This window comes from Mesoplodon bidens, assembly GCF_964165515.1.
Source record: "Mesoplodon bidens genome assembly, contig: HAP1_SCAFFOLD_49, whole genome shotgun sequence".
Taxonomy (NCBI): domain Eukaryota; kingdom Metazoa; phylum Chordata; class Mammalia; order Artiodactyla; family Ziphiidae; genus Mesoplodon; species Mesoplodon bidens.
Window position 1 is genome coordinate 1,779,829 of NW_027671810.1, and position 72,089 is coordinate 1,851,917.

Genomic DNA, 72,089 nt, shown 5'->3' on the forward strand with positions numbered 1-72,089 from the left:
GAGAGGCCCGCGTAGCAAAAAAACAAAAAACAAAAAAGCCTGATCCAACTGTGTCTGAAGCTGATATCAGGCTACACGTGTACCTTAGAACATACACAATTTCTGTCCTTCACTAAAAAGGACTACTGATTAAAATACTCACATGTGCAAAGATTCTGAAAAATACAAATTTCTGGTTTCCAAGGGTTTACAATAGATCAGAAAGAATAAAATAGAATCATATCAAGTTAGCATTACTCTTCAAAAGTATGCTATTTTTTCTCTCTATCCCTGAAATTATTCAGGATTGTTTGCATATATTCCTTTCTTCAAAGATAGATTGCAGAGAAGAGAGCCTGGTCTTCTATTCACCTCCTTTTTCTTAATATCTAGCAAAGTGCTTGTACATGGAAAATAGTCGATAAATTTTTATTGAATTTATCTGAAAAGACAACTAATGGTACTCAGGGATTTATGGTAAATGCCAAATGAGTAGTTTAGATCATGACATCCTATTTTATGTTAAATCACATTTTTTGTCCTCTGGGCCAGGTCTTCATTCAGATTGCTACCACTAGATAATTTGTGTTTTGTTTTGCTTTCTTGAGCAAAGCCATGGCTCAATACTAGACAGAGGCAGCTTTGTGGGGATAGAAGAAGGGGAATTGAGAAAGCCTCCAGGGATTTATGTTTTACAAGGAATATGCTCCATTATCAAAATAATGTTAAATTATCTTGTTCACTTAACTTTAAATTGATAAACCATAAAATTTTAATGAGGAAAAGAGAGAGGAAGATTCACTCCCAATAATCAAAAGTATATGCAATAATAACATCTTGATCATAATCATTGTTTTTGAACTTTCCTAGCTCAAATAACTCAGCCACTTTTACATAGTTGCAGTGTAGAACCATTTTGTCACTAGTTAATTAGAACCAAATGCCCTGACAAGGTCTGATTCTTTCTTTATTCTCAGAGCTGTGAATCTTTTTTCTTCCTGGACCAAACTAAAGTGAACTTCGTTCCTGTTTGATATTTATCCAGCTTCAAAAGTGGAAGCACCTGAAGCTACTTTGTTCAAGGTAAGTGAACTAGATATCTGCAGTTAATATTTGTTTCTTTTAAATTTTAATCGATACAGGCATGTGTGGTCTTATATGAGGATGCATATAAAACAATGCTCAAAACAATGCTTTTATTACAGTAGCTAAGATTCACAGAAGGAACTGAAAATGCATGAGTGATATTCAACACCTCTATCTTTTTCTCTTGGGTTATGTCATTCTATAGGATGAAATAATGATGGTTAAAGTTTAATTCGTTTCTATGTTTTTTTTAACAACTTTATTGGAGTATAATTGCTTCACAGTGGTGTGCTAGTTTCTGCTCTATAACAAAGTGAATCAGCTATACGTACACATATATCCCCATATCTCCTCCCTCTTGCGTCTCCCTCCCACCCTCCCTTCCCCACCCCTCTAGGTGGTCACAAAGCACTGAGCTGATCTCCCTGTGCTATGCGGCTGCTTCCCACTAGCTATCTATTTGACATTTGATAGTGTATATATGTCCATGCCACACTCTCACTTCACCCAGCTTACCCTTCTCCCTCCCTGGGTCCTCAAGTCCATTCTCTACGTCTGTGTCTTTATTCCTGTCCTGCTCCTAGGTTCTTCAGAACCTTTTTTTTTTTTTTAGATTCCATATATATGTGTTAGCATACGGTATTTGTTTTTCTCTTTCTGACTTACTTCACTCTGTATGACAGACTCTAGGTCCATCCACCTCACTACAAATAACTCAATTTCGTTTCTTTTTATGGCTGAGTAATATTCCATTGTATATATGTGCCACATCTTCTTTATCCACTCATCTGTCGATGGACACTTAGGTCACTTCCATGTCCTGGCTATTGTAAATAGAGCTGCAATGAACATTGTGGTACATGACTCTTTTTGAATTATGGTTTTCTCAGGGTATATGCCCAGTAGTGGGATTGCTGGGCCATATGGTAGTTCTATTTTTCGTTTTTTAAGGAATCTCCATACTGTTCTCCATAGTGGCTGTATCAATTTACATTCCCACCAACAGTGCAAGAAGATTCCCTTTTCTCCACACCCTCTCCAGCATTTCTTGTTTCTAGATTGTTTGATGATGGCCCCTCTGACTGGTGTGAGGTGATACGTCATTGTAGTTTGGATTTGCATTTCTCTAATGATTAGTGATGTTGAGCATCCTTTCATGTGTTTGTTGGCAATCTGTATATCTTCTTTGGAGAAATGTCTATTTAGGTCTTCTCATTTTTGGATGGGGTTGTTTTTTTGATATTGAGCTGCATGAGCTGCTTGTAAACTTTGGAGATTAATCCTTTGTCAGTTGCTTCAAATATTGGCAAATATTTTCTCCGATTCTGAGGGTTGTCTTTTCATCTTGTTTATGGTTTCCTTTGCTGTGCAAAAGCTTTTAAGTTTCATTAGGTCTCATTTGTTTATTTTTGTTTTTATTTCCATTTGTCTAGGAGGTGGGTCAGAAAGGTTCTTGCTGTGATTTATGTCATAGAGTGTTCTGCCTAGGTTTTCCTCCCTTTCTATGGTTTTATTAGATAACTAACATCATAGGTTTTTCATGAGACGGACCCCTGAAATAAGTTTGAATTTCAGCACCGCCATTTGTCAGAGCTGTTAATTGTAGACAAGTCACTTACCTTTGCCAGCCTGTTTTCTCATCTGTTCCTCATGGAGTTGCTGTGAGGACCAAGTATTCTAATGTACGTGAGGTCAAAGGACAATGGTAGTTGTAGCAAGAGCTACAGATTAGCTGGAGTAGTAATTCTGTACAAGCTTTCCCTATATCCTCCCTAGGAAACTTGATGTAAAGGCAATTCCATTTTTCCCCAATGTTGAATGGGCCATATGGCTGGCTAGGCCCCCTCTTTCTTCACATTCCGCCTGTGTCCCTCAGGGATGTGTATGCGGTTGAACTGGTATCCTTCCAGGATGGAGGGAAACTGTTCTTCAGTTCAGGGTACACCTCTAGGAAACATGAGAATGACAAATAATAAAAAAGAACCAGCCCCAAATGCTGTCAAATTGTGAGTACAAAACTAATGTTGGTTTTCATGTCGCTGAATTTTTTGTTAAAGGAATTAAATTCTAACAAAACTAGCTTTGGTCAAAGAAGTTGACCCAATTTCATACAAGAAATAAGGATGTTACTGGGAATTGAACAGTTTATTGCTAGAATAATAAAGACGACAAGAGGAAGAATTATGGTCTCTTTTGTTCTCTCTTGAATCCCAGCTAGTAAAGTTGTGCCTGGACTATAAGAGGTGCTCAGTATATAATTATTGAATAAATGAGTGAATGCTGCTAAAAAAAAATAACAGGTGGACTTGGGCTGATTTTTAAGCATGATAAGTGTGCCATGTAAAATAAACTAGATAGAAGCAACATAGTTAAGCCAGGAAGCTGAAATTCCTCTTCTCTGAAGATCTCTAAGAGCAGGTTCAACTCCCATTTCTCCAAGATCCTGTCAGTTTACCTTTTGAAAAGAGGATAGGCCAGATATATTCTGAGGTTGAAAGGCTCTAGAACTCTCATGGGAAGTTCCATATATGTGTGAAAGGTCTTTCGTCATCTTGGAACTTGGAGAGCTTTGCCAGGCACCACAAATATTTATCCACAGTTAGTCTTTTACCCGCAATCATGCCTTAAGACAGATTTTCCTGCTACAGATCCATTTTGCTTCTGACACTCTTTTGTTGCAAGCCACCAGTTACCTGTGTGTGCAGGTGATAATGACCCCAGTGATATTTATTCATAGTTCACTTTTCCTTCACAGAAAGCAGGAAACAGTTCCTCATTAGTATCTGGGCCATATGTAAATAGCTGAATGACATTGTTGCTTTCTGTCCGCAAAGGAGAGAAATTTTGCTCAGGGTTTCACAGATAATACTGATTTTTTTGTGTCCCAGATCATGTTCAGGATATCATCATACATTGTGGTTCTACTTTCCTTTTGAAAATAATGTAGTAGATCAAAGTACTTATTTCTTTTATGTGAATAATGCTTTATTCATTTAAACTCCTAATATGAAACAAGAATATTTATTAAAAGATTTCATGGAAATTTGGGGTAGAAAACAGTGCTCGTTTTATAAGCAATTGGAAATCAAATGGTAATTATTTTGAGAAAGAACTTATTACCATGGTGGGCTACTGACAATTGTTTAGCATAAGGTAACTAATTTAATAATTAAGTGACTATATTTGTTGCCCAAATCTCTGAAAATGGACAGGTTTCATGTTAAATGGTCTAATGTATATGAAGCCAAAGCACAATTTTTGTTGTTTTTCTGGTTTGATTACTTAATAGATACAGTACCAGAAACAAACCACAGCCTAGAAGCCCCCATCATAGCTAGAATACATCTCAGGAAGACATAATTGGAAGATAAGTTTGAACCAATGAAACCCACAGAGCAGAAAGATGCCATTACAGATTTAAAGATCATATATCTTATACACTTTAAGATAAAGTTGATGAATCTGAAGGACCCAGATCAGTAAAACCAATTTAGTCACATTGCATATGTAAAGAAAAGACAATGGGTCTAGTGAAACTAAGATGACTAACATAGCAAAAGACTTCAGTGCTCTCTAGTTTGCTTTGAAGGTATAATTTATGAAGATGCTTTAAGGTCATATGTAACACAAATGACATTATTTCTAGAGATATATTTGTGCTCTGTAGGATTCATGAGTAATAATGCCTGGAGCACTCCAACAAAGGTAGTTGCATGAATTAATGGAGCAATCTGGGCATCAGTCCAATAAAAATGTTGGCTGAATGCTTCCTTGGGGGGAAAAGATGCTGAGAACAGGAGAGTTATAAGCAATTGATGCTGGTTAAATAGAACATCTTCCTTACTCTTTTCAGCTTGCTTCTGAACTAAGTCAGCTGTGTGTCTTTGAGAGAGGAAGAAGAAGACTTTAAGGGGCAAGTTTACTTTAATGCAAAGAGTCAATTTTCAAGTAACGTACTTCTTTTTGGGTAGACTGACCTGAGTATGAAAACCCAGGCTTACTAGCAAGCCCTTAGTTATAAAGTCTCTGCATTTAATGCTGATAGCTCAGATTTATGCTGCACACTTCCTATAAGATCAAAGTACAATATGTAATTCTCAATTTCAATGCAACTACATATTTGAATAAATTTATTTTGTGTTGGGAACAGTGGGAAGAAATGGAGTCAGTTAACCAGGTCTAATAGGAAGAGTTCCCTTCTCTCTTGGCTTGAGGTCTTCCATGGGGACATAAAGAAATAAAAACTCTAGGCTCATAAGAACTTCTGTGTCCCACTTGCCAATCAAAAATAGAAGGCAACTGGTTGTCTTTAAGTGATTGGTAGTGTGCATGGAAGAAAAGAGCATGCTGTGGAATAGCTGGGCTGGGTGGAGTGTCACATGCCTTTTAGAATTGGTCTGAAGGTCACTCTCTCCATTTATAGCCATGGAATGGATGGAGACCAAATTCAGTGTCAGAATGTTTGAGATCCATCCTTATTCTATAACTTTCTAGCCATGTTACTCAGGGCAGGTGGCTTAACTTCTCTGAGGAGAAGTTTAACTTTTTAAATTTACACAATTGGAAAAATAAAACTCTCCTCTGTGTCTTACAATCATTTCCTGAGACGCTATTGAAATAATGTATGCAGATGTGTTTTGCTGGTTGAGGAGAACTATGCCATTGTGAAGTGTGGACATTATTATTCTCTCTAATGGAAAGCTCCCTGAGGGTTTATACCGTTCATAAACCTCTTCCAGCTGCCTACTTTATTCCCCAAACCCTCCTCCTTTGGCTCTTCTTGTTGTTCTAATTACATCCAGGAGGACAACTCCATTAGGAATTAATGAGCTTGAGTACCTTCATTTGCCATCTGCTCCCCTCCCCCTTTTAACAAATGAAGGTGTGTCTCAGCCTCAAGACCTTATGTTGACTGTAGCCAGGCAGATGTAGCCAGCGTGATTCAGATGAGAAAGGTTCTTTATTCCATGGTACCAAGGTCACATTTGGATTTGGTGCTGCTTTTGGAAGCCAGATGACGACTGGAAGGTGAGAAGAGCCTCTGTTTAGAGCCCTGCTATGTAACACACTGGCCCCACTGGCATTCATTTATTCAAGCAGGCGTTTATTCATTCAATTAACGTTTACTGTGTCTGTTATATGCCAGACACTGTGCTAGATGGCAAGGATATAAAGTTGAATGAGACGGACTCTTTTCCTTGAATTGCTCACAGCCTACTGGAGGAGATAAATACATGTATCCAGGTAACTATAGTGCAATATTTGATGTGCTCTAATAGTCCTATAGCACTGAGTCTAGGTTCAGATATAGGGAAAGTTAGAAGAGCTGAATTGCTCTCACAATTGGGGCTTTTCAGAGAAAGGACTGTCTTCTCAGTTGCCTCCATGTCTATTAGCAAAAGGAACTGGTTTGTGGACCAGTAAGTATCTAGCTGATAACCCCCAATTGCACATCTCTCTTTTCCTTTATTCCTATGTCTGCTGTGTCCAGTTTGGGAATCACCTAGGACATAACTGCAATACTGGAAAGATTTGCAAATGTAGAGAATAATAATCTCCCATCTCTATTTATAATAACTGTGTACCATCTATTGTTTAATGAAGAGGGTGGTAATTAGGGTCCTAATAGATAACAGATGGCACACAAAACTGTTACAAGGGTGTGAGTACAGCCCCATAGGAGGGATTGTGCAGGAATCTGGGGCTAGGAGCAGCTGAGCTGAGACAATCTCTATGTCCAAAGGGAAGAAGAGAGGGATCAGTTTCAGGACCGCAGCAGAAAAAGGACCCCTGGAGAATTGGTCTTCTTGAGAGGTACAGTAACCTTCAGTAAAAGGTCATACTTAGCCCACTTGGAGGCTATCTAGCAGGGAGAAAGCCAGGGAAACAAATCCCCTGCCTTCACTTTCCTCCTCCCTCCCTCCCTCACATCTCTCCGATGCTCTCCATGGCCCAGACCCAGCTAGAAGTCTCAGGGGCTGGGATCCTGTCAACCTCACCCTTCCAGTTCACCAGAGAAGGGTGGAGAGGGGACCTGGGAGGGCAAACAGAAGATAACCACCCAGGAGAGATCAGGATCCTCACCTGTAACATGACTGTGTAAGAATGTAGACTTGCCTGCCCCCAAAAGTTATGTTAATTATGTATATATGCATATATATATGTGTGTGTGAGTGTGTATATATATAACATAACTTTTTATGCACATTTTATTATGCCTATATATACACATATATATGCACATATATACATGTGTGTTTTCTTAAAATAATAGCACACAAGTTCTGTACAGTAAGTCCCCTACATACAGACCTTCAAGTTGTGAACTTTCAAAGATGCAAACATGCATTCTCATGTCCAATCACGTAAGTTCAAGTGTCTGGGGTAAATTGTCACGTGCATGCATCTTCTACGAGTGGTTGTGCTTTTGTGTAGTTAACAGAACTGTATAGAGGACAGTAGTACAGTATCTTTATTTCAAGCCCAGGCTGTCCAGAAGCAAGCGTAAAAGCATAGGTAAAGTAGCTGGTACTACTGTACTTTTCAGAGTACTGTACTGTAAGATTAAAAATGTTTTCTTTATTTTTTCTGTTTGTTTTGTATGTATTATTTGTGTGAAAAGTATTATAAACCTATTTCAGTCCCATACTATATAGCCGAGTTGTTAGTTGGGTACCTAGGCTAACTTTGTTGGATTTGCAAACAATTTGGACTTAAGGAACGCGTTCTCGGAATGGAACTCATTTGTATGTAGGGGACTTATTGTTTAACTTTCTTACTTGAGATGCTTTACCAAACACTCTTTTTCTTTCCTTTTTAAAAATACTTTCGTAGTTATGGAAAATGTCAAACACACACATACATAATAAATCCCTAGATGCCCATTATTTTGCTTTAGTACTTATCAATTCATGACCAATCTTGTTTCATCATGCTCGCGTCCAATCTTCATAATCCTATGATTTTGAAATACATCCCATGTTTGGCTTTTGTTAGGCCAAAGGCATGTTAAAGCTATTTTTTAAAATGAATCCCCTTTCTCAATCACAAATTAAGCATATATTTTTAAGAGCTGAATCATAGGCAGTAATTAATATATTTTAAAAGGTCAGTCAGCCTCTCTTAACCCTAGATTGTTTTAAAATGATAAATGATTGCAAAACACAATGAATAACATGATTTATATAACTGTTTACTGTGTTATAGTTTAAAAATACTGGCTTATACCTTTTTTTTTAACCTCTTTTTCTTTTCATTGTTTGGTAGTTAACTAAATTCCTAAATGACGATTTCTTCCGTTTTATTTATCCCCCACCCCTATATTGGGAACCTATCATGGGGTACCATTCAGTATATAGCACATTGTTCCCCTCTGATTTGTAATGTCCCATCTTCCATATATCAGATTTCAGTACATGCATGGGCCTGTGTTGGGCACCTCTTTTTATTCTGTTGGTTTATTATTTTTTAAATCATTGTGCCAACATCATACTTTATAATATACTATAAAGTATCACTTTATAATAATTCTTCATATCTGGCGTTTGGAGTCTTTGGACGTATCCTAGCCTTTCTTGGCCCGCTCTTCCATATAAATAGGTTCAGCTTGTCAAACTCCATGGGGAAAAAATCCTATTGGTATATGGCAGTTGATTTCTAAAATGATCTGAACTACAAAACATATTTGTTGAGAACTTTGAAAGTTTTCTAGAAGTTTATGAACTGAAGGCTTCATGAGGCTTAAGACAAGCAGGAATAAAATATGATTTTCTCTTTGTGCATGTGAAGGCTTGATTAAAAGAAAAAGAATATATTTTTGTAATATTTGTGTGTCAAGCATAGGATCCATATCTTTTTGTTTAATGTAGTTTTCTACTCACTTTAAGATCTTTCTTTGCAATATGGGCTCTCAGTGACTAAAAAGGCAAGGTTGAGAAGAAATGAGAAGTGATTGACAGAAGATCTCAAGAGCTCAATGGTCTCAAAAAATATGCACCATGGACCCAAGGGGCAATGCATAGAAGGAATATATTAATTGGCTGGTGATTTGAAGATATTAATGATGAAGACCATGGCTGCAATACAGCTGAGTCACCAGTCATTTAAAAATGTAGGATCTGAATGCTTAGGAATTGTATTAGTTATCTGTTTGCTGAGTAACAAATGAGTGGCTTAAAACAACCCAGGTTTTATGGGTCCGGAGTCCAGGCACTGGGTCCTGTGCTTGGGGTCTCACCAGGCTCTGATAAACGTGTGGGGTGGACCACATTTTCATGTGGACATCAGCCTGGGGGGGAATGCACTTCCATGCTCATTCAGGTCGTTGGCAGAATTCATATCCTGGTTGCTCCAAGACTGGGGTCCCCAGCTTTTTGCTGATTGTCACTGGAGGCCACCCCAGATCCTAGAGGCAATGCAGTTCCTCCCTGTGGGCTTCTTCGGTGTGGCTGCTTGCTTCAGCCAGCAAGGAGGGTCTCTGGCCTGTAGAAGGCCCGGTGCCTCTTTTATGAGCTTTCACCTGATTAAGGCCACACAGGATAATCTCCTTTTTGATTTACCCTTTTGACTTGGGACCTTTATAACATCTGCCAAACCCCTTCACCTTTGCCATACTCAATTGTTTAGAAAAAAGTCACAGGTCCTGTCTATGCTCAGAGGGAGGTGGTGATCATACAAGGTGTCAACACCAGGCGAACAGAGTCATAGGGCCACGCTAGAGGCTCTTTGCATAGGGCTAAAATAAAATGGCAGAAAAATTGTCATCTGTGGTCACAGTTCTGGCCACCTGGTTCTTTAAAAGGAAAGGGCGTTTCTGGGATGAGACCTGCAGAGGCAGAGGTGTTAGGGTGATGTGGGTGCAGCCCGTTTTGCCTTGTGTTTGTGAGAAGCAGAAGGAACACACATTGGCCTCCCCGAGCTTTCAGGGTATCTGTGCTGTAGGGCTTGGGAGCTTGCTGTGGGCTGTCTCCCCTTCAGAGCAGTAGATGTGGGGAGGCAGACACGTGGCTCTGACGGGCAGGCAACACGGATCTCCTTGCAGTCAGCAGCCCAGGAAAGAGTTAAGCCTTGGCTTTTGTTCCTGAGCTAGGAGATTTTGATTAGATGCTTAATTGCTATTGGAACCTCGTGTGTAGGGTACACGCTTAGCGACCTGAGACAGTCAGAGACCGAATTTAGTACCTACTCTTAGGCCTGCTCCCAAGGACGAGAAGAAAAGGAATTGTGAGGTACATTGTTGGCACAAACGCTGGGTGAACAATCACCTTCCTGGCCCAGCAGCAGTTTCCTGGTGCAGGTGATTCTGTGGCATTTGTGCTGTACAGCTCCCTTCACCTTTCTGGCCCCAGCCTGCAAAAAAATTCTGGCACAGCAGGGAATTAGTGCCTAATGGCAAGAGAAAAGGAAATTAGCATTTCCTAACAGCTAACCAAACACAAAAGCGTCCCCCAGCCTTGCACGGAACACCTCTGACCATCCATCCCTCTATGGCCAAGCCCTGCACCTTACAATTTGTGCTTAATTATACAGGAAAAGAGAAATCTGTTTCTCTGGGAGAGCCTCTGAGAACCTGTTGGGGAAAGCTTTCAATTTTAATTACAGAAGAAATACTGGCTGAGGCAATGGTGAGAAGGAATTACCTTTCCTTTTCTTCTGATTTTGCAAAACAGCTGGCAGCAGACACTGGCACATAGAAGGTGTGTAGGAAATGTGGGTCCAATAACTGAATAAATATGTGAATGAAAAAACAACTGTGAAACACTTACACAAGAATATTCTTCTTTCAAAAGAATAATGAAAAATAATTTCATTCAATAAGAGTCATTCTTAGTTACTGATACATGACTCAGTAGTTCCCATTCAATTTAAAATGTTCCATTTTTTTCTGATACTTAACAAGTCATTAATTGAATGTTGCTCACTTTTAAGGCCAATCTGTGAGACATTATTTATCCTGTCTACTCTAAAGTTCCAGCATCAACGCAGGCGGGGCTTCACCATGTACTGATCATGGGACCTTGGCCTCTCATTGCCTCAGTTTTCTCATTTGTAACATGGGTATAATAATAGGCTTATTTCATAGGCCTATGAGGAGGAAAACCTCATATATATTTGTGTGTGTCTATATATATGTATTTAAACAGTGTCTTAGAATAGTGTCTGGCACATGATAAGCATTACAGAGTATTGACTGCTGCTACTAGTACTGTTATTATGAGAACTAACTGTTGAGAATAATCCTTCATATACTGGTTTATTCCACTCAAGATAAAGGAAACTAATAGAATATTAGAAATCAGATTAAACACAGAAAGCCAGTAAAATATACCAAGACAGAAGATGATGAGAGTGTAAAAGCATAGAAGAAAAAAAAACGGTTTTTGTTTTTGTTTTTCTTTTTTAAAGAAGGAAAAAGCCTAGAAATAGGACAAAAACTATTCGTTGGCTATACTGACATGGAGATCGCTGGTGACCTCCATAAGTAAAATTTCAGGACAGTGGGCAAAGAGATTACGGTGAGAGAAGTCAGATGGATGTAACTTATAGAGTAAATGGGACGTGAGGAAATGGAAACAATATATGAAGATAACAATTTTGAAAAGCTCAGACATGAATTGGCTAAAGAAGATATGCAGGGATTAGGGGAGGAGGGAGGCTTTCATGTTGCACGTATAGTTTTTAACGTTTTAAGTTGGAGTTACTAGTCTAGAATGAGGTTGAATTTTGGCAAGAATCATTCATAAGGAGTAGATGGGTTGTAGAAAATGCAGTGCTGTGAAGTACTTGAGAAGATGAGAGGAAATGAAATGCTATCTGTAGTGCACATGGACTTTTAACTTTAACTCCTGTAGTAAAAGGGAATACAAAGATCAATGCAAATGCTAATGGATTAATGGATTTGGCAGTGGACTATTTACTGACTTCTGTGTTCTTAATGAGTTATGAAGCACCTCACCGGCTCAGAATGAAGGAAGTAGAGAGGATGGAGGAACATTTGAGGAGGGCAGGTAAAGCTTCTCAGAAAATAGTCCTTAAGGAGAATTAGAAAGAACGTACTATAAGTCAGAGCACTATTTCCAGTCTTGAAAATCCATTTGAAGCTGGTGATTATTAATTTATTGGAATACCAATTTGCCCTGCCACATGATTTTTCTCCAGCTACCTGGATATAAGTTACACAGAGGCAGAAGAGAGTGAGAGATAACAATCGAGAGAAAATACAATTAGTATTTTTTTTACCTTTTTCCACTTCCCAGCTCCAACTCTGGGGAGCCTTCATGGACATGGCTGCCCTCCCAGCCTCCAGCAGCACTCTGTTATCAAAGAATTCAAAGAAATGGAACATAGGTTTCCAACTTATTAATTTAGCAAAATGAAAAATTTTATATAATGTCTTCTGTTGGCAAAGATGTTTGCAATATAATTTGGTTCCATCTTTTGACAAGTAATTTGGCAATGTCTAGCAAGATAAAAATGTTAATAGCTTTTTACACATTAATTCTAATTCTAGATGCTTATGCCAATAAATACTTTATAATCCAGAAAATTATTATATAAAGATGCTCATTGTCATGTCACTTGCAATAACAAAAAATTAGAAACACCTTTAATTGTTAACAGTAGGAAAACAGTTTAGGAAATTATATCCACTTAGTAGAAAATTACACAGTTACTATAGTATAATTACAAGATGATGGAGCAAAATAGAATAATGCTTAATAAAGAAAGAATGAAGAAAGCTGACCTAAAATTGTGTCTTCCTTACGACAGTAATTATGTAAACATATAAATATTTATTAAAACTTAAAACCAAAATAAGGTTTTAAAAGCTCTGTACCAGTAATGGGGATTTTATGTTTCTTTCAAAATATTTTTTAACATAACTCTTATAATTTTGTTTTTTCTACTCCTTTTCTTAAGAATTTCTGATTATTACCTCATTTTTCATTTCATAGTTTCAAATAAAGTCAGCAATTTTATCATCAGAGAAGATTAGACTTATTTGACAGTTCATAATTCCAAGTTATTTGGTTTAAAAAGACCATATACACTTGTAGGTGCTTTCAAAATAAAATTTCGAGAATTTTTTTTTTTTTTTGCTCAGTCTTTCCTAGTATGGAGATTAAGCAAACTACCTAAAATTGCTAGCCATTCTTTTTTCATTTTTGGCATTTTATTCAGTTATTCACAGAAATGATAACCAATGAGTCTGTAGTTGCCTCTGCCAATTTCTTAAATCCTCTATTATCCACAATATGAAACCATACTAATATGAATGCTTCCAGTATTTTCAGAGCTCTTTAGTTATTATACTTGAGCATTCTGTATGAAGTATCTTATGTAAGTGTAAAATTTAGACTCAACTTCTGGAAGCTTTTCATTTCTTAGTTCAAAAGTGAGAGATGCTTAATCCAGCCATATGATTAACAATTACTTGTATAGTAAGAAGCTCCTAAATTATTGTTTTATGGATACCTGGCAGTTTTCTTGCCATTTCTCAGAAGTTCTCTATTAAACATATTCTCTCTCTCTCTCTCTCTCTCTCTCTCTCTCTCTCTCGCTCTCTCTCTCTCACTCACACACACACACACACACACACACACACAGTGATTAAAAGCACAGACTTTGGCATTATGAAGTCTAAGGTTCAATTTCCAGTTCTGTAGTTTCTGGGCCACTTCACTTTAGGCAAGTAACCTAATGTCTCTGAACCTTGTTATTTTCATCTGTAAAATGGACATTATAATCATATCAGACAATCCTCAAAACATCCGTAATGATTTTAGAGTTTCAGAGTCAGGTACAAGCAGGCACTCAGTAAATGGCTAGTGCTTTTATCACTTTATTATTATTTAGGTCTTGATTTTCCTTGAGTCTGTGAGTCCCCATAATGAAACGTAATTTCCAGTAGATTAACACCTGTTTTCACCAAAAATTTTAACTGAGTTCATTACTTTCTGTGCAACCCAGATTAGTTTTCTGCCTTTTTTTCTGTGCCGTATGTAGGTGTTCAATAGATTTATTTAATAAATGTATGAATGCATGAATGCATAGATGAATTTTTAAATGCTTCTTTTTGAGAAGGTAGAACAAATGTGACACAGTAGAACAGATAAGAAAATAGTCCATGGAAAAAATGGCAAAGTCACATATGTGCCCAGGGCCAGCCTAAGAAGAAATGCGTTTTTTTTTTTTAAGGGAAAATGTGTTGAATAGCTTATTTTAATTATTTTTAAAAGTTAAGTACAGGGACTTCCCTGGCGGTCCAGTGGTTAAGACTTCGCCTTCCAATGCAGGGGGTGTGTGTTCAATCCCTAGTCGGGGAGCTATGATCCCACATGCCTCGCAGCCAAAATACCAAAACATAAAACTGAAGGAGTATTGTAACAAATTCAATAAAGACTTTAAAAAGTGGTCCACATCAAAAGAAAAGTTAAGTACAAAAATTTGCTGATGATTTACATATTTAGCACCAATAAAATAATGTGAGATTAGCTGTACTAAAACAGAAGGTTGAGCTACATTCGCATTAAGTGACATTATATAGTCTAATTTTGTGGAAAACTTCTGAGATGGCTGATAAAAAGTAAGATGGTGAGTGACCTTTGAGCAGAAAAAGACAGAAAGAGAAATGGCCTTTTCTACATTCTATTGTGCCTCTAAGTAAAATGCTTGGTAATCTAGCTACAAAGCTATATGTCATTTGGCTTTAGGCACCTACTGTGATTTACCTTGTGAAGATCAGATTTTGCCATGGAGAGGATTTGTAAAAGTATCACACATTCCAGTACCATTGGCAACCACAGCTACCAAAAACGCTAATTTAACTTGATGAACCTAATGTCAGATGATAGTATCATTTCTTGTGGGTGTTTTCGGAAAAGGTGGGTAGGAAATGTATAAAAGTGAATACTTTGTTGACTGAAATAACAATTCAACATTTTGAAAACATTAAATACATTAAAGTTGTTATAGCATCAGGGGTTAATATTTCACTGTACTTTAGACATTGCCTACAATCAACGTTTTCTGCCCTTTGAAACAGAATCATGCTTGTGGTATGCATTAATCATATAAAAGATTAAACACTGAAAAGAAATTCAGCCTTTAAAGACAATTTGCTTTGATTTATTCAGTGGGTTCTTCCAAAAAGTTAATACCAAGAATTATTGCTTGTTGAATTGGAGTTACAAATTCTTTCAGGGTTACTTAGTATTTTCTTTAATATGAGTATCAAGGAAGGTAAAGCAAATTTACATATTTTTTAGGAAATACAGGCACATACTCCTAAAACAAGAAACACGATGTTTTTATAGACTTTATTTTTTAGAAATGTTTTAATTTTACAGAAAAATTGAGAAGATAGTATAAAGTGTTTCCATATACACTATACCCATTTCCCTCTATGATGATCCACTTCTATTAGTATGTTACATTGTTACAATCAATTAAAAAATATTGATACATTATCATTTATTATAGCCCATCCATTAGTCCAGTTCCTTAGTTTTTACCTAATGTCCTTTTTCTATTCCAGGATTTCATCCAAAACATCACATTACCTTTAGTTGCCATGTTTCCTTAGGCTCCTCTTGGGTTTGATAGCTTCTCATATTTTCCTTGGATGATCTTGACAATTTTGAGTAGTTAGTTTTTTGTAGGATACCCACTACTAGAATTTGTTTGATGCATTTTTCATGATAATATTGGGATTATGTGTTTTGGGGAGGAAGACCACAGAGTAGAAGGGTCGTTCTGTCAGATCACATCAAGTGTACAAAGTATCAATATGCATTATGAATGCTGAGGTCGACCTTGATCACCAGGCTGAGGTAGTGTTTTTCAGGTTTCTCCATCGTAAGATTACTGTTTTCCCATTTTCATGCTGTACTTTTTGGAAGGAAGTCAATATGCTCAGCCCACAACTAAGGAATAGGGAGTTATGCTTCAGATGGAGTACTACATAAACTATTTGGAATTCCTTTGCACTGGAGATTTATCTATTCTCCTGCATTTATTTATGTATCCAATTATTTATTTATATCAGAAGAACTCATGGATTTTTATTTTATACTTTGGGTTATAATCTAATTCTACTTTAGTTACTTTGTTCCTCAAATTGCTCTAGTCCTGACCCTTGTGAACTCTTTTCAGTTGGCTCTTGTGCCACTCTGAGGTATCCCCATCCTGTATTTTTTTTTTTTGGAACTTCCTTCCTTTCTGACACTATAAGATGGTCTTGTCTATAAATCTTGTATATTTACTGCCCTAGTCCTAGAATCAGCTATTTCTTCAAGGATAACTAGGTCTTTTTAGTGGAGAACGGTATTAGCCAGCAGGATCTGGGTGTAGGGTGTGCTAATTGCTGCTCGGATGTCATTGCTTCTAGATCTTCTCAGCTGACAGAGCAAAGAGATAATATGTGTGTACATGACCCATGTATAGGCACATATCTATAAGTATCTCTCTACATAACCATGTGTATTAAGGTAATATGAAGCAATATTAAGCTAAACATGAACGTATATTGATGTTTCCAACTTTAATCTGTTACCACATAGATCATCTTAGCCTCATCTCTTGCTTATCTTTAAATTTCAACTCCAGCAAAACACTTGGCTTTTAGAAGTATGAAAATCAAATTGTAGCAACTTGGGGAAGCCACATCATCTAGCAGAATAATTCTTAAAGGGCAAGGTGTATATCATCAAATTTTAACTTACAGTCAGCAGTACTTTTTAACATCAGTAGGCCTCCAGACCTCTGCTTCCAAGAAGATGAAGTAGCCCATTTCTCCCAGGTTCTCGCACTTAAAACTAAAACCCTGAACATAACAACAAACAAACATAGGAAGACGCTGAAAGGTGGAAATGAGAAGGCAGACTTAACTAGGGACTTTGGGACTTGAGGAATAACATGGTGATGAGTCCCCTGTGTTTCCTGTTGCTTCCCATACATCCTGGAGAGGGTATTACAGGAACCCCCAATCAATAACCACCAACAGAACAACAGACAAAAAAGCTTCCGAAAAAAACACAAAACCCTGTTCCCCCTAGCCAAAGTATGAGGAAAGGGGTTGCTAAAGACAGAAGACCATTTGGGCAATAATATACACACTACTCGAGCCAAGTGCCAGTGGAATATACACACTACTCGAGCCAAGTGCCAGTGGAATATTGCACCCATCCCCTATGTCCTGTCGTTTCAGTTGGGCCAAGGTAGGATTTGATCTTCCACACCACCCCACTCCTGCCCTCCAGAAGAGCCAGCGCTCTGATTCCCCACCAGGGTTGTTTCAGTGTGGTCCAGTGGTGAGCTGAGCCTCCACCCCTTTCCATTAGCAAACAGACTTTAAAAGGTGGTGCCTGGGCTTCCCTGGTGGCGCAGTGTTTTAGAATCTGCCTGCCAATGCAGAGGACACAGGTTCGAGCCCTGGTCTGGAAAGATCCCACATGCCACGGAGCAGCTGAGCCCATGAGCCACAGCCACTGAGCCTGCGCTCCGCAAGAAGAGAGGCCGCAACAGTGAGAGGCCCGCACACCATGATGAAGAGTGGCACGCGCTCGCCGCAACGAGAGAAAGCCCTTGCACAGAAATGAAGACCCAACACAGCCAAATAAATAAATAAATTTACTTATTAAAAAAAAAAAAGGGGGTGCCTGACAGGCTTGTAAACACTGGGCTGCCCTCACACAGTCGTGGGGTCCAATGGTGGGACATAGCGTCCATCTCTCCCTGACATCAATAAGAATAGGATGTTACAGGTTGGAGGGAGTAGGCACCCCACTAACCCCCAACACATGATGTCAGTGAGACCCAGTGGGGTGCTGAATCCCCATAACCATCCTGAGGCAGGGCTAGTTGGCAGTTCTCTTCCTCTTACCTTGGTGTCAGTGGGGCCAGCACGTAGCTGACCCTCTACCCACACCCGGCATCAACAAGAAGGAATGAAGTGGGAGGAAGGACAGCAAACACTTCACTTCTCCCCTCCCCTATGTCAAGAAATCTACTGGGGAGGGCTTCCCTGGTGGCGCGGTGGTTGAGAGTCCGCCTGCCGATGCGGGGGACGCGGGTTCGTGCCCCGGTTCGGGAGGATCCCACATGCCGCGGAGCGGCTGGGCCCGTGAGCCATGGCCGCTGAGCCTGCGCGTCCGCAGCCTGTGCTCCGCAGTGGGAGAGGCCACAACAGTGAGAGGCCCGCGTACTGCCAAAAAAAAAAAAAAAAAAAAAGAAATCTACTGGGGAGATGAACTTCCACTCCTACTAAAAGGCAACACAATGATACTAATGTTCCCACTTTTGGGGGGAAGGTGTCAGAAGGGCCAGTAGGATAGCTGCACTTCTACTTGATCTGTCTGCAGTGAGACAATGTAAGTGCCCACTTTTGCTGGGGTATCGTCAGTAGGGCCCAATGGAAATCTCTACATAACCCCCCAGTCCTCATACTACACCTCAAATAGGATGATTTCCTTCTAAAAAGTAATAATAAAATTAAATGGGTTACAGAGTCATATAATAACTCACAATGTTTAGAATACAATGGAAAAATACTTATGACACCAAGAACCAGGAAATCACAGAATAAATGAGAAAAGACAATAAACATACACCAACACTGAGATAAAACATCTATTGAAATGATCAGACAAGGATTTTAAATAAGCTGTCACATAAATGCTTCAATTAGCAATTATGTGTTCCTTGACAGAAATGGGAAAAATAGAAAATGTAAACAAAGAACTAGAAGCTATAACAATAAAATGAGAACAGTAGAACTAAAAAATACAACAATCAAAAAACTTTGCTCAAAAAAAAAAAAACAAAACTTTGCTCAAGAGTAGACTGGAGATTACAAAGCATAGAATCATGAACTTAGAAGAGATCAATACAATGTACCAAATGTACAGAGAAAAATAGACTGAGGGGTAAAGATGGGAGAAAGAACAGGATCTCAAGAACCTGTAAACAGTAACAAAAGCACTAACATTCATATCATCAAAGTTCCAGAATGAAAACAGAGGGCAAGTAGGACTGACAAAGTATTCAAAGAAATCATGGCTAAAAAGTTCCCAATTTTTTAGAACACATAAACACAAATTCAAGAATCTGAACAAACCCAAAGAGGAAAAACGCAAAGATATCCTTGCCAAGACGCGTTACAACGAAACTTCTGAAAAGTAGAGACAAAAAAAATCTCGAAAGTGGACAGGAAGAAACGATGCATTACTTATTGAGAAACACCAATTCCAATGACAGCATATTTCTTGTCTAAAACTTTTTGAAATAATGCAACATAGCTTTCACCATCCATGAATTTCTTGAATCATATTTATGTTTCTAAACTATTTCTTGTATCAGGTGTTCACTTTGTACTAAGTTCATTGTCCTAAAATGGCACATACCAAAGTATCAAGAGGTTCCCTTATTCCTGATAAGCTGTGATTGGATGAAGAAGACCTTGTTACCCTGCCTGTCTGATTTTTATTATAATCAGATGTTAATCTGTACCAGTCTCCATATTCAAAATTCACCTTCAAAATTATATGTTATTTACATGATGGTTGTCTTTATTTCATTTAGCTAGTATCATGACCTTATAAATGCAGTTTTGGTCATTTTCTACTAAAACCTCATATTTATCTGTGTGGAAAAACATCTCCTACTTGTTTGCCCTCTTATAAACTCTTCCTGTAATTTAATCCTCATGAGCTTTATTTCCCCTAATTGTAATTACTTAATATTTTGTAAAACATTTAAGAGATCACTGGTATGCTCTTTTTTTCAATCATCTATACATTTAAACAGTGTGTTGCAATAAGAAATAGTACTGGTAATCAGAAGACCAGAGTCCTAGTTTTACCCGTAAAAATGAACTATATGTGCATTTAAATAAGTTTTATATAAGGTTATATAAGGTTTATTCTGATTCTAAAATTGTTATGATTATTTAGAAAAGTATGTTTGAAATATGGCATTATTCAAAACCAATAGAGGTTTGAAATCTATTAAAAATCTACAAAGAATTCAACTATTTCACCTTTTTCCCTGATTTGATATTAAACTGTAATCCTTCATCTTTCACTTAACAGCATGCTGTAGCTGCTGTTGACACAAAGACAAAATATAATGTCTAAATATTGTGTACTTGTTTTTTAAAAGAATACTTTTGTTTAAAATTGTCTTTTACATAGATTTTTGATTCCCTTTTCACAACTTTTCCATTCCCCATGCTACTGCAATCAATCACTCATGATAGAAAATTATTCTCTTTTCTGTTTGCTAAAGCTCTTTTTAAAATACCAAGTTTCAAATGATCATCAATTCAAGAAACTTTGGGAAATGAACCTCATCATTTTCAGAATGAATATTTTGTTTCACTGGCTACCAGGACACCATCCTCTCCTAGATTTCTCCCCTCCTCACTCACCATTCCTTGGCAGTCTCCCTTGGTGATGCCTCCCATCCCTCAATGTCTTTTAGAATGCCCTAAGGCTCATTCCTGGCCCCCTTCACTCTCCATCTACCTTAACTACTCATGAGTTTTAATCTAGTCCCATTACTTGAATGGGAAGATGACTTATGATTCCCCAATTCGTACTTCTAGCCCTAAGCACTCACCTAACCTCCAGACTCCTAATTCCAATTTCCCACTAAATATCTCCAATCTATGCATAATAGACATTTCAAACTTAGCAAATAAAACTAAATATTTTGCTTTGATCCATCCATTGCACTCCCGTTTTTCCTGGCTCCATAACTCATCCAGTTGCTCAGGCCAAAAATGTTAGATTCATCCTTGAACTCTCACTTTCCCACAATTCCTGTGTCCAGTCCATCAGAAATTCTTGCCAGTCTAACTTGAAAATACATCCTGAATCCACCTACCTCTCACCTTACTCTTGCCGTCTTTACTTACTCCAAGCCATCATTGCTTGCCTCATCTAATGCAATAGGCAGCCTCTTCCACAACCTCCTTGCTTCCTCCCCTCTTGCCCCAATCCTTATAGTCTATAACCAATACAATAGCCAGAATAATCACACAAAAAAACATGAATCATATCACATTATTTCCCAAAACCTGTTCCCATCACTTTAGAATAAAAATTAAACTTTTTACCTGTCCCACATGCTTTATTCAGTATTTCTTCTGCCCTACTCTCCAAGCTCGTTTACTACTACTCTTCTCTCACACACACATCCAGATTTTCTTTCTGCAGTGGCTTTCCCAACATCAGGGCCTTTGCACTTGCTATTCCCTAAAACCTGGAAGATTTAAAAAATCTGTAAGATTCCTCCAAGCAAGATCTTAGAAGGTATTTACATTTCATTTTGTAGAGACATTTGGTAGAAGACATTTTTGCAAAAGATAGATACATTTTACTTTGGCGGCTATTCACACATCTGGCAATTTCCAAGTTGGTTAAATAACAAATGTGAATTGATGAAGCTAAAATAAAAGAACTGTAGTTGGTGAGACCTATGTGTTTTAAACCGTGAACTTTGAGGAATTGTAGACATGCAAACTCCACCATGGTTTCAGTGTTAATGTGTGAGAATTAGCTAAGGTATTTTCCAAATACTCATTACTCTCTAAAGAGCTTCTGAGCAGGAAATCAGAACAGGGCCTGTGGACCTGAATTTTATCTAGTACCACAGTTGATTCTGTTGCAGGTGGTTTTCAGTCAGCCCTTTGAGAGACACCAAGCTGGGGTATTTGCCCAGATATGATTACCAATGGTCATGCAAGTCACCAATGAGATACAATCGAGAATCAACAAATGACTGAAAAGAGTGACAAAAGAAGAAGAGGATCCAGTAAGGATCAGTAGAGACGCTATCCCAAGCACTCTTGGCTAGGAGTTTTACACATCCATTCATATAAATGGATGATAGTTAACAGCCAAATGGCACTGCACATTTTTTTAAGTTGCTGAGTATTAAAGTGTATGGCTAAGCATCATAAGTTTTGTTAAATTATATTTTGGTTGCTATAAAATTAGGTGTACATTGTGTGTCATAGATGTAGGGATACAGATGTGTAAATATATGTCATTGTTTCAGTTCTTCAGCTGATACTTCATAATGTCTTTGCAACTTCTAAATGAAGGGCCTCTTCAAATATTGTTTAGAAAGGAAAGATACCTGTTCATCCCTGTCCACCTCCCTTTCTTCATCCCCTTCCTTGTCCCTTCCCTTTTTTTTATATCTTTATTGGAGTATAACTGCTTTATAGTGTTGTGATCCCTTCCCTTCTTGAACAAATTAGTCCATTAAGTGAGGTAAAATAACCCTTTGTCAGCATGGGGGAGGTGGGCATTCAAGGAACCAAATGACTTGGCATTGGGTCTCAGAGTCTGAGGAAGGGGAGAGGATGTCTGCATAAGGGAGCCTGGAGTTGACTGCTGAAGTCTGATTCGTGTGAAAGGGCATCCACATGAGGAAGTGGCCTTGGCAACCACTGTGTACAGATTGTCCTAACCCGTGCCAGGTGGAGAAAATGTGTGGATGGGAAAGTGGCAGCTACAAGAATTTACTTAAATACAGGAAGATTGATCAAATAATTAAGGATATTAAGAATATGGTAATCAGTGTTATTTTAATATCTGTGGAGGGAGTTAAAATATGAAAAGGGCAAAAACTAGAATGAAAGGGTGTTGAAAGGGAATGGAGGATGTTAATGTGAACACATGATTTTCAATATAGAGACATTATAGAAAAAACATAGACTATATGTATGCATATGTTTATGAATGTGTTTGTGAATATGTGTAAATGGTTATGAATATGTGTTTTCATATGTGTGTATGTATATATGTACATAAATCCCCTAGCGCTGCCTATTGAGAGTACCTGGGACCACTGCTTCCCAAGAGCAATGAATACACCTAGTGTCCAGATCTTGGTTTCTAAATACAGCTCTCCAACTGAAGGAACTAAAGGTCTTTGGAGAAATGGCTGATTCTAGAACCGCTACAGGGAAAATATAAGATGACCCTAGAACATATTATTGTTTCAAGAAGTAAGGGATCAGCCATAAAAAGAAGCGAAATTGAGTTATTTGTAGTGAGGTGGATGGACCTAGAGTCTGTCATACAGAGTGAAGTAAGTCAGAAAGAGAAAGACAAATACCGTATGCTAACACATATGTATGGAATCTAAAAAAAAAAAAAAATGTCATGAAGAACCTAGGGGTAAGACGGGAATAAAGACACAGACCTACTAGAGAATGGACTTAAGGATATGGGGAGGGGGAAGGATAAGCTGTGACAAAGTGAGAGAGTGGCATGGACATATATACACTAGCAAACGTAAAATAGATAGCTAGTGGGAAGCAGCCGCATAGCACAGGGAGATCAGTTTGGTGCTTTGTGACCTAGAGGGGTGGGATTGGGATGGTGGGAAGGAGAGCGATGCAAGATGGAAGAGATATGAGGATACATGTATAACTGATTCACTTTGTTATAAAGCAGAAACTAACACACCATTGTAAAACAAGTATACTCCAATAAAGATGTTAAAAAAAAAAGAAGGGAGTTATCACAGAATAATTGGGAAACATCAAAGGATATAGAAGCCAAACTGAAGGGGTTTCCACTGGACAAATCTTGAACAATCTCAGCCTCAAAATAAATAATGGCAGAAATGTATTATACTCAATTGAATAAAATAGGAGTCTATGAGTTCATACTGATTTAAATACTTAAATTGAGTAAATTATGTTTGATGAGGAACAGGATATTTACATAATTACAAAGTGCCTTACCACAAAAATTATTAATAATGAAGGAGAAAAAAATAACTTTACAATGGAGAAGACTGGGTGATACACCTTAATCAAATGAGTCACATGATATTCCAGTAAGGTTACAGGTTAAAAGTTTGCCAAAATTGTTTGATAGGAAGCAGTGAGAAGAACAGAGCTTCACCACTGTGTTATTCCTGCCAACTACACATATCCTGAATAATCATGAGACAAATACAAACAGCTAAATCCTACAAAATAACTGATCCATATTCTTTAAAACTTTCTAGTTCATGAGATTCAAGGGAAGCCTGAGAAAATTTTCCAGATTAAAAAACTAAAGAGACAGGACAACTAGATGCAACATGTGACACTGGGCTGATCCTTTTATTATGAAGGACATGATGGGGATAATTGACAAAACTTGAAAGGGGTCTGAGGATTAGTAGCTCTGTGGTCATGTGTCAGTGTTAATTTCCTTATTTTCATGATTATATTTGGATATGTGTTTGTAGGAAATACTAGAGGATTTGGGGGAGACATTGCATTGTGTTAGCAACTACTCTCAAATGGTTTGGGAAATAAATTATTTTTATTGTCATTTCAATCTTTCTTTAATTTTCGAGATTGTTAAAAGAAGGCAAAAAAAAGAGGAGTAACCCTCCTTTTCCTGGCGACTGCCATAGTTAAAAGCTCAGTTTACAATGGTGGTCAGTTTTTCAGTCTATTTGTGCTAATTTCTGTTACTAACAACATAGCATCTTATTTTCTATTTGAGGTTTTTGGATTTTTCCGAATTATGCTTTTGCTTTTTATTCTATCAAATGTCTATGAATTTGATAAAGTCCTCGGTATTAACACAAAATCAGTAAGATTCATAAAAATAAAAATAAGTTCTTGGAGAAATTTATAAATTTCTACCTGCATTCAAATTGGAGTAAGTTGGCAAGAAATTTATAAGGGGAAAATACTATAAGGAGCACTCCCATTCAGAAACTCAAAATGGTTGCACGTGTTTATCTTGTAAGAGGTCTGTGATGAAACAGCAGGATGAAGGCTATATGTCCAAACTTAAATGCAATCTTTTAAATCGCCTTTCGTGTCAGGCCATGTAAGAACTGGGCAATTCAAGAAGTAAATTAGAACAATTCTTATTTTCAATAATTTCTTAGGTCAACACTTAGAATAATGAAAGACTTATCTTTAACTCCAAGAAATCTGGACAGTTATTAAAGCAAATGTGTTGTCCTACTGGCCTACACCTGGTTACAAACAGCAGTACGACTTCAGAAAACCCTGGACACTGAGTGGGCTTTCTAACTATAGCTTTTTCTTTCTATGAAGGTGTTTTACAAGAATGCTATCTTTTGTGAAAATGTGGCCTTTAGAAAGGGTACACTAAGGTCTGTGACTTTTAGACCTAGAAAAGATTTGAAATATTTTCTTAGCCTGGGAATCCACATTTTAGAGGCATAGAAAGAGAAACCCAATGAAATTAAATATTTTGCCCACCATCAAATGGCAAACAAGTAATAACGACAGCACTCAAGCCTCTGTCTTCTAAATCCATTGAATGCAGCATAAATAGATTTCAATAACTGCTGATTTTCATTGTCCTCAACACTACATTTCTTCTGTGCCTTATCCCTCTTCTTTTAAGAGGGATGACAACATTATCTGCAAACTTTATCTATAACTATTTTTTTTTAATTTTGCTGTTTTGTAAACTTTTTGTTTCTATGTTGAAAACGTGTAAGGACATTTACCTTCTTTCTTGAAACACCTTTGCCTGCATTTATCACATTTTATTGTTGAACTATCGTGTAGCAATAAGTACAAAAGCGCCTCTAGTAGAGGAGATAATATCAGAGGCAACAAGGTGTGTGTATGGGGGGGCGGGGTTAGAGTTGACATACCTTAAGGGAGATGAGGAGAGAGGGAAGAGAATAGAAAGTTTATTTATTTGAAAAAATATGGCAAGTTAGAGAATTTTGGTTAAACTTAATACAATATAGCTTTCCTTAACTTAAATTCCGGGTTAACTTCCACTCTTTACATTGCCACAGACTAGGGAATAAACAAAGCAAAAAGATTTTTGGTACCACCATTTTGTGTTAATTTCATAAAGATTTCTACAAGACTTTTAAAAAATAAATTGAAAAACGAAAGTCTTGTCTTTAGCTTATTTTCCCTGCATGCTTGCACTTTAATAAGTTGATAAATGGCATTTAAACTCAATAGTTATGATTAATTCTGTCCCACAATTTTTAAAAGCACTGGGGATTGTGTGCGTGTGCATGTGCCCACCTTTACAACCAGTAAAATAAAGTTCTTGATCCAGAAATTATTATCACTTAGACTATTGAATAAAATCAGATATGATAGAGGGGCCAGCTGTTGGTAGGTTTAAAAGTCACCCTAGGTGATTAATTCATGCAGCAGTGTTGCACGTCTCTCTTTAGATGAAGCACTTAGAAGTAGAACCAAGCATGGATCTAATTTCATATCTGAGATGTGTTTTATTTAGAGTTCTTTGGCAAGTGCTTGCTCTATGTGTTTTTATAGTCTTTGGTTGTGCTATAAAAATGTCAAAATTATGAATTAACAGATATGCAAAAGTGAAATCCTAGAAGATAGGATAAACATGAAGTCCTCTAATTATCACTCAAATAAGTTTGGTTGACACAGAGCTGGGAATCAGATAAAGACATTAATAATTCATAATGCTGAAGTTAAAATCTTCTAGTTACAGTACAAAAGAAATCCTAATTTGTACCACAAGGTAATGAATTCAGTACTTTTCATTTGTTAAACATTTGCTTATTACCCTGCACCGTGCATATAAAACTGTTCCCAAATTTGGAGGGCAAACAGGAAAAACAGACACTCTCTACCCTCAAGTTGTTTATACTGCAGTCAGTGAAATTTCTCTACTTTGAGATCTTTTAATTCCTCAGCTCATTGTAACATCTTCTTCAGATGAATTGTTTTTTATTTGTTAAAACCAATGTTTAGCACTTGAAATAGTTTCTTCAATGTTCCTGATAGTGAAATAGAGTCATCATGGTAATTTCCAATACTAATTATAGAGTTGATAGGAGAAATGCTCAAGATTGATAGTAAAGTGATTTCAATAATCTACAAAATGTCTTGAGGTTTCCCAGATAACAACTTGTCTCCCAGACAAAAATGCACTTATTATTTATCTTCCAAGCTTATAAAAATTTTTGTACTTTAATCATATAGAGATTTTACAACATCTTTTCATTCATATTTTAAGATATTTTGTTCAGTAGATTATCTCATTTAGAAACTATTGATTTATATATACATACTATGTAAATATTAGTATACATTTCCCAATGACTAGATTAGTGCTTTCTTAACTACTTAAATTTGTTTAATTCATATTGTTGTTCTTCAGCATTTCTTTTACTCACTGGAGCCTATCCTACTGACTTCAAAAAGCCTGAAAAATCTGAAAATCCCATTTAAAGTAACTGTATGGAAAATCTTTAAAATAACATATAATAATGGTAGAGAAGAAGTGTATTGAACATTGTGCTGAGATTATTCCATTAATAAAGAGATTAATCAATAATTCTAATATTCAGACATATAATCAAAATGAAAAACAATCATAATACTGAGCAATGACATTTTCAATAAAGGGAGATATTAAATATTGTATAGGAAACTAGAATCTGCAAAGCAGACAAGTTGGCAATGATTATACATATATTTAAAATATGTTGAAACAGTCATAGACAGTTTTTCTTTTTGGCTGAAAAGAGGCCTATTGAAGTGTTTAAGCACTACTTCAACTGGAATAGATATTTAGACACTATACAGAAAACACGATTGCAGAAGAGCAGATATTAGCAGGTGTGTGAATGTGTATGTCTTTTTTGTGTGTGTGTGGTACGCGGGCTTCTCACTGCTGTGGCCTCTCCCGTTGCGGAGCACAGGCTCCGGATGCGCAGGCTCAGCGGCCATGGCGCACGGACCCAGCCGCTCCGCGGCATGTGGGATCTTCCCAAACTGGGGCACGAACCCGTGTCCCTTGCATCGGCAGGCGGACTCTCAACCACTGCGCCACCAGGGAAGCCCGTGTATGTCTTTAATTAATGTATTTTCATTCATTCAAAACGGGAAGAATGCCAAATTTACTTTAAAGGTGGCATTGTGATATGTTAAAGTTCCATTCTTAGACTTTTGCTGCTGTTGCTGTTCCTTTAGTATTCACCAAAGAGTACCGTCCTGTCATTTATCCAAGTTAGAAATCTAGGAGCAATCCTAGGATTCTCATTATAGGGTCCACTACCTTCATGCTCCCCCCTCAATAAGTAACACATTCTTGGCTCTCCTATATAGGAAAGCTCTCTCCAATGTACGCCTGCTCTGTCACTCTCCGGGTCCAGCATCTCTGCCTCAGCCTCCCATTGAAGTCACTTCTAGTTCATTCTGTGCAGGGCCATTTTTAAACCTTCCTCAGTCCTAGGCAATTGCCCTTTTAGAAGCTTTACCCTAAATGTTATCAAATGCATTAAAATGTGCCCAAGTCACATATCCAATATAATTTATAGATAACTATATGAAAGCTGAGTAACATTGCTGTTGTAGTAATATTAGTTGAAAATATTAATTACACAAGTTTTGATCTCCATTTTGCAGATTTGTTTTCATATTCTGGAGCCCTTTTTTTCAGGTTCCAAACAATTTTCTAAGTCCTTCTCAAACTCCTAGTCCCTAGTGAGTGTGCTTTTACTGTCACAGGGTTGAACAGCCCAGACAGCAAGATGTCTGAAGATGAAGACCATCACAGGGATGAGTAAATCAGATACGTGGAAGTTGGAATGCAAAGTGTTTGTAGAAAAAAATATACAAATCAAGGAAGAAATTGCAGTGTCAATTAATATGATGTATATCAGATGATAGTATTAAAAAGCCAGGTGAAAATAAAATAACTTAATAATGTACCTATTTGTCTGATTGTTTACTAGTGATATACTGCTCAGTGTAAGGTGAGAACCACAGATATTATCTTCTGGAGAAAAACCCTTTAAGCCCTAACAGTTTCAGTTTATAAATTTCCTCTCTAATAAATGAGGAATAAAATAATTTACAATAAATTAATTATTTCCTCTTCTGAAGGTACCAATACCACAAATTCAGTCAGAAGATGGATCAAGTTTTTCATACATTTCTCTCATTTCACATTTTTTAAATAAATGAGACTATATTTTGTCTAATGACTACCAGAACAACTATCTGGAAACTGTGACTTCATTATATGTGAGAGAGTATTTTAGGAGATACAGATGTATATTTAGATGGAGATATAAATACATAGCATATATACACAATATTTAATCAGACACAGGAAATGTCGGATAGCTCCAGAGTGGTACACCCTATGTTCTGAGCTGCTCCGAAATGCAGTTCCTTTTTTTTTTTTTTAACATCTTTATTGGAGTATACTTGCTTTACAGTGGTGTGTTAGTTTCTGCTTTATAACAAAGTGAATCAGTTATACATATACACATGTTCCCATATCACTTCCCTCTTGCGTCTCCCTCCCTCCCACCCTCCCTATCCCACCCCTCTAGGCGGTCACAAAGCACCCAGCTGATCTCCCTGTGCTATGTGGCTGCTTGCCACTAGCTATCTGTTCTAATGGGAGTTCTCTGGGCACAAAGGGCACTATTTTCTGTAATGAGATTAGAAGAAAGGATTTGCTAATAATTGCTTCTATAGCAACTAAAAATCTTGGAATCCCACCTTTCAGCATTTTGAAAATCTTAAAGGGGATGTTGTCAGTAACAAAAAAATTGAAGACTGATTATGTATTTAAATTAATGATTCTTTAAATTCATCTTTTAAATTGATTCATGCTTCTCAGAAAATAAAATATGCTAATCCGTATATCCTTTTTCCACTGCGTAGGGCAACTATATCTAAAAACAAAAATACTATCATTTTACTTTCCTTTACTATATTCCTCCACAGCTTGTGTTGTACTTTCATATTTTCTTTTCATTCTGCTAGTGAGATATATATCCATATATGTACGTATACATATATGTTTATATACACATAATATTTAGATTTTAGATATTTGCATTATGCAGGGCAATCCATAAAATGGATAGATGCTTAATTTTAATACCATTGAATACAATTTTCATAATTTTATACTTTAATTATTTTTGGAAGCACAAACCAGAAAGGGTAAAGCAAACTTGAAATGGAAAAAGATGACCAAGCTGGCATTTTGCATTTCAGACTTTATATTTGGACTACTCAGTGGGACAGATTATAATAACAAACTTTTGCTTTTGCAGGGAGGTCAATCTTTGCTTCTGCATTGCCTCATCTCTTTTAATCCCATCCAGTTTATTTTTCATCTCAGAAACTATATTTTTCATCTCTAGGAACTCAATTTGGGTTATTTTTATATCCTCTGTATGTCTATTTAAGATGTTGACGCTTTCCTTTAAACTTTTTGAACCTATGAAAATTAGTTATAATAACTGTTTGAATGTCTTTGTTTACTGATTGTACCCTTTTTCAGTCTGTTTTCATTAATTAATTTTTCTCCTTGTTATGGGTTATATTTTCCTTCGTCTTTGCATCCCTAGTAATTCTAGATTGCATGTCAGATATTGTGAATTTTACTTTACTGGTTGCAGGGCGTATTTGTATTTTTGTAAATATTTGTAACTTTGCTCAAAGAGGTAGTTAAGAAATAGTTTGATCATTTTGAGGCTTCCTTGTAAGCCTTATTAGGCTGCAAGTGAAACAATTTAGTCTAGGGCTAATTTGGTCCCACTACTAAGCCTATACCCATTGAATACTCTGTGTACTGAATACTCTAGTTGATGCTGCATGTATTAAATTATATCAAAACATATTTGTATAATCTTAAAGCAATAAATGCAACACATAAAAATATAAAAAATTTTAAAAATTAACTTTTATTAAATAAAACAAAAATGTTTTCTTCTAGTAATTGTAGTATTTTAACATATTTAAATACTGCATCCCTATGAAATTCATTTTGTTAATAAATATGAAAAGAGAATCCACCTTTATTTTTCACAGGTGACCAGGGACTTGTTCAAACACCAACATTTAACTGTATTACACAAAACATTATGCCACTGGTTTTTATGGGTTATCATTATAATTAACAGCTTTATACAACCGTTGTCTTGTGCTGTTTGTTGTTCAATGTCTAAAAGTATTGTTTAATATATATATATTTTTTTACTTTTAGCAGTTTAAGCCAGGAGAGTAAATCCAGTTCCTGTTACTCCATCCTGTCCAGAAGCACAGGTCTTAAGTGAAATTTAATACCAAAGGAACAGTTCCAAATTTTACAACGGATCTATCACTGGTTGTTAGCATATCTTCCCACACCCAAGACACCAAGATACCTTCTACTCACTGTTAAAGCTTTATGATGAGCAAAACTTCCACCACTGTGCTTCCTTAGCATGTGAGTATATTTTTAACTTACTGGTTATATATATTCTCTAATTATCCATTATTTTGTCCTTCTTTTTGATTAGATATTGATATCCACATTTTTTTTCTAATAGCTCACAGAAATTTCTCTCATTAACAACACCAATAGAAATAACAATAAAAATCGCCTTGGGGGACCAAATTTATATCACATTATCAAGTTTTTATTTTGCTCCCATAAAACTTCTGCAAAATACAACCACTGTCTATCATCAGTATCATTAGAACAAAACCAAGTCATTCTAATCTCAAAAGCACAATATTTTATTTAACTTAATAAATTTCACATTATAAAAATTTTCTCATAGCATCATCCTTAATTCCTCAGTATTCACTAATACTGGGGGATTTTTCTTTCAGTTATTTGAGACTAAGGATGATTTTATTCATCTCTACAACCTGGTATATATATATGTACAATGTTTGTCAAAAGGTGGATATTCAAAAACATTCTTGACTAAATTATGGTAATTCATGTGATCAGTTCTGCAGTTCTTAAAACTTTAAATTACTTGTTAATTCTAAGAGAAAGTCAGATAATTTTTAGAAGGATTTCCAAACCATGCTAAAGTGTCAGCCTTCATTTCCTTGTGTGAGGGAAACAGGAGAGAAATAGATGGTTTTAAAGTTCTCCAAGCTTCTGTGTCCTTTATACATCCACAATTTTAATCCTTATCATTTTCAAGATTTGCTAAATTATTTGAGGTGATCCATTCTCTTATTAAAGTTACATATTTTATGTCACATACTGAGCATATTAACAAATAACTTACTGATAAATGACAATGCCCATAACATCAGGTTAATCTGATTTCCATGAAATGAGCTATAACTTCAAGAATATTAATTCATCTAATAAGGGTGATGATTTACATAATGTTGCCTAAAATATTTCTCTTGATTATTTAAGAGAGTTTTCCTAGGGGAAAATAGCTGGGAAGTCTATAGAAAAAAAAAATGACAACCATGATTAATTTAATTCCAGTCTAAAGGACTCCATATATAATGTATTTGAGAAAACCAAGTCACTATTATAGATTCAGATAAATGGTTGTATATCTGAGATATTTTTAATGTAACCCAAATTATAAGAAATAGTTTTTTGGTATAGAAGCAACCACTCTTTTACCTAAAGGAAAATATAAAATCTGAGTTCATTGAAAATTTGCCTCATTGCCCTCTGTTAGTTTGTGCCTGCCCCATCCTTAGGGGCCCAGTTAAGGACTATTCTATCATCCATACATCAGAAGAGAATGTCTGTGTTCTATGTTGATAGTCAGTCTAAACAAATATTTATACAGTTGAGATCAGAGATATAAAATGTCAGTTCCAAATCCACCCATGATGGCACATATACCAGACAGATGACAAAGGTTATAAAGGCCTGTGAAATACTTGAATCATATTTTGCAACCCTTGAAAGAATTCAAGTTGGAGATTAGCAGAAACCAGGCTCAGTTCTGTCCATAATCCCCTTTATCTGTCTTCTAGGCAACAATATGAAAACCTGAAGCCAAGCTGACAAATAGAGTGTGAAGGGCCTTCTACTGCATTTAAGAAAAAACTGAGACTTGCTATAGGTAGAAATTATCTTTTCTATTACTATTATTGTTGATGTTGTTGTTATTCATAGAAATAATGAAAAAAACCCTAATTAACATTATTCTGCTGGATTCTTTACTATATGCAACACAATAAATTAACTCGCTTCATATTACACTGGGCATATAACATGAAAACATGTGCAGAGAACAGAAATCAGTATCTGTACAGACAAATGCCCCTGTGATAGAGAAATCTATTATTTTAAGTCCAGACAGTTAGATCTATTAAGGGGTAAGAGTGTTTCAGTACAGTCCTGCTAAAAGTAAACCTTAAAAGTAAATCGAAAAAAAAAAGGAAAACTGATGCCAGTTAGATACAAAATATGATTATGCTATGTATATGGGACAGGATAGAACTCTGAATGCACTCACATGTAGGGAAAGCAATATTAGTGACAAATCAACTAATGTCCTTATTGAGCATAGACGTTCCAAGAAGGGTGAAGAGTACTGTATATTAGATGTAAGACTCATAATATTCAAGTTAGTTGTAAAAGAAACAAGGTAAATGCTTTCAGTCAATAGGATAGGCTGAACTGATATTGAGAATCCTTTCTTGCAATCTGAACACACAGTTTGTTATACTTGTGTTTTCTTTTATATGTTGCTTTTACATGTAGCAACACATAAAAAGAAAATGAACAAGCTTACAAAAAATGGGGGGGGGGATCCCCAGTCTCAGGATTTAAGGAGAAAAAACAAATTCAACATTAGAATAGTGAGGAGGAGTTGAAACCAAGAAATTCAAGGGGGCCCTGGAAATAATAAGCCTTGTTTTTGAGGGCTGGCTTTAAATATCTGTTGTCTTATCAGAAAACAGGTAGATGCTGGAAAACAATAGAATAATATCTTCAAAGTACTGAGCACATATAGCTGTCCAAATTAAAATTCTACACCTCATTTTAAAAAACTACTCAAGAACAAGAAGTAAAGAAATTTTCATTCATAGACAAAGAGGAATTACCACCCACAAACTGTAACAACAACAACAACAAAATGACTAAAGCAGTAGCAGCAGCTATTGGAATTGTCTGAAGGCATTAAAAAATATTCTGATGCCTGAAGCCAATACTTGGAGATTTTTTTTTTTTTAACCAGTGATCTAGGCGGTGTTTCAATAATGGGAGCTTTAAAAAGTTCTCACATAATTCTCATGTGTTTTAGGCAAGATTGGAGACCATTGTACAAAGAATGTTCTTCAGTAAGAAAGAAAATAAGCATAATAAAAAGAAGTAGGAAGGTGCACTGAACAGTGACCAGCAAAGAAATTTGTAATGTTGGAATGAATCTGAATAACGGTTGAGTGTAAAAAATAATAGCCAATGGGGGTATGTACAAAGTAAAACTAAAACACTAGATAATATACTGAAATACTGGAGATCAGATTTAAAATTTGAGGGGTCCATGAACCGCTTAGGAGGAAGATGAGATAATTAGTTTTAGACTTTTTCAAGTTAGAAATATATGTCAAATTTTTCAGAAAACACTAAAAATGAAGACTTCATATATGATTCATAAAAAGGTAGACCATAAAAAGAGAATGAAAAATGTGTTTAAACGAAGTTAGTACCGGGAGGGATGAAACATGGAAAAATAAAGGAGAAATAGATCAATAATCACAATACATTTGATCACAGAGACAATAAAAATAAATTTAAAAATTCCAGTTTATGCTGCTTACAAAAGACATATATAAACTATTTTTAAGATGCAATGCAATACTTCACTCGAAATAATTAATTATATACATGATAAATGATTTTTAAGATTACATATTTGGCATGATGACATGTCTACAAATTTTTAAAACTCAAAGCAATCATGTGTTTTTCATGGATTCATTTGCATATAGTAAAAAGTTCAAGCATGGATTCAAAGTATTTATATTCAATTCATGATACCAGTTATCTAAGAAGAGGAAAAATGGGACTGAAATGAGAATAGAGAGGAGAGAAAAGAAATGTGTGTGTATCTGTGTGTTTGTGTGTGTGTGTGTGAACACACGTACAACAAATGTGTGCTTCTTTCACAGCATGATTCACTGTATTCCATCACAATATTAAGAAGATTTCACACAATATGGGCATCTCTGCAGAAATTAAAATTGTCCCATGCTTATGTGTATTGGGCAATGAGCTCACCTTACTATTTCCATCCATTCTTCAATTAAAATCTAGAAATGTGAATGGGCTGGTAGAATTTAGTTAGTGAGCCAATTATCTTTACAGAACATGCTAGTTATGCACAGCTTTTCCTTGGCTTAACTATGTTTTAAAATAGCAGGCATTCATTTTACGTCTTTAATTGATGGCTATCACACACAATTAGTTTGAAATTTCTTATCAATATGCTTGAAATATACTTGGTTGAATCTTTGGAGTAATCTTTTTTGAACTTACCCAAAAGTATGTGTTTAGCCTTCCTAAACACAGTGGCACATTTCCAAGTACAAAGTAGTTGCATTAGAATTATTCCTAATATGAAGACATTCAATATTTGTGGCAACAAATTTTCTCTTGAAAACTTAGCTTCCAGATGGAAGAAAAATAAGGGTAGAAATGTATTTAAAGGCAAATTTGAAGATGAGAAATCAAAATTCACATTCCATAGTGAAAGAAAAAGGGTTAGTAATTACAGAGAGAAAGGCAAATACAATGCAAAAATTATTGGAACATATTTTGCTCAATTACAAACAAACTTACATGGTAAGTTGTAGCTTCCATTATTGCACCAATTTGTAGAGCATATTTTAATATTTTCATTTTGAAAGGAAAATTTTAAAAAGTCATCTATTGTTTTTTTAGAAAGTATCTAGAGTGGTTGAAGTGAAATAACTTTCAGAAAATGTGTTAAAATGGGGCTACAAAAGACTTAGGAGGACATAAGCTTGGTTCTTATTATGGACAGTTTGCAGATCAGCCATGGGGATACACATTATTTCCAATTTAAAATGAATGATGATTCTATACACATATATATGCATCTTATCATATTGATTATAAACCAAGTAAAATCTCATGAAATCTAAGTATGTTTGAAAAACTTAAACCTATTTTTATGTTTTTCCAAACACTAGAAAATGAAAGCAATTTCTGTTGTTTGTCATTTTCTTTTGGACTCTCTTGGCTTCCTGAAAATGATTATGTCAAGATATTGGAGAAATATTCATAGGAAGCAACAGAGGCCATGAGAATAGAGACCTACACTGCTTCCTCATTAGAAAAAATAAAATAAAAATTCCTGTCTATCCATTTCAAATTACACTCAGGGATGCTTATAATATAGAATTTGAAAGTTGAATACATACTAGTTGTCAAGTAGTCAGCCCCGTTGATTATTCATGCATTCCCTCCTAAGTATGTTGTTCTTAGAATTCAGAGGGGTCCTTTAATCACACCCCCCATCTTGACCACTCACATCTCCAGATTTTCCTACTTCACGGCATATTGGTGTTTAACTTATTAAACAAATATTTGTTGAACAATTACTATGCATGCTAAGCAAAGGGGATCAAAGATGAATGAATATTCATTTGTCTTTAAGGAGACACAGTCTACTGGAGAGAGGCAGAACTGTGAACAGATGACTGCATAAAGAGGCAAAGTCAAGTCTTATTTATTCAGAGGAAGAAGTCCCCGTGATCAAGCAACAAGTAAAATCATTTCAGTGTGCAAGACGTGGATTTGTGATTGAAAATGCACAAGCATATTTATTATCCATCATAGATGATCACCTATTATAATCAGTGAGATTTCTTAATGGCACAGCATCTAGAGGAGGACGTCATGCATGAACCTGTCATATTCAGAAAGTAAGGAAGTGGCACAGTGGGAACAATTCAGGAAAGTAAATAAAGATGACAGTAGGTTTTAAATCTACTTTACCTGTTCTTACTATTATTAATCTATTTGGGCAAGTGGTAGTTTTCATTGATGTTAGCATTTTTTCATCCACGACTTGAAATCAGACATTAAATATTAATATTATAAAAATATTACAAATGGAATGCATTCACAAATTTATAAAAATAGATCAGCACCAGAGACCTATTTATTGGAAACAAAGTAGGTAGAACAATGAAACTCATTTATAGTTCCTCCTCAACCAAAGTGGACAGAAGTTTTATATGTAGAGGTCAATCCTGGGCCAGAGGCTATTTAATATTTTCATCAAGTCTAGGATGATAGAAAAGCATGTGGATTTAGTCATTTACAGTTCTCTTTCGTTGATAAGACTGATTAATACTTTGTCAAGATCAAAATTCAACATGACCGTAATATGACCTTGACAAATTGGAGAAGTGGTTTAAAACAATGCAATTTAATAAGTCTAAGGGTCAGGTATGGGCTTTAGAGGGATTGGGAAGGAAATGGAAATTATAATAATGTAGGTGATACCATGCCAGTGAGAATGCATTTGTGTGTGTAATATAATATGTAACAAATAATATTGAGTATGACTTGAGTCAAGAATATAGCAATAGCTTTTATTTTTTTTCTCTCTCTCACCATGGCATAGTGCTTACTCACTCACAAATATTTCTAATACATTTCCTCAAAATTTCATCATTAAATCCTGTATCCCTGCTGATAAAAGTAATTCTAAGATATATAAATGAAGAGAAGGGTATAAAGGTACAAATAAGTGGGTGAATATTAATGAAGTTACTTTGTATTGTGCTTTACAAATACGATTTATGCATTTATCTTGTTACTAACACATTCATTCATTCATTCATTCAGCAATCATTACATATTTATAGAACTTCTACTAGGTCCCAGGCACTGCATTAGGTGCTGGTAATACAAGGTGTGGAAAAGCAAGCATTGTCCATATTTCTTAGAGCCTGCATTCTAAAGAAGAATTACTAATTGTAGTAAATATAGACAGGGTACTGTGAGCCATGGAACAGGGAGCCTTTCTCACCTGGAAGGATGAGGAAAGGCATCCCTTGTGAAATGTCTTCTTAACTGAAGTATGACGTAGGTAGCCTAAGGGGACAAGGGAGTAAAGGAGTAAGTATTTCTTGCAAAGGGGAAAGCAAGTGTTAAGAATTTGAGCTTCAAAAAAGGAATGCTTCACGTTGATATTACAGTCTCAACAAATACAATTAAATTTCTGGTTGTTAATACATTGCATAAAAGTGGAGGAGTGGATTTCTGCCAAAATTAGGGCATATAGTTAGGATTAGAAATGTGCTCTGTGATATCAGTGACTTTAACATTGCAGTGAGACTGGGAGGAAAAAACGTACAAAGAGGCTATCCTCTGGACCCAATGGCACTGATGTACATCAAGGCTTTTGCTGAAGTAGAAAACCTGCTATTGATAGTGAGATGCTCTTTTTTTTTTTTTTTTTTTTTGCTGTACGCGGGCCTCTCACTGTTGTGGCCTCTCCTGTCACGTAGCACAGGCTCTGGACGCTCAGGCTCAGCGGCCATGGCTCACGTGCCCAGCCGCTCCGCGGTATGTGGGATCTTCCCAGACTGGGGCACGTACCCGTGTCTCCTGCATCGGCAGTTGGACTCTCAACCACTGCACCACCAGGGAAGCCCTTGAGATGCTCTTGAATGAAACAATGACTTCAAATAAGAGTTCCAAACTGAAACTCAGAAAGACCACCAATCTGACATGACTTAAATTTGAACTGCTTCTCAGATAGGCAATTTATACTTTGGGGTAAATGGAAACTGGGCTTGGTTTCACTAATGATATCAATGACATTTTGCTATTAAATTTGGTTTAATACTTTCATTTTACAAATCCCTAACTTCAGAAACTCTCTAAGGGAAAGTAAGGGGAAAAGGATAGGACTAACTTGTTTAGTTACATTACCTTGAATTTTACATTTAAATTGAGCTGCGCTATCTCCACCAATGCTTGACTAGAAGCCTGCACAGTGAGTAGTTTTAATGGAGGAGATTGGCTCATTTTAATGGCCACATCTGATGGATCTCAAAGAAATTCAGGTAAAACAACTCTCTGCATAGTTCATAGTCAATTATTTATACTTACAGAAAAATGCCAAAGCCTAGAAAACTTTAAATGGTGGATAATCGGCAACATTCACATTTTTCCTTGAGGTTTTCAGGATCGTACAAACACATTTAGGCTTTGAAAGACACGTTTTGGAACTTTACTGGAGGTATTCTAAGAAATACCTTCATGTTAAAAGAATCTCCAAATATTTTAGGAATAACTAGTATCTCTCCGTAAATAATTCATGCCTTAATTAATTATTATCATTGTTAGAAATTAATACTGAAGTATTTCAGAAAAAGATGACATATTAAGAATGTGACACTGCTTCCATATCATATAAGAGCATGAGGATATCTCTATTATGAAACTTACTGCATTTTGCGACAACATTTTTGTCTATCTTCTCTTCCAGATTACAAGCTTCTTAAAAAATAGACTGTGCACAGATCTAACTTTCTGGCCTACATTTGCAGCACTGGAGACTACTATTGAAATATTAATTCAAAGGATATTTTAGAAAACATTATAGACAGAACTCTACCATAAAAGAGCATATATAAATATAGCATATTTTCTGATGTTATTGAATCATCTTAAATATTGGTTAATGCAAATTTCAATCTCTAAGGCACTTCTACAACATACCTGAAAAATGATCGTCATCTTGTACTTGAATGTCCTCACTGAGAAAGAAATTGCCAACTCAAAATCAGTTTGTTTCATTTTTAGGAAGCTCGAATTGTTAGAAAACTCACTCTTAAAATAAGTTAAAATCTCTCTTCCTCAACTTCTATGCATTTTCTTGGTTTTTAAATTAGGGGCAACTTGATCTTTTTCTGATTTGACAGCTCTAACATAGCTAAAGCTGGCGTTCAGGTCCTTTGCCCACTTACCTACTCTTCATAATGATTTTATTAAAAGAAATATATTGTGGTATAATATAAAAAATATACTAACTTGAATGTCCACTTTAATGAATTTTGACAAATGTAAATATTTTGTAACTCTGTTTCCATCAAGGTAGACAATTTTCCTATTACCCCCCTTTGCAGTTTTCCCTTTCCTCTTTGCAGTCACTCTCTACTCCATATTTGATACAGGCAACTGCTGATATGTTTTCTGTCGCCATAGATTCATTTCTCCTTTTCTAGAAAGTCATATAAACAGAAACATAAAGTACATACTCTTGTGTGTCTAGCTTTTTTCTCAGCATAGTGTTTCTGAGATTCATCCTTGTTGCATTCCTCATAATTCTATCCTTCTACTGCTGTATGATATGACATTGTATGGATAGACCACAACTGGTTCACCCATATAAATCTTGTTGGAGATTTTCTGATGATGGCCATTCTGACCGGTGTGAGGTGATACCTCAATGTAGTTTTGATTTGCATTTCTCTAATGATTAGTGATGTTGAGCATCCTTTCATGTGTTTGCTGGCAATCTGTATATCTTCTTTGGAGAAATGTCCATTTAGGTCTTTTGCCCATTTTTAGCTTGGGTTGTTTGTTTCTTTGATATTGAGCTGCATGAGCTGCTTCTAAATTTGGGAGATAAATCCTTTGTCAGTTGCTTCATTTGCAAATATTTTCTCCCATTCTGAGGGTTGTCTTTTCGTCTTGTTTATGGTTTCCTTTGCTGTGCAAAAGCTTTGAAGTTTCATTAGGTCGCATTTGTTTATTTTTGTTTTTATTTCTCTAGGAGGTGGGTCCAAAAGGATCTTGCTGTGATTTATGTCATAGAGTGTTCTGCATATGTTTTCCTCTAGGAGTTTGATAGTGTCTGGCTTTACATTTAGGACTTTAATCCATTTTGAGTTTATTTTTGTGTATGGTGTCAGGGAGTGTTCTAATTTCATACTTTTACATGTACCTGTCCAGTTTTCCCAGCACCACTTATTGAAGAGGCTGTCTTTTCTCCACTGTATATTCTTGCCTCCTTTATCAAAGATAAGGTGACCATATGTGTGTGGGGTTATCTCTGGGCTTTCTATCCTGTTCCATTGATCTATATTTCTGTTTGTGTGCCAGTACCATGTAAATGCTGGAGAGGGTGTGGAGAAAAGGGAACCCTATTGCACTGTTGGTGGGGATGTAAATTGATACAGCCACCATGGAGAACTGTATGGAGGTTCCTTGAAAAACTAAAAATAGAACTACCATACGACCCCGCAATCCCAGTACTGGGCCTATACCCTGAGAAAACCATAATTCAAAAAGAGTCATGTACCAAAATGTTCACTGCAGCTCTATTTACAATGGCCAGGACATGGAAGCAACGTAAGTGTCCATCATCGGATGAATGGATAAAGAAGATGTGGCACATATATACAATGGAATATTACTCAGCCATAAAAAGAAACAAAATTGATGTATTTGTAGTGAGGTGGATGGACCTAGAGTCTGTCATACAGAGTGAAGTAAGTCAGAAAGAGAAAAACAAATACCGTATGCTAACACATATATATGGAATCTAAGAAAGAAAAAAAAAAAGGTCATGAAGAACCTAGAGGTAAGACGGGAATAAAGACACAGACCTACTAGAGAATGGACTTGAGGATATGGGGAGGGGGAAGGGTAAGCTGTGACAAAGTGAGAGAGTGACATGGACATATATACACTAGCAAACGTTAAATAGATAGCTAGTGGGAAGCAGCCGCATAGCACAGGAAAATCAGCTCGGTGCTTTGTGACCACCTAGAGGGGCGGGATAGGGAGGGTGGGAGGGAGGGAGACGCAAGAGGGATGAGATATGGGAACATATGTATATGTATAACTGATTCACTTTGTTATAAAGCAGAAACTAACACACCACTGTAAAGCAATTATACCCCAATAAAGATGTTTAAAAAAAAATCTTGGATATTTTGGTCATATCCAGTTTTACCTATTATGAATAATGGTGTTACACATTTTTGTGAACAAATTTGTGTGACCTAAGACTTCATATCTCTTGGATAAGTATGAACTATTAGGTAATTGCTTGGTCATATGTAAATGTATATTTAACTTTAAAGCTTTCATGCTACAAGCCCATTAACAATGTATTCATGTTTCTCTAGGTCCACACCAAAACTTGATATTAACAGTTTTTTAAATTTTAGACATTATAGTGGTATGTAGTGGTATCTCATCATAATTATAATTTGTACGTCTTTGATGGAGCAATCTCTAATATATATAAATAATATATAGTTAATATATATGTTGTATACAATATATGTAAATATTTTAATTAATTTTTTGGAGTATAGTTGATTTACAATGTTGTGTTAGTTTCTGCTGTACAGCAAAGTGAGTCTGTTATACATATATCCACTCTTTTTTAGTTTCTATTCCCATATAGGTCATTACAGAGTACTGAATAGAGTTCCCTGTGCTATACAGTAGGTTCTTATTAGTTACCTATTTTATATGTAATAGTGTGTGTATATATATATAAAATGTAATTAGGCACTTAAAAATAAAAGGAAGACATGCAAATAGCCAATAGGCATATATTCATGGATACATATACTTTACATTTATATATATAAAACATATCCATAAATATATTTTTGCCATTTTCTCCCATTGGATTGTCTTTTTATTTTTGAAGTGTAAAAATTCTTTAATCTGTATATGAGTTCTTTGCCAGATATTGAGATTGCAAACATTTTCCAAGTTTGATCTTTCCTGTTGATTTTCTTAATTTTGATTTTTATTCAGCAGAAGTTTCCCTTTCCTCTGTGGCAGTCACTGCCTTGTCAGGGTTGGGTTCTGATCCCTAGTCGTTGGAGCAGAGGCCCTCAGGTCTGTTTCTTAGCTGTGTTTCTGATCTGCGGTGTGAGGTCGGGAGGACTGGAGCACCCCCACTGGGATAGAAGCCATTGAGTATTCCTCCTCTGGAGGTGTTCACCTGTGGGTATGCTCTGTTTTGTCTCCTTTCCGCCCATTGTGTAGGCTTACAAAGTACACTGCTGTTGGTACTGCTCTCAGTCCCACCTTAACCGTGGTTATGGCGGCAACTGGCCCTGGTGACTCAGGCATCATTTCCACCAGGCCACTGGCCCAGATCCACTGAGGTCAGGTCCCAGGACTGCAGTAATTATGTACCTGGACCCACTATGTGAGATACGGAGGCAGCTCAGACTCTGGCCTGGCCAAACCCCAGCATGTATGTGCCCACAAAACCCACAGCTGCTAAAGCCAGACCTGTCTCAGCTGCAGGAGCACTTGTCCATTGGGATGTTCCCAGGTGCTGAATTTAGGAAGCCATCAGAGGAAGTGTAATGCCATGATTTGCACAGCCATGAGGAGAGATTTCAGCTCTTCTTCCTTAGTTGCATGTTCCCTGGAACTCAGCTGTGGCTTCAGCCCCATCTCTGCATGTGGGCCACCCACTGGCGTCTGCTCCCAAGGCTGCTGGAGCACACGAGCTTGTCAGGCAGGAGGATGTAGAAGCGGCAATCAGGGCAGGCAGGCTGCCCAGGTGAGAGGGTGCTGGGTGGCTATGGGATGTACGAGCCTGTCAGGCAGGAGGGAGTCAAGGTGGCAAGCTGGGCAAATGGGCCACCCAAGCAGGAGAGTGCTGAGGTGATGATGGCTGGGGGCCCGTGAGCCACTCTAGCAGGAGCCCTTCCTAGTGCCTGTGGAGGCAGGGGCCAGTGCGTGAGGAGAGAGGCTGCAATGGGGGCCCCGCCCTTTGTGCATCACGCAGCAGTGGCACTTTGCTTCTCTGCTGGTCTGGGCTTCCTCCAGGAGCATTCCTTGTTGTGGAGCTCCTCACTCCTATCCCCTTGAGCTGTCTCCTCACAGCCAACATCATTTCCCTTCCTGGGTCTGCTCTTCAAACCCCACATTCCAACACTCAGCCCCCGTGTGCACCAGTGGTCCCCAGTGGCTGGGGCATGCAGAGCTGTGGCCAGACCACTTGTGTAGGCCTCACTCTCTCCTGCCTGCCACAGACTGGTTGCTGCACTGTTCTCTGAGCCACCAAATTTCTCCTTCTGCCCCAGCTTCTCTCCCCGCTGCTTCCCCAGATGCGGGGAACCTCTTCTCACCTTCAGCTCCGCTCCCCCGCCCAGGGTCACAGGTCACGTCCCACTTCATCTCCTCTTCCTTTTCCCTTCTTTCTTTCGTCCTACCTGCTTACGTGGGGATCTTTCTTGTCCTTTTAGGTGCCTGAGGTCCTCTGCTAGTGTTTATCAGGTGCTCTGGGAGAATTGTTCCATTTGTAGATGTATTCTTGATGCATTTGTGGGGAGATATGAACTCCATATCTTCCTACTCCTCCGTCTTCTTGACTGACTAATCAGCAGTTTGAGTTTTAAAAGGCCACTTTTTCCCCTTTTTAACCTTGGTTTCAGGTTCTACCTAATTTAGCTAATTAGGCTCAGTCTCAGGTCATTGTGGTCTGTATTTACATTTCTGATTTGTACCGATTTGCAAGACAAAGACAGTTGCTTTTAATTCCCCAAAGAACTGGCCTGTCACCTAAATAATATTAAAAGATTGATTTGCCCAACTACGTTTTCTTTAACTTGCTTTTCTGTATCAGTGAGAAGATTTCCAACTAGACTGAAATTTCAGAATTCTATAGTCTAGAACTTTATGGTTTAATTGATCATACCTTCTAAACTTGCATAAGGCATTCAACAAAGACCCTCTTTCTGAGTGCACAGGTTAGACCCAGAGTAAAGTCTCCATTATTTATTTTTATTATCCCTTAAATATTAGCTGTCAGTTCTTACTTTATATTGTATAGGCTCAGGTAATCCCACTGGTTTCCTTTAGTATGTTTAATTAATATTTCCTTCATATGCCGTCTTATAATATCAGGCAGGGGAAGAATTCCCCAGTGAAACATGTCTATCCCACACAATATAATTAGGCAAAAGAGAGGTAATTATCTTACACAATGCCCATTTAAACATACCAATTTTTATAAAGACTCTGGGGACCCCAGAGAGTGGTTGAACCAAGGGACTCAGGCACTTTTTTCAATCTTTTAACTTGATTAATTGGTCTAACTTTTGTCCCAAGTAATTGTTGGTCAGGTATCTCAGTGTAATTTTACGTGTATAAAATTTACATGTAATAAAATATACGTACTTTAAACTGGAGTAAATAGGGCAGACTTGTTTGGGTCTGGCCCTTTAATGTTGATGACAAGTAGGAGATCCCTTTGGCCCATCCAATCTTAGGTAGTATTGTATCCAATCTTTGATTTATCTCATTAATGTCTGTTTTATTTATCCCACTTTAAAATAACCATCTAAAGATTTCTTATTCATTTAGGAGAAGTCCCTTTAAAATTTCCACCTTGTTGGGAAAAAGTTTTTAGGCTTTTCCTTCAGTTTTTTTCCCTGTTACTTAACCTAATTAACAATAATTATTCTAATGTTTTTATTAGCATCTGTAAGACCCATTTAGGGGAAGCAGAGACCACAAATAAGGTTTCCCAAACCAATTTTTTGGGTTTGTTTGAAACTAAAGGAGTTTTTAGGTTAACCATTATATGACTAATTTCCAGCATTTCTGCCCCCCCATAGGAGCCAATGAAACAGCTGTTTATAATGAGAGCTCTCTAAAAATTTACCAATTTAGAAGTTTCTCCAATTTGAAGGATCCATCATCTGGCCATAAATGAGGTATACCTTAATAGTGACTCAAACCAATAAGACGCAAGAGGCTTCCCCACAAAAGAGTGTAAAGGATGCTGTCTAAATAAGATGCAGAAAGTTTACTCCCAAAAGTAGTTTAAGAAAGTAATGGTCTTTGTTGTACAGGCTGACACAATGAAGGTTAAGATGGCAAAAAGCCCCTGAGAGTTGTACAGTCAGACAAAAGACTGCTCAGAATCCCAGTCTATTTGACTGGCTGCCAAATGTACACCATATAAGTACTTTTGGATGGTAGTGACCAAGTTCTCAAAACACACACACACACACACACACACACACACAGAAGAATATCAGAACACTTACATTTCAAAGACACAGGAAGAGAAATGCAAGTTTCTCCTAGAAAGCCTTTTGTTTTTTTGAAGTCAGAATTCTGAAAAGATGTTTTTATCGAGCCAGCTTTTTCTAACTTAACTGCATATGCAATAAAAGAGTCCTATCTTAGTCGTTTTTAGGGCAAGATTTTCTTTAAGTCCCAAGTAAGTAAGCACTTGTAAATGTAAAATTTGTATGGACATAAACCTGGCCAGGATATCCGTTGGAGGCTAGAAATCTGTTGTTCCCTTTTCTTTGGTATTGAAAGCTAAGTTCCCCATTCTGAGTTCAATTTGTGAAGATCACTTTTATTTTGTCAAACTCTATTAAAGTAGCCAATTCAAGGAAGACAGGTTAGTCTTCCACCTAATTACCCAGTCCAACTTTTACTCAGTGTCTTTCACCTGAGCAAAGTCTCCCCAGTCTTTCAGCTGAGGATAAACCACAGTGTCTACACTGAGCAAGATCTTCCCAGTGTCTTTTAAGTGAGGCTAACCCACTTGAGCAGAAGTCTTCCCAGTGTTTTTCTACTGAGGATAAGCTCTCAGTGTTTAAACTGAGTAAAAATCTTCCCAGTGTCTTTCACTGAGGATGATCCAAGTACTTCTTCTTGAAACCAAGTTTCAAGGATAACCTACTACTCAAGAGAAGAGTTGAACACCACTGAATAAAACTTAGGATCATCAACCAAAACTGGAGATCCAAGAACCAGGAGATACTCACCCAAATTCGCCTGGACTCTCTGAGAAAGCGGACAGGCCCAAGAAGCCTCTGCTGGTGCCAGGACTCTGGATCCTCATAGAGTTCAGGCAAAGAAGAAAAGTCTGCTCTGGGCCCCTTCATTGGTTGCCAAGACTGCTGACTGAAAACTATGCACAACCCAAAAGGAGAATTATGTTTTATTTGGCAGATTTTCTGAGGACTTAAGCCCAGAACACAGCCTGTCAGATCACTCTGAGGAACTGCTCAGAAGACCTAAGGGAGGAGTCAACCAAAACCAGGTAGTCAGAACATCAAAAGGTTACTATTAATTAAAGAAAACTAGACATCTCAAGTTAAGGACTTTAGCACTTTTCTATGTATGAGAAGATGAAAGAATCTGGGCTCCGTGAAATCATTCCTTTGATATGCACCTTAACTCTAGAATCAGTACCCTGTTTTTCTCCATCCCGAATCCCCTCAAGGTGCACAGTTGAGGGTTCCTGCTTTGACGTCTGACTTGATGGCTGCAACATCCTTTGTGTACTGATATGGCAGGGAACATTTTTCACCCACGGGTAAGAAATTGAGGAGAAAATTAACATAATTCAAGGTATAAAACCATTACAATATTAAAAATTCCCAAATGTCAAACAAACATAAGTACCCTTGACCTGTACAATGGAAGATGCCAAAGAAGGGAAAAAAAGAAACAATAAAGAAAATGTAGAAAATAAAGCATAAAATAAGATGGCAGAAATCAATAACAGTAGAACAATAATTAAAGAAATCAAGGTAAATGTTATCATAAGATTTTTAAATTTCCAAAAAAAATCCCCACCAAACAAAACATATTGAAAATAAAGTAATAGAGAAAATTTAGGGAGCAAATATGAATGCAAAGAAGACCTGTTAGGTAGTTAGTCAGACATTAGCAGCAAGGAGGTGACGGTGGTGAGAAAGACAAGAAGAAGAAATTGAGTCACACGCAGCCGTCTGGGGACTCTCCCTTGACTCCACCCAGAACGGGAAAGACTGTGGTCTGGTGGTGGGCAGCTTATCCTGATAAAGAGAGGCACAGTAACACAAGGGGACTTCTCCAGGCTGTGCATGCCCAGACCAGACAGGCGTATAACCTATAGTAAATCCAAACTCATTATACCATAATTACCATAAATTACATGTGGTTTTGCCCCTCCCCCCACCCAGTAGGCATTTCTTGGGGATTCAAGGATGAGAGCATGCGCAGCAGAAAACTTGTTACATAGCTCAGGACTGTCAGTCAAATAATGATCCTTGTCACTCACCCCCGCCTCTCTGCAAAATGCTCCTTAAAAGCGCTCGTAAGGGGCTTCCCTGGTGGCGCAGTGGTTGAGAATCTGCCTGCTAATGCAGGGGACACGGGTTCGAGCCCTGGTCTGGGAGGATCCCACATGCCGCGGAGCAACTAGGCCCGTGAGCCACGACTACTGAGCCTGCGCGTCTGGAGCCTGTGCTCCGCAACAAGAGGCCGCGATAGTGAGAGGCGCGCGCACCGCGATGAAGAGTGGCCCCCGCTTGCCACAACTAGAGAAAGCCCTCACACAGAAATGAAGACGCAACACAGCAAAAATAAATTAATTAATTAATAAAAACTCCTACCCCCAACATCTTCTTTAAAAAAAAAAAAAAGCGCTCGTAAGCCTTTATAGGAATGCTGCTTTCAATTTGCAGAAACAGTACACCCATCCCCCCGCCCCATCCCGAGAGTGTACCTTTGCTTCGATATACTTTGCTTTGGGCTTGCTTCACTTCGCTGAAATAGCCTGTTCTCAGAAACAGCCTGCTCTTTCTCTCTCCTTCTTTCTCTCCCTCTCTGAGAGTGTACCTATGCTTAAATCAACTTTGCTTTGTGCTTAAGCTTAACCTGGTAGTTTGCGATCCTTTGCTTACTATCATGGAACCAAGATAGCTGGTCCAGGCCTTCCAGTGACCTCCTCGGTTGAAGGTATTTTGTTACAAAGCATGTCCACATGGTGACAGACCTAAGTCTAAATTTTGATAAAAGGTTGAATTAAGGTGAGAATATCATATGGGAGGAAAAGACTGTAGGAAAAATAGTAGATGTAGGAGATATGTTTGTGAAAGTGCACATTCATGGCAGTATAGCCAAATAAACTCACATGCCCACGTTCCCACTAAAAGTGTATAAAATTATGACCAACAAGCAGAGAATACACATTATTTTAAAGCCCTCATGGGGCATTAAGACATATTTACCATGTGAATCCTTCAGTGAATCTTGTGTTACTGCTAAGGGATGTCATAAGGGAATTTTGTGTAAGACTCAAAGCTCCCTTTCTATATGGTTCAGGCTGGACTTGAAGCTTCAGGGGCCTGGGAGGATGGGGCAGGAAAGGCAAGGCACACTCAGAAAAGAGAATACATCCATAACACACTAGGAATATCTGAAGAGGCTGCTCAAGACCTGGCTCAGCCCCAAGGGTTTGACCCCTAGTCCTACTCTTCACCCTACAGCCCTTTAGGGTCAGGACCTTGGCTCACCCTAACCCATTCCTAGCTTCCGGGTATAGAATGAGTGCACATGTCTGAATGTTAATGTTCTCTCAAAATTTACATGTTGAAATCCTACCTCTTAAAGATAGGAGGCGGGGCCGTGCAAAAGTGCTTATGAGCTTTCATAAATGGGATTAGTGCCTTATAAAAGAGACTCTAGAGATATCTCTAGCCTCCTCCCATCATATGAGGATACAGAGAGAAGGCTCCAGCTGTGAACCAGGAAGAGAGCTCTCACTACGAGGTGGCCATACTGGTGACTTGATCTTGGGCTTCCCAGCCTCCAGAACTGTGGTAATAAATGTCTGTTGTTTTTAATCTACCCAGTCTATGGTATATTGTTATAGCAGCCCTAATGGATTAAGACCACATATTTCAAAATTTATCTGGAGAGTGGGGACTGTCTTATCATTGCAAACTAAGAAGTTGGGTTGAGACAACATATGAAAGATTTTTTTTTAAGTAGAAAATTATGGATTATTGGATTTGAAAGTACTAGATTGGTTAAGGAACATGAGTACGTGTGTGTGTGCGTGTTTGCAGTGTGTTCCAAAAGTTTTTGTGCAGTTTAAAGATTTACTAACTCCAGAATTATAAACACTACAAACTTACAAAAACATCATTTGAAGGTTTAACTGTTACCAGATGCAAGTCTGTGTGCCTGATGCACAGTGAGGCTAAATACTGAAACATCAGAGTTTGAAGCAGAGAAAGGTTTACACAGTGCCATGCAAGAAGACATGTAGCTCATGCCCAGGAAAAACCCCAAACTCCCTGAAGGCTTTCAGCAAAGCCTTTTTAAAGGCAAGGTGAGGGAGGGGCATGACTAATTGTTGCAAATATCTTGGTGTTGGATCCTTTGTTCTAGGGGCTGGCCAGATGGGTCAGATCCTGGTCAGGTCATGTGTTCCTGTAAACGTCCAACAAAACAATTATTATTCTCTGTTGTGCAACTTTTTATCTCCATGAATGGGCTCTTAAAAGTCAGAGCCGGGGCTTCCCTGGTGGCGCAGTGGTTAAGAATCTGCCTGCCAATGCAGGGGACACGGGTTCGAGCCCTGGTCTGGGAAGATCCCACATGCCGCGGAGCAACTAAGCCCGTGCGCCACAACTACTGAGCCTGCGCATCTGGAGCCTGTGCTCCGCAACAGGAGAGGCCGCGACAGTGAGAGGCCCGCGCACCACGATGAAGAGTGGCCCCCGCTCGCCGCAACTAGAGAAAGCCCTCGCACAGAAACGAAGACCCAACACAGCCATAAATAAATAAATAAATAATAAATTTATTAAAAAAAAAAAGTCAGAGCCTTAGAAATAGTCTATCCTGTATATTTCAGGCTCTAGGCAACATTGTTTTACAAAAAGTGCAGAGCCAGCCTGGATCACAGGGATGGACAGAGTTAGCTCAGGCAACAAAGCATAAAGATTAAAGTAAAAAAGATCTCATGTGGAGGCAGATTTGTTCTTCCCTATTACATAACTATTTATAATTCTTTCATACTTATGAATTTTGAAAAATAAATTATTTTAATTTTTGTGTGTAGTTCCCTCTGATAGAAAATGAGGCAAAACATACACTATTCAAAATTCACAAAACTAAATAAGTGTAAAAGAAATTCAAGTTCTATCCCTGGGTTTACACAAGACACATACATGATGTGGGAAAGTTGGAGCTGAGGACAAAGGAAATCCTGAGTAAAAATGTCTGTGAAACAGCCAGTCTTCCAGGGTCAGCTTAAGATGTTCAAGAGTTATCAAGTTGGTGGGCCTCAAGTAAAGGTCTGTAATGGATGAAGGAACCAGGTTCCAGATGGAATGAAGAGAAAATTGGCTAAGGTCTCTCTGACAGGATGAGAGTAGTTGGAAGGAGGGATCTGGAAGCCCCAGGAGGGTGCAGGTGTCTGTGGGTGTGGATGGGAAGGAGGGGCAGTGATTCAGCCTATTTCTCGTATTGCCCCTCCCCCACACTCAGGAGCCCTTTGTGACAAGGCCACAGCTCTGTGATGCAGGCCTGGGGTTCTGCCATCAAGTGAACTCCCAGTGCTCTGTTGCCTGAGGGCAGCAATGCAGTTCAGAAGATGGAGAATCTCTTTTCTTTGAAAGACATTGTTGCTATCTGGCTGAGATCCAGCCCAACTTCCTGGGTGATTGAGATCATCCTTGGGTTCCTGTGTGGACTGGGGCTCTTCCTAATGTTACTCCACTGCTTCCAGAGTAATCTATTCTTAGCACCACCTAGGAAACATAGAAACATCAGGAAGGTAAGAAACCTTTGGCTTAATCCCAGCAGAGATTCTCTCTTTTTTTCTTATTCTTATTTCCACTTTTCTAAACCACGTAGAGAGACTCCTGAGATGGGAACTCTCAGAAAAGTATAGAACATCATCCTTCTAGGGAAAAGCCAGGCCAGAGAGGGGTTAGAGTGGGCATGAGGATTTCTAGCCTAAGATCTTAGACCAGGAGTTCAGGTATGGTAGAGGGCTCCAGGGCAAGTCCCAAATGCAGTGACTAATGGTTAAGGACTGGATTACGAAGAGTTCAATCTCTGCAGGAAGGCTGACCCCTGAGCCCTGGTTCACCAGCCACCTTCCCACAGCGGGTGTCTCAAGTGAGACCTTCCTCTGTGTTGGGGCTGAGCCCCTGAGAGCCTGAGAGAAGAGGCTGGAGTGGAGGTCTGGCCTTGGGAAGCAGAATCCTATCTGACAAAGCTCACGTGGGCATTTAGGTCTGAGGATATGTGTGTTTTTTGATCAGAGGAACAGTGACAGAAGAAATCTATGGTGATTAAAACTTAAAAAATCCTTCTTGGGCTTCCCTGGTGGTGCAGTGGTTGAGAGTCCCCCTGCCAATGCAGGGGACGCAGGTTTGTGCCCCGGTCCGGGATGATCCCACGTGCCACGGAGTGGCAGGGCCTGTGAGCCATGGCCGCTGGGCCTGTGTGTCCGGAGCCTGTGCTCTGCAACGGGAGAGGCCACAACAGTGAGAGGCCCGCATACCCCCCCAAAAAAAAAAAAATTCTTTGCACTCTTCAAAGAAGAAAAACTGAAAAGATTGTTATCCACGTTAAAAATAAGTAAAAGGGGAAAAAACCCCACAGAGTTTTAGTTAAATGTAGAAAGTCATGTTGTTCATGAACACAGCTTGCCTAGATAGAGGACAGTGAGAGTTGGGTGTTAGCCCCTCACTTTTTCTTATCTCTCAGCATCAAGTAAAGCTGAAGGGGAGGAGCAGGAGTAGGAAGAAAAGTGGATCTTTGAAAGGTAAGCCTTTGCCATTCAGCCCTGCACGACCCGAGAGTTAGCTTCCATCTCTCCTAATCCTGAGGGCCCAGCTTCACGGTCTCTGAGGATGCCAGGGGCAGAGCTTATTCCTCAGGAAACAGAGCCTGAGCCTAATTAACAGAGCCTAATGAACGTGGAAGCACTTTGCAAAGGACAAACCCTTTTCAAGTGAGACTTACCATCACTGTCAGGGACATGTGGCCTTGGACACTGATACTTGGGCTCCAGAGTCTAATCCTCCAAAGATTTCCCTTAAAGGGTCATTGCACTCAGCCTCCTGAAAGACTCTTAGGCCTCTGCCTTCACCACCATGACCCAGTCTCCTGATTTCCAGCTTTCAGAGATTGCCTGGAAGAACTGGAGGGGACTCACGACCTGGTTTCACTTCTGCAAAGGTAAAGAATCTTTCCCCTTCTCTCCTGGGTCGTCCTTCCTCCCAGAGCCTCTAATGTGACCCCAGCCCTGGGAGGGGGAGCCATGGGAGGGCGTGGCTAAGGCCCTAGGGTGAGGGAGAGCAGGAGCATTAAGAAGTCAGTGTGGGGGCAGAGGAGGGTTCTTGGGCTGCAGGTGCCCACCCCTGCCTGCCCTGTCCGGCCATCCTGGCCCCATCTGCTCTCCTACAGCTGCCTGGGGAGGCTTCCTGGCAAGGGCAACTTTCATCAGCTCTCATGTCCAGACCCTCCTGGTGAGACGTGCAAAGCCGTGCCTGCTGGAGCCTGTGGAAGATACTGCTTGAAGGGTTGGGAACCCTGCATGAACACCTCCTGTAGGGTTTCCTTCCCTGATCCAGACACTCGAGAGGTGCTGGAAGCACATATTAAAAGGTTTTGGGTAAAGCACAGGTGGACCCTACCCCTCAAGGTCCTCAAGCCCATAAATCTCTTTAAGTCGAAAAAGTTCCAACCCTCCACCGTTCTGCAGTTTGCCACTTCCCCTTCAGCCACCTGTGTGTCTGGGTCCCACTCAACAGTCAAGTTTGCTGAGTTCCTGGAGAAACCTCCTCGGGCTCATTCAGGAGAGAAGGTGATAACAGAAGAGTCAGTTCCTACCCTGAAGAGGCCTCTCCTTGTCCCCTCAACTGTGTGTAAGGAAATCCAGAGTACCCTGGGAGCGGTTCCATCTGTTGACTACCATGGGCCCTCAAAGGCTTCACTGACTGGACAGGAGGGCAGGCCACCTTCTCAGTCCCTCACACTCAGCCTTGTGGGCAGAACCTGGAAGAGTGAGAGTGTGGAAGGGGTCAAGAGGGACAGCCTAGAGCCAGGTCCAAGTTCAGCAATGGTCAGGAATGAGCCAAGAGAGGAGAGTGGTGGTCAGGCCTCACGAGACCCCTGCCATAAGGTAACAGTGATGGAGGTGAACTTAGGATCCCCATCTTTGAGAGGTGAAGAGGCCAGGGAGGCTGTGGAGGCCAAGGAGTCTCCTGCTCTTCAACCACAGTCTAGTGTTATCTTGGAAACCAAAGTGTTGACAAAATCCCAAACCACAAATGTACATATGAGGAGTTTAGAGGTGCCAGGGGCCAGTAGAAGTTTTCTACTACCTAGACTGTCTGTTTTCCAACATCCAGGTGAGCCATGCCTTAACATGGAGGTTGCCAGTGAGTTTAACTCCAAAGTAAAGGTACAGTCAGACAACCAGCTTCAGGACTTTCCCAAACACAGGTTCCTTGCTGCAGACAACTTGGCTTCTCAGGTGCCTCAGTGCCATCCCCAGAGAGTCCCCACCAGAGACAGGTTAGCTTCCCAGGAGCCAAGTGGCCTTATGGAAGCCCAAAGGAGCCACCTAGGGCAGCAGAAGCCCAAAACTTCAAAACTCCAAGACTCATGGAGGAGCCAGAGCAAGATGATTGCCCCTACTTACAAAAGAGAGGACTGTAGGAGGCATAAACCAGGAGAGCATGAAGAAAGGTTTAAAGAATTAGGGACCTCTCAAGCTGGAAGTATGAGCCGCCCTGCCCAGGTCAGGGGAATAACAGACTCTATTGGGAGCAGATGTCTCCAGCTCATGCCAGAGAAGAAACATAGCCCTCCAGAAAGCCTCCTCAGAAAAAGGATGAGGCTATTTTTAAAGTGGATTTTCCCCAAGAAAAAAGTCAATGGTCGAGATGCTCTGCAAAAAAAAAAAGCCCATATCAGCCACTGCCCAGAGTCACGGATCAGTCAAAAGCAGATCAACCTTGAAGAGTGAGACTGCTGAGGGTCGGGCACGCATGACAGCTGTTGGACAGATCCCAGAAGAAAACAGAGCAATTCACCATGGACTTCATGCCACAAAGTTAAATGAACACAAACTGGAATTCCAAGTCCCAGTATGTGGGTGTTTCTGCTACCACAGGCTTACCTCCTACCCAGAGCAAGGGAGAATGATGGGTTATACAGCCTGCAGTCATAAAGCCACCTCCAAGGGCCAGAGTTGTTCTATCAGGGAAAGGGAAGTCAGACACCAACATAGTTTGAAAAGTGTAAGGTTCGACGATGAGCAGCTGGGCCTAAGGTGCCTCCCATCCTTGCCCCCCAAGAAGAGTTTGTTTCCAGTTAGTACCTGCCAGTATGGGCCAAGGATTCCAGGTGCCCCAGCCCGCCATCAACACTACTGTCCAAGGCATTGTCATCTTTGGGGAGGTGTCTTGCCTGGTCGACAGTAAAATCCTTCTTTAGTCTTCCCTTTAGTAGGAAAACATGTCTCCAAGTAAAAATTCAGTCCATGTAGAGAAAATGATTTTCTCATTAGCACATCCAAGATATTGAATGTTCCCCAATACATATATATATATACATATATTTTTTCTAATAAAAGCATAGTGTAATGGCTGCTGTCTGTGCTGTGCACTTTGTCTTCTAGAAGGGAGGGGCATGGAGGGAGGTGGACAGTAGCATCACAAGCTTGCTCCTTGTCTCGTGTCCCTTCATTGCACCTTATGATACTGTCATTACACAAACCAAAATTACTCTAACAATGAGATGGGAAAAACCTATGAAGCCCACACCCAAGGATCTGGTTCAACCAGTCTTTCTCCTTCTTCTATGCTACTTTGAACTTTATGCAACTGTAGTGGATAGGTTTACACGATAGGGCTGGACATTGCAATTCAGGCTCCAGGAAGTGTCAGAGCCAAGTGGATGGAAGTTTGGGGGGAACAGAGTATGGGCTCTGAGTTCAGAAACAGGAGAAATCTTGCCCCTGGATCTCTTGGTAGGGAATATCCAACATCTGCTCTTAAGAGTTCCTTCTCTCTCTGCTGAAGGCTGGGATTGAGATATGCCCTATGAACCCCTTTTAGCTTAGGCATAATAAAATGTACAGCATCACCCTCCCCCACCTCTGTTTTTCCTAGACTCTAGAGCAGCAGCAAGGATGGCATTTCCAGCTCTGTGTGTGTAGGTGGGGGGAGTATCAGGGAGGCTGCTGAGGGCTGTGTTGAGTGCAGTCCCATATAAATGAATGGCTATGTTCATGGGTCACCTACCTTCCACTCTATGTTAACCCCAGAGAAGGAGTTTTGGATGAATGGAATAGGGGTGTGACTGTGGGTAGTAACTATCTGATGGTCAAACACTGTGAACTTAGGGTGGGACGTAGGTGTAGAAAAATCCCTGGATCCAAGGAAGGAGGCAAAGTGGTACCAGATTCCCATAAATGTGCAGTTCTGAAAGAGCAGGCCCCTGACATACAACCACCATCTAAAGGCCTAAAGGGGAGGAAAAGTTAAGGGTCCAGTAGCTCATCATGACCCCACCCCAGGGTCTCTACCCTATTCCAACTCTAAGATAACAGACCTAGAGAAACCACCTTTAGGTCAAAACAGAAGGTCAAACTTATAGAAGTAAAGCAAATCAGGGAAGGTTAATCTCTTAACACTATATTTAATAAGCTTACACATCCTCACCTCTTGACTTTTAGGAAGGATAACTTAACAATAGGTGTAAAAGCCAGGACTAGGGAACTTGGGATGTGACTCCTAGTCTGGTGACCTTCACGTAAACACATGGCCCAAGGACTGCTCCAGGGGAGAGGTGGGGACTGGCCTGTGATTGTGTAGTAAGCCTTGCCTGTCTCCCAGTCCTTGATCACCCCAGAGCCTGGCAGGTGAAGAAGCAATCAGACAGGATTTGTGGTGGTGTGGAGGTGACCTGGCAAAGTGGATGGGGCAGGGTGCAATCCAGGGGTGTTCCACTGATCTGCTTCTAGCACAGCTTTTCTTGTCTCCTGACCCCCATCCATATGGAAAAGCAGGGAGACGAGGAAGAATTTCTCTAGAGTGATTTGGTGCTTTCTGCCATGTGCAGGGCGCGTGGTGGACACAGCTCCAGGTGGTGTGTTTCTCATTGTGGAGATTTCTGTTCCAGCTGATGCCCCTGATCCAGATGACAACAGAAATGGACCCCATCCCCCATCCCTGTCAGGCCCCTCAACACGTGGAATTGCTGTGACCTGGGGTGGAGGGGGCAGAGTGAGCACAGGACTGCTCACACCCCTGGTTTCTCCCTGGAGCCAGGCCCTCCCTCTGGGCCCCAATTCCGAAGGCAGCCTCCAGAATGGGCAGAGCAGTGAGAGTGGAGCCAGGACTTGTGGGAGGGGTCGGTACCCAGAGGAAAGAGTTGACCGGGATGGGACCTGAGCCTGGCTGCTGCTGGGTGCTCTCAGGGGCACCCAGAAGTGAGTTCTGGGAATATGGGGAAGCTGGACTTGGACCCCCCTGGCTCCTGCTGGGAGAGTGCCACAGACAGGTGATGCTGATGGAACAGCAAGAAAACAAAGAATCAAGTCCCTTTGCCTTTCTCTTGCTGCTCCGTCTTCCATAAGGTACAGTAAGACAAGAAATGGAGAGACCAAAAGAAAAAAAGAAATGGAGAGACCCAGAGACAATACACAAAGACTTCAGCGACACACCTCTCAAGAGAGACTTCTCACACAAACACCTTTCTCAGAGATCACATACTGAGACCTCACACAGGGACCTCATGTTGCTTCACAGACCCTCAGACAGAAACCTAGCACAGATTTAACAGATTTCCCAGAGATACCTTCCAAAGGGACCTCATACAGAGACTTCACACAGAGATCTCACCCAGAGACAACACACAGAGACTTGGCACAAAGACCTCACAGAGACCTCACATCTATTCTTCAGTATCCATTGACAAGCCTTTCTTAGTGAATATGAAACCACTTAGCAAACTGGCAGCATGATAAATATATTATCAGTTGTGCCCCTCTGAGATCCACCAGACACTCACTGTCAGCATTACTCTAAATGGGGACATGTTTGAGAAGTTTTGTTCTTTTGGAATGTCACTGCCTCTGAACAAAAGAATTATACATTCCAAATGTAGATTTTCAAATTTCTTTCTTAGGTGTTCATTAGCTTGAAAATCACATATTACATTATTTTATTTTTATTTATTTTAGAAGAATAAAGAAAATAATGTTTATTTCTTAGAAATGCATGTAGTACTCTATTTTTTTATTTTAAAAGATTTTTAGTGGAGTATAGTTGAGTTACAAATTTGTGTTAGTTTCAGGTGTACAGCAAAGGGAGCCAGTTATACATATACATATGTCCACTTTTTTAAAAGATTCTTTTCCCATAGAGGCCATTACACAGTATTGAGTAGAGCTCCCCGTGCTATACAGTAGGTTATTATTATCTATTTTGTATATAGTCGTGTGTATATGTCAATCCCAATCTCCCAATTTATCCTTCCCCCCTTATCTCCTGGTAACCATAAGTTTTCATTTGTACCCTTTTTTTAGGAGAATCACAAATGTTAAGCACAACTAAAACACTGTCAGTCTCCAGTGAGAGAAAATATTTGTCCAGTTTTAGTTATCATCCAGTCAAATGGTATCTGGCACATTTTTTACTTTATTGAGGACAAAGCTTAAACTTGAGATGGCTTACTTGTTTCCTTTGGGAACATAAGAAAAACCTGCAACAAAGGTACTCTAGGAATGAAATAAACCAAGAAAGAAGCATCCGGACTCACATTCACTTCCCAGAGGGCTGTGTAACTAGCACATTATTTTGCACATAATAGCTTGCATTAGGTTTGTGAGGTTTGCTTTATTTTTTAACAGGCCAATAATCATGTGAGGATTTTTCACAAGTCAAATTTCTGCTTTTAAATTTTACATTCTGGCAAAATTATGCTTCTGAATATTATTTTATTTCTTAAAATGTGGTAATGCCCTAAAATGATATTACACAATCATAACGTTCAGCTAACATACTTAAAAAGATGGGCTATTAAGGATTCATTCTTAAATAATTCTATGAAATGCACATTTTCTAAGACATGCAGTTAGGATCCATTTTATATTCATTATAGGGTTAACACATTGCTTAAAAAAGTTTTGAAAGATTATAAAATATATGACTTAGCCTATGCTTGCCATTCTACATGTTACCTCATAAAATTACTGAGGGAAGGATATTTTAATATCTGAATTGAAGGTAGTGTACATTTAATCTACATCTGGCTTATAACAATGAATAATGAAAGGCTTTCATTTATTATATAGCTCACACTTTCCAAAGGGTACACTTCTAAAAGACTACTGATTTCTCACTGCTAATAAGCAACCTATTGCCCTTGCCTTGGTAAAATCTATCTTAATGACAGCTGGTTGTCTCCCAGATTATCCATTGGTATTACAGCGTCACGGTCTTTTAAGAGGAGCAGGGCTGACACGAGGACTCTTTGGGCTTATTTCTACAAGAAATTTAGTTTTTCTATTCTCCTAATTAAACAATGTATAATTATTAATTTTTCCCTTTACTCCTTTATGTCGTTGAATCAGAAAGCAATGGACTCTGGTCCCGTATGTCATCTAAGACTCTATCAGATCACTTTTTTTTCAATAGTGCAGCTTACTCAGGTAAGTTTACTGATCAGAACCAAATGGGATCAATTAGGAAAAAGTTCATACAGGAAAATATCCTTTTCAAAGTTGACTATTTTAACACAGTTAAATAAGCCATTATTTTTTAATCCTTTGAGTTAAAATTGTTCAGGGTGGCCAAGAAAGTCTGGAAACATGAAAAATGTCCATAAAAGCACTTTATTACTATAATACGTTGAATGTGTTGCTCCTCATTATTAATTCACAGTTCATTAAGCTGGGCAAAATTACAATGAACAATGTGCATTAAAGCAAAATTCCCATCAACCATTTTCCATCTGTCATACATTGTGTCAGATGATTTGTGTGTCTAATTTTCATGGAAAAACTTGTACCTTTACTCCAGAATAAGAAATCAAGGGGGATCAATCTATTAAAAAGATATTAATATTCCCAGACTCTGTGGCCTTCCGTATTTTCTTTTGAAGAAGATTCACCTAGTGCAAATCTTATAAATATTTTTACCATTTAATATGCCCAGACAAAATGGATACAAAAATTAGATAAAAGAGAAAACAACAAAAACAGATCCCCTTTGTTTTCAAAACATTTGATGTTTACATCAAAATATTTTGTTGAAAATGAAGTGATTTTTAATCTAGAGTTAAAAGACACTACAATGATATTTAGAACATATTACAGATCTGGATTTTTACAAATAGATTTTTATTTAAAACAGGTCTCACACTGATATCAAGAAACCAGGCACTCTAGAACAAAATGTGGAGAGATGGCAATTATGCGATGACTTCTTAATACTCCAAGGGAAAAAGATTTTTTCCAAAGTAGTCCATCTACAATATTAACCCTTAAGATCTACTCCCCTTGATAGCTTTCAATATTATTTTCTGTTTTATACACATTTACTTTATAATTAACTCCTACAGGAGGACATTTCTGGAAGTGTTCCCAGATATCTACAGCCACACTTTCTGTCATGATCACACCATGGAAAAAGTAGGGAACATCCAGATCCTGATGATCCAGGGGTTTCATAATTACCCCTTTCAGGTCAGTCAGAATCATAATCATTCCCAGAACAGGGTCGGTCTTTACATTTGTGCCCCTAGACATGCAGATTGTAACACTACCCACCCAAAGGCAAGTTGTCTTCCTTACTCAGGTTTGCAGGGGCACCACTCACTGTGGTAGCTAGAAGAGTCCGTTGCTCCCAGCCCGGACCTGCATTCTCTACTCTCCACAGACACATCGTACTACAGATATACCAGTGGTGCTGATGAAGCTTCCAGAAAGCTATAAAATAATGCATGCCAGGCACGGTAGATGAGGATTTAGAAAATGCTAACATCTTCTCTAGGAAATAAAGGTGACATACCTATGTGGCTTTAAGCATTTTTGTGCATTAGCTGGCGCCCTGGATCTGGGAAAAAGCATCTGATTTTAAAGTTTCTCAGCCTCATTCTCTGCAATGAAATCTGAAGCTCTTCCTTCCTTCTCTGAGTCCAGAAGTTGGAATTGATACAGTCTGCTCTCTGTGATTTGTCTCTACCATTTGTTTCCAGTGACCACTTCAACTCAGATATCTCTCAATTCAGGGATCACTCCTAAACTTCAGGACGAAGGTCACTGCCCTTTTTATTCCCACCACAATTTTATGCTAGTAACCCTTTACAGTGTCAATAAATTTATTTTGTAGAATGTGCCCCCTGGACTCCACCTGCTAAATCTGTTTTGTGGGCAAATCATTTGTTACTTAGCTAAACAAATTTTATAAAATCATATTTCATAAAATTGTATTTTATAAAATGTTACTTTCTTATTTTATAAAATTGGTAAATCCAGGGATTTAGGCTTAATTCTTATTTTTAAAAATGTTGGTACTCATTTTGCCAATTTTTCTCTTTTTACATGTATCAGAAAATATGTTAAGAACTCAACTATGAAGATACCACTATTTTTATTTTTTCTCACTTTTTGTACTTAACTTTTATAACAAACCTTTATTATTGCACAGGAAACAAGAAAGTTTGTTCCTTGGAAAACATCAGTCCTAAGAACGTACTAAGTTAAAGCTTAGCATGTTAGATCTGCGAGTAGCCTTGTCTTTTTTTTTTTTTTTTTTTTTGGTACGCAGGCCTCTCACTGTTGTGGCCTCTCCCGTTGCAGAGCACAGGCTCCGGACACGCCAGCTCAGCGGTCATGGCTCAGGGTCCAGCCGCTCCACGGCATGTGGGATCTTCCCGGACCGGGGCACGAACCTGTGTCCCCTGCATTGGCAGGCAGACTCTCAACCACTGCGACACCAGGGAAGCCCAACCTTGTCTTTTTTTTAATGATGCTTTTTTCTGAATTGGTAAAAAAAAAAAAAAAAAGCCTTAAGGCTTAGGAACAGAAGCAAATTGAGAATTAAAATCCAAATCATTCAAATGAAGTTTGTCAGAACAGTTTGTGTGTGGAGAGGACAGCTTCTAGGCACTTCAGAGAAACCAGCAGGACAGAATTGAGAATAGCCAGCACCTTACAGGGCTTCTCACAGAAATGCTTTAATGCAAAGAGGTGACTAGATTTCACGGAGAGACCAGGGAGAGGATGCAGAGATAATTAAATCACATTCAAGCACCTGTTTACCTGGGAGGTAAGTTCCTTCATATTGTGGTCAGATGCTGTTTAGAGGGACACTGGTGCAGGGGAGGTGTTGGGAGGATGAACTCTTTTCTGAGTGATTTTGCAAGTGTGAAAATTCATCCAACAGAGATGCTAGAAAAATTTGCTCCTAGTAGCGAGTGTCCAACATGATATTTTGGGACAAAAATGTGTATTTGGAAGAATTTTTCACAAAAGAACAGTGATGGGAGGAAAAGATTCATATGGGCCTGGCTAGTAATATTCTTCCTTCACAATTTTCTTGTGGTTTCCTGAGGCCTGTTGTGACTGCTTGGAGACCTGGTCCCCAAGCAATGGCCCTCTTTGTCATACTCAGGGTAACCCAGGAAGTTGCTTGTCTGAAGCAGAAAAGGTTCTCCCTTCCACTCATGTCCTCTTGCTGATCAGATGAACACATGGCATCATCTACAGCTGAGAGGTGTTTGTTAACTACCTTTGTTTCATAGGACACAACTCATATATACTCTACAGTAATGTTTATCACTGTCTTTTATAATCTCAAGGTAAGAAGTAACCAGTGTTAAAATCATTCTACTGGAATAACAAAGCACATGATTTTTTTTTCCCTAATAGTGATTGTATTTGTTTGCTAGGGCTTCCATAACAAAATACCACACTGGCTACTAGGTGGCTTAAACAACAAAAATATATTTTCTCATAGCTCTAGAGGCTAGAATTCCAAGATCAAAGTATCAAGTTTAGTTTCTTTGAGGTCTCTCTCCTTTGATGGCTACCTTCTCGCTGTGTCCTCACATGGTTGCCCCTCAGTCTGTGCATGTCTGTGTTCTAGTATTCCCCCCTTATAAAGATACAAGTCATATTGGATTAGAGTCCATCCATATGATCATTTTACCTTAATTTTCTCTTCCAAAGCAGTATTTCCAAGTAGAAGTTAAGCTTACTGTACAAGCAATCAGGTATTGAATAAGAGGCATTGCTATGGAGACAAAAAAACAATGGTTAATAATGGAGGCAAATTTCATACCAGTTTTTGAGTTCTGAGGTTAGACAGTTGAGAAGATCTCTAAATGTCAGGGTTAAAGCATCTTTTGTAGTTTGAATGTCCATCAGATGTTCAGGTAAACTTTCTGAGTGGTCCATATAGCAACAGGAACGAAGAAGACTGTCTAAACATGAGCTGCTGTGGAGATTTCTCTGAAGTTTATATTAAGATATCTACCTTCAGAATGCAGGACTTCAGAAAAAAAGGCAGTTTTAGTTTCAATGATTCCAAGTTAAAAGGGTGGGAGAAAATTTGGAAACACTAGTTTGGAGAGTTGTAGTCAGGTAGTGGAGGAAACTAGAAAAATTCAGGACACAGTCCAGTTTTCAGGTAATTAACAAAACTTCAAGGAAAATTAATAGCACTAGAATCTAATATCCACAATACGTATTTTGGTTTCTATCGAAAGCTAATTTTTCTCTCTAAAATCACCCTCATTTCTATCAAAGATAGCCAAATTAAGACAAATTTGTTTGCAAAATAATTCTAGATTCAATAAACTTGGTCTTATTTATATAAGTATAGCAAGGATTGTGACTGACCATATAGGCTTATATTTATTTTTATTTTTTGCTTTTATTAAGAGAATTTATTGCCTCTCTCTCCTCCCAATAGCTCAAACATGAAGAAGCAACATCAGAGGAAGACAGACAGAAAATGGCTCTTTGAGTTTGTCCTTCTTGGCATTGGTGAAGGAAGAGGCAGCTTTCTCAAAGTTTTTATCTGCTTAATAGGATGTAGTGGAGAAAGGGAACAAGGAAAGTCAGAGGATAAGTGAACAGGCTCTGCACCTACCAAGGATGTGTTATCCTCCTAATCGTCCCAGTAGGAATATTCCATTCATGTTCTTTGATCTGATCCTTGCATTGGAAGACACTTCTTTTTTTAATCTCTTTTTTTAATTTAATTTTTATTTTATATTGAAGTATAGTTGATTTACAATGTTGAATTAGTTTCAGGTGTACAGCAAAATGATTCAGTTATACATATACATATATCCATTCATTTTCAGATTCTTTTGCCATATAGGTTATTACAGAATAGTGAGTAGAGTTCCCTTTGCTATACAGTAGGGTCTTGTTGATTATCTATTTTATATATAGTAGTGTGTATATGTGAATCCAAACTCCTAATTTATCCCTCCCCATACCTTTTCCCTTTAGTAACCATAAGTTTGTTTTTTAAGTCTGTGAGTCTGTTTCTCTTTTGTAATTAAGTTCATTTGTATCATTTTTTCAGATTCCACAGATAAGTGATATCATATGATATTTGTCTTTCTCTGAATTACTTCACTTAGTATGATAATCTCTACGTCAATTCATGTTACTGCAAATGGCATTACTTCACTCATTTTTATGGCTGAGTAATATTCCATTGTATATATGTACCACATCTTCTTTATCCATCCATCTGTCAATGGACATTTAAATTGCTTTCATATCCTGGTTATTGTGAATAGTGCTGCACTGAACACTGGGGTGCATGTATCTTTTGGAAGTACAATTTCCTCCAGATACATGCCTAAGGGTAGGATTGCTGGATCATATGGTACTTCTATTTTTAGTTTTTTAAGGAATCCCATAATATTCTCCATAGTGGTTGAACCAATTTACATTCCCACCAACAGTGCAGGGGGACTCCTTTTCTCCACACCCTCTCCAACATTTTTGTAGTCTACAGTTTGTAGACTTTTTGATGACGGTTACTCTGACTGGTGTGAGGTGATACCTCATTGTAGTGTTGATTTGCATTTCTCTAATAATTAGCGATGTTGAGCAGATTATCATGTGCTTTTTGCCCATCAGTATGTCTTCTTTGGAGAAATGTCTATTTAGATCTTCTGTCCATTTTTTGATTGGGTTGTTTGCTTTTTTGATATTGAGCTGCATGAGCTATTTGTATACTTTGGAGATTATTCCATTGTCAGTCTCGTCATTTGCAAGTATTTTCTCCCATTCTGTAGGTTGTCTTTTTGTTTTGTTTATGGTTTCCTTTGCTGTGCAAAAGCTTTGAAGTTTGATTAGGTCCCATTGGTTTATTTTAGTTTTTGTTTTCTTTCCTCTAGGAGGTGGATCCAAAAAGATATTGCTGCTGTGAAAGAGTGTTCTGCCTGGATTTTCCTCTAAGAGTTTTATAATATCCAGTCTTACATTTAGGTCTTTAATGCATTTTGAGTTTATTTTTGTCTGTGATGTTAGAAAATTGTTCTAATTTCACTTTTTAAATGTAGCTGTCCAGTTTTCCCAGCACCACTTATGGAAGAGACTGTCTTTTCTCCATTGTATATTCCTGCCTCCTTTGTCATAGATTAATTGACCATAGTTGTGTGGGTTTATTTCTGGGCTTTCTATTGTGTTCCATTGATCTATATTTCTGTTTTTGTGCAAGTACCATACTGATTACTGTAGCTTTGTAATATAGTCTGAAGACAGTGAGCCTGATTCCTCCAGCTCCATTTTGCTTTCATAGTATGCTTTGGCTATTTGGGGGTTTGTGTTTCTATACACATTTTAAAATGTTCTGTTCTAGTTCTGTGAAAAATGCCATTGGTGGGGGCTTCCCTGGTGGTCCGGTGGTTGGGACTTCACCTTCCAATGAGGAGGATGCAGGTTCGATCCCTGGTCAGGGAGTTGGGATCCCACATGCCATGCAACCAAAAAAACACACAAAAAAACAAAAACCGAAACATAAAACAGAAGCAATATTGTAACAAATTCAATAAAGACTTTAAAAATGGTCCACATGAAAAAAATCTAAAAAAAAAAAAAAAATTCCACTGGTAATTTAATAGGGATTGCATTGAATCTGTAGATTGCCTTAAGTAGTATAGTCATTTTGACAGTATTGATTCTTCCAATCCAAGCACATGGTATATCTCTCCATCTGTTTGTGTCACTTTCGATTTCTTTCGTCAGCATCTTAGAGTTTTCAGAGTACAGGTCTTTTGTCTCCTTAGGTAGATTTATTTATAGGTATTTATTCTTTTTGATGTGATGGTTAATGGGATTCCTTCCCTAATTTCTCTTTCTGATCTTTTGTTTTTAGTGTATAGGAATGAAAGAGATTTCTGTGTATTAATTTTGTATTCTGTGACTTTACTGAATTCATTGATGTGGTGTATCACACTGATTGATATGTGGATAGTGAAAAATCCTTGCATCCTTGGGATAAATCCCACTTGATCATGGTGTCTGAGCCTTTTAATGTGTTGTTTGATGCACTTTGCTAGTATTTTGTAAATGAGTTTTGAGTCTATGCTCATCAGTGATATTGACTTATTTTTTCTTTTTTTGTAGTACCTTTGTTTGGTTTTGGTATCAGGGTGATTATGGCCTCATAGGATGAGTTTGGGAATGTTTCTTCTTCTGAAATTTTATGGAATAGTTTCAGAAGAACAGGTGTTTACTGTTCTCTAAAGGCTTGATAGAATTCACCTGTGAAGCCATCTGATCTTGGACTTTTGTTTGTTGGGAGTTTCTTTTTTTTTAAATAAATTTTAATAATTTTTTTAAATAAATTTATTTATTTATTTTATTTTTGGCTTCATTGGGTGTTTGTTGCTGTATGTAGGCTTTCTTTTTTTAGTTGTGGCAAGCAGGGGCTACTCTTCATTGTGGTGCATGGGCTACTCATTGCGGTGGCTTCTCTTGTTGCAGAGCATGGGATCTAGGCACGTGAGCTTCAGTAGTTGTGGCATGCAGGCTCAGCAGCTGTGGTTCATGGGCTCTAGAGAGCAGGCTTAGTAGTTGTGACCCACGGGCTTAGTTGCTCTGTGACATGTGGGATCTTCCTGGACCAGGGTTCGAACCTGTGTCCCCTGCCTTGGCAGGTGGTTTCTTAACAACTGCACCACCAGGGATGCCCTGTTGGAGTTTCTTTTTTTTTTTTTTTTTTGTGGTACGCGGGCCTCTCACTGTTGTGGCCTCTCCCGTTGTGGAGCACAGGCTCCGGACGCGCAGGCCTAGCGGCCATGGCTCACAGGCCCAGCCGCTCCGCGGCATGTGGGATCCTCCCGGACCGGGGCACGAACCCTCGTCCCCTGCATCAGCAGGCGGACTCTCAACCACTGTACCACCAGGGATGCCCTGTTGGAGTTTCTTAATCACAGTTTCAATTTCAGGACTTGTGATTTGTCTGTTCATATTTTCTATTTCTTCCTGGTTCAGTCTTCGAAGGTTGTACCTTTCTAAGAAATTGTCCATTTCTTCTAGGTTGTGCATTTTACAGGCATATAGTTTCTTGTAGTAGTCTCTTATGAGCTTTTGTATATCTGTGGTGTCCATTGTAATCTCTTTTGTATTTCTAATTTTATTGCTTTGAGCTCTCCCCATTTTTTTCTTGATGATGCTGGCTAATGGTTTATCAATTTTGTTTATCTTTTCAAAGAACCAGCTTCTAGTTTCATTGATCTTTTGTACTGTTTTTTCTCTCATTTATCTCTGCTCTGATCTGTATGATTTCTCTTTCTACTAAATTTGGGTTTTGTTTGTTCTCCTTTGTCTAGTTGCTTTACGTATAAGGTTAGGTTGTTTATTTAAGATTTTTCTTGTTTCCTGAGGTAAGATTTTATCACTATAAACTTCCCTCTTAGAAATGCTTCTACTGCATCCCATAGGTTTTGGATCTTCATGTTTTTGTTTTCATTTGTAGGTATTTTTTAATTTTTGCTTTGATTTCTTCAGTGATACATTTGTTGCTTATAGCATATTGTTTAGCCTCCATGTATTTGTGTTTTTTACAGTTTTTTTCTTGTAGTTGATTTCTAATCTCATAGCATTGTGTTTGGAATAGGTGCTTCATATGATTTCAATTTTCTTAAATTTACCAAGGCTCACTTTGTGGCCCAGTGTGTGATCTATCCTGGAGAATGTTTCGTGTGCACTTGAGGAGAGTGTGTATTCTGCTGCTTTCAGATGGAATGCTCTATAAATATCAATTAAGTCCTTCTGGCCTAATGTGTCATTCAAGGCCTGTGTTTTCATATTGATTTTCTGTCTGGATGATCTGTCCATTGATGAAAGTGGGGTGTTAACATCCCCCAATACTATTGTGTTACTGTCAATTTCTCCTTTTATGGCTATTAGCATTTGCCTTATATATTGAGGCGTTCCTATGTTGGGTGAATATATATTTACAATTGTTGTATCTTCTTCTTGGATTGATTCATTGATCGTTATGCAGTGTCCTTCTTGGTCCTTGTTACAGTCTTTATTTTAGAGTCTATTTTGTCTGATATGACTATTGCTACTCTGGCTTTCCTTTGATTTCCATTTGTATGGAATACCTTTCTTTTACCCTCTCACTTTCAGTCTGTGTGGGTGTCTAGATCTAAAGTGAGTTTCTAGTAGGCAGCATATATATGGTTCTTGCTTTTGTATCTATTCAGCCAGTCTATGTCTTTTGGTTGGAGCATTTAGTCTATTTACTTTTAATGTAATTATCAATATGTATGTTCTTATTGTCATTTTGTTCATTGTTTTGGGTTTGTTTTTGTAGCTCTTTTTTCTTCCCTTCCTCTTTTGTTCTCTTCCCTTGTGGTTTGATGACCATCTTTAGTGTTGCATTTGGGTTGCTTTTTCTTTGTGTATCTATTGTCGATTTCTGGTTTGCATTTCCCATGAGATTTTGATATAGCAGAGTGTATATATATATACGAAAAGTTGTTTTAAGTTGCTGGCCTCTTAATTTCAAATGCATTTCCAATATCCTGCATTTGTACTCTCCTCTTCTCATGATTGCTTGTTTTGATATCATATTTGTGAGTGGATGATTTCCTACCTTTACTGTATGTTTGCCTTTAATGGTGAGCTTTCCCATTCATAATTTTCTTTTTTTCTAGTTGTGGCATTTTCTTTTTCATCTAGAGAATTTCCTTTAGCATTTGTTGTAAAGCTGGTTTGATGGTGCTGAATTCTCTTAGCTTTGGTTTGTCTATAAAGCTTTTGATTTCTCTGTCAGGTCTGAATAAGAGCCTTGCTGGGTAGAGTATTTTTGGTCATAGGTTTTTGCCTTTCATCACTGTAAATATATTGGGCCACTCCCTTCTGGCCTGCAGAGTTTCTGCTGAAAAAAATCAGCTGATAACCTTACTGGGGTTTCCTTGTATGCTATTTGTTGTTTTTCTCTTGTTGCTTTTAATGTTTTCTTTGTTTTTAATTTTTGTCAATTTGATTCATGTGTGTTGGCATGTTCCTCTTTGGGTTTGTCCTGTATTTGACTCTCTGTGCTTCCTGGACTTGAGTGACTGTTCCTTTTCCATGTTAGGGAAGTTTTTGGCTATTATCTCTTCAAATATTTTTTCAGCCCCTCTGTCTCTCTCTTCTCCTTCTGGGACCCCTATAATGTGAATGTTGGCACATTTAATGTTGTCCCAGAGGTCTCTTAGACTGTCCTCATTTGTTTTCATGTTTTTTCTTTATTCGGTTCCAAAGCAGTGATTTTCACCAATCTGTCTACCAGCTCACTTATTTATTCTTCTGCCTCATTTATTCTGCTATTGATTACTTGTAGAGTATTTTTCATTTCAGTTATTGTTTATCTCTGTTTTTTAAAACTTCTAGCTCTTTGTTAAAAATTTCATCTATGTTCTTGGTCTGTGCCTCCATTCTTTTTCCAGTTACTTGTATCATCTTTACTATCATTACTCTGAATTCTTTTTCAGGAAGATTGTCTATCTCCACTTCACTTAGTTGTTCTTCTGGAGTTTGATGATGTTCCTTCATCTGGAACACATTTCTCTGCCTTCCGTGTTTGTAGCCTCCTTTCCTCAGGCTGCAGGATCATGGCTCCTCTCACTTCTGGTGCCTGCCCCCTGATGGGTGAGGTTGGTCCAGGAGCTTGTGCAGTCTTCCTGGTGGTAGGGACTGGTGCCTGCCCACTGGTGGGTGGAGCTGGGTCTTCTCCCTCTGGTGGGCAGGGTTGTGTCAAGTGTTGTTTAGAGGTGGCTGTGGGATCAGAATAACTTTAGGCAACCTGTCTGCTCATGGGAGGGTCTGTGTTCCCACCCTGTTGGTTGTTTGCCCTGAGGCATCCCAGAATGGAGACTGCAGGCTATTGGGTGGGGCCAGGTCTCAGTGCCCAAATGGTGACCTCCAGGAGAGCTCACACCAAAAAATATTCCCTGGGTACTCTGCCACCAGTGTCCTTGCCCCCACAGTGAGCCAAAACCAACTTCTTCCTCCCCAGGAGACCCTCCAAGACCCTCAGGTAGGTCTGACCCAGGCTTTTATGGAGTTACTGCTTTGCCCTGGGTCCCAGTACACATGAAACCTTGTGTGCACCCTCCAAAAGTGGAGTCTCTTTCCCCCAATCCTGTGGAGCTCCTGCCCTCAAGTCCCACTGGCCTTCAAGATCAAATGCTCTGGGATCTCCTCCTCTCATTGCCATGTCCCCAGGCTGAGGAGCCTCACGTGGGTCTCAGAGCTCTCACTCCTGTGGGAGAACCTCTGTGATATGATGATTATTTTCCACTTTCTGGGTCACCCACCCAGCAGGTATGAGATTTGATTATATCATGAAATCACCCCTCCTACTATCTAGTTGTACTTTCTTCTTTGTCTTTGGATGTAGAGTGTCTTTTTTGTATGTTCAAGTCTTTTTTGTTGATGGTTGTTCAGCAGTTCGTTGTGATTTGGGTGGTTTCATGAGAGGAGGTGAGCTCACGTCCTTCTACTCTGACATCTTTGTCTCTACCCTCTCTCCTGAATGTCACTGTGAGGAGTCCTGGCTTCTTAAAGTTCAATTTTGATTGAAATTCATGAAGGACTTCAGGTCAACCACTATCTCTGCAGAATATCTCCAGGGTTAGAGGGAAATCTCCCATATAGGCTCTTTTAAATCTGCTTTGCTGGAACTTTTTATAAGGAATCTCCAGATTAAACTTTTAATAGTCCCTTGAGGCTAAGAAGCCAAGCCAATCATTTGACATCTATAGATTTGGGTGAATTCTTCTCCTCAATGTCCCCCAAATATTCTGAGGTTCTTGCATTTGGCAGGAAGTGACCTTCCTCACTCAACTAGTAAGGCTGCTGCGAACTCTAAGCAAGGTACCACACTATTTTCCCAAGGGGCTTTATTGGCTCCATGAAGTCAACCTTAGTTTCTTAAAGCTGTTTGGTCAAACCTAAGTTTATGTATATCTCTCTCAAATATGACATTCTAGGCAGAACTTTAGTAATATAATCAGTGTTTGCAATTGTGTGCTATTATAAGGAGAACAGATTCTTATTGAAATTATGCAAATAACTATATTGCCAAGAAAACAAGAATGTTCACTGAAAGCTTCTGAATTCTGGAGGAATCGGGTAGGGAGAAAAAGACAAATGATTCAATTTTGCTTACAAGGGTATAATTTACCAAACTGCTCTAAGCTTAAGAGAGAAAAACAAATTTTCCTACATTTGGAGAAAGAAAACTTAAAAAAAATAAAACCAGCAATGTTTCAAATTTAAAAATCATAGGGCTTCCCTGGTGGTGCAGTGGTTGAGAGTCTGCCTGTGATGCAGAGGACACGGGTTCATGCCCCGGTCTGGGAGGATCCCACATGCCGTGGAGCGGCTGGGCCTGTGAACCATGGCTGCTGAGCCTGTGTGTCCGGAGCCTGTACTCCACAACGGGAGAGGCCACAACAATGAGAGGCCCGCGTAACATGAAAAAAAATCATAAAATGGGGCTTTCCTGGTGGCACAGTGTTTAAGAATCTGCCTGCCAGTGCAGGGGACATGGGTTCAAACCCTGGTCCAGGAAGATCCCACATGCCGCAGAGCAACTAAGCCCACGTGCCACAACTACTGAGCCTGTATTCTAGAGCCCATGAGCCACAACTACTAAAGCCCACGAGCCACAACTACTGAAGCCCATGCACCTAGAGCCCATGCTCTACAACAAGAGAAGCCACTGCAATGAGAAGCCCACGCACCACAACGAAGAGTAGCTGCCATTCGCTGCAACTAGAGAAAGCCCACACACAGCAACAAAGACCCAATGCAGCCAAAAATAAATAAACTAAATAAATTTATTTTTAAAATCATAAAATATTATAACCATCTTCTTCAGTTTACTTAGTCCCATGGAATTAATTCTTGTTTTGTTTGATCTTTTGTTAGAAGTTTTATGAAACCGT

The 72,089-nt window shown here is 38.6% G+C and overlaps 2 long non-coding RNA genes across 2 annotated transcripts in view; one reads left to right on the plus strand and one right to left on the minus strand.

Moving 5' to 3' along the window:
- Nucleotides 1-950: 950 nt before the first annotated feature.
- Nucleotides 951-36,903, plus strand: LOC308611015. The gene is made up of 3 exons (XR_014014749.1): nt 951-1,062; nt 31,086-31,307; nt 36,484-36,903. It is a non-coding gene; the product is annotated as an uncharacterized lncRNA (long non-coding RNA).
- A 23,918-nt stretch (nt 36,904-60,821) lies between these two features.
- LOC308611002 overlaps nt 60,822-72,089 on the minus strand; it is a 15,543-nt gene continuing 4,275 nt past the window's right edge. Inside the window, exons 2-3 of the long non-coding RNA XR_014014723.1 lie at nt 62,819-62,902; nt 60,822-61,646 (exon numbers count right to left, since the gene is read on the minus strand). This is a non-coding gene — a long non-coding RNA (uncharacterized lncRNA). The remainder of the gene's footprint in view (nt 61,647-62,818; nt 62,903-72,089) is intronic.